Genomic DNA, 72,089 nt, shown 5'->3' with positions numbered 1-72,089 from the left:
TAGCAACTCCAGTATTACACAGAGCTCACTCTCAACCCATGTCTCATACACACACACACACACACACACAGACACACACACACACACACACACACACACACACACACACACACACACACACACACACACACACAGTTGGCAAGGCTGGGCTTAGAACTCCTACCTAACTATTTTATCACACTACAGCAGTACACAGTTATGGCATATGCTACAGAGATTACTGGGATACAACCTTCCCAAAGATGTATTTCTAGGTGGATAACATCAGCAGCCTTAGCAAATTAGAACATTTCAATTGTAGGGAGTGTGACCAGCCTAAAAAGCATTGCTCTCTACATAGACAGAGATGGACAGACACACACACAAAGTTGTCAAGGCTGGGGTTAGAACTCCTACCTAACTAACCTATCACCCTACAACAGTTCGCAGTTATGGGATGTGCCACGGAGATTACTCAGCTAAAATTCTCCCAAAGGTGTATTTCACAGTTGATGAGCTCAGCATGTTTGTCATAGTGGGGCTATAGGGAGGGCAGTGTGTGTTTGCATGGGCCATAAGCCATTCAGTTAGGGGATGACATGCCACATGTCATATTTCACAGGTATGTGTATATAGCTGCTAGATGACTACTTTCTTGAACAGTCATGTTGCACAGCTAGCACGTGCACCACATACTCTGTAATGCTGTCAGATACTGGTGGCTAGTATCTGCAGTGAGTGACATCTGACCCTAGTGTGGTTGTGGCCCTTTGGCTGTGTGCTGGGTAGGACAGGCCTGGATGCCTCCTTGTCACAGTCACCCTCTTCCACACATCTATGTATGTCTACCTTTGGCTTATTATAGCGTGTTGTCCTTACATACATGCCTGTATTCCTTTCCACTGTGTGTGCAAAGCATGAGTGGTGAATATTGAGGAGTGTCTGCACTATCATTTGTGGCTGCCAGATATGCCTGGCCCACTGGTGTTTGCAGACATAGCCTTCATGTGGTTGTGTGAGCATGCCCAGTATGACCTTTCCGTATATTGTTGACTGACATTGCCTTCATTTCTCTAAGTGTGCGGGCATGCTCAGTATGGCCATCTGTATTGAATGTGTGGATCGAGTCCAGGTCATTTGTACTGCAGTGCTGACCTTTGCATTGTACACCTACAGGCAGCATGCTGTCTATGCAGGGTATCCGTCAATCATTTGGCATTGACTGTTACTACATTTCTGCATAGGATGGGGGGGGGGCACATGACTTTTCTACATTTCTACACAGGATTGTGGGGGGGGGGGCACACCTGACTGTTACTATATTTCTACGTAGGATGAGGGGGCACACCTGACTATTTCTACATTCCTACCCAGGATTGAAGAGGCACACCTGACTGTTAATACAATTCTACATAGGATGGGGGGGGGCACACTTGACTATTTCTATGTTTCTAAACAGGATTGGGGGGGCACACCTGACTGTGACTACATTTCTACATAGGAGGGGGGCACACCTGACACTTGTACATATTTGCTAGGACTGTACCAGTATGTCAGGTACTCCATTTCAGTCTGTAGTCTTACCTATCGTGCTGACTAGAGGCATATCAGTGTACTACAGATCTTAGCTTTTAATTACCTACATATTAGTTTCTGACTTCCTACCCTTAAGAACTGACATCCCACTGCCTTACCTGCTGTAGTCTGTCTGTGTAGGCCTGAAGAGGAGGTTACCCATAGGCCTCATTCAGAGGCCATAGTACAGCCTTTGTTTGTGTTTGTCTATACCTGTCCTGCTGGCTGTGACTGTTGTTGGGTATGTGAACCCCCCTGACTGACATGTGTGAGTCACTTACCTTGTGGGTGTCACAGTATTTAGCGTGGTGCTGCAGGGCTGCCTATGCCAGATGCACATAGTACACTCCCTACACATAGTTAAGCACAGGTAGTGTCATGTTTGGCATTCCTTTTACTGTATGTGAGAGTGAGAGGGAGGTGTCTCACACTGAGCCTCCCCCCTTAGCAATCACTACACACTGGCAATCTTGTCTTCTGCCTGCCATTGACTTGCATGGCAGAATACTGATTTTTTAGTTAGAATGCTTAATTTAAGTTAATTTTGTTATCCCCTCCTCCCTGATTCCATTTGCGTGCCGCTGCCCTATGCTTAAACAGCTGAGATTGACTAAAAAAAAATAAAAGTTGATTTCTGTATTTTGTTTATACTTGGCCATTGACATGCTTACTACATGATATGTAGACTTTATTTGGAGCTGTCACAGCTCCATTTTGGATTTTGCAGAAATGTACTCGGTTACTAACCAAGTACATTTCTGCAGATAGCACTAGTCCTGCACAGACTGTTGCAAGATTCCTGGATTGCAAAATCACCTCATTTGCATAGAGTTCTCCTCCAAATGGGGTGATTTGCATACCAGGGCTTAGTCTGTGCAGGATTAGTGCAGGAGTGCTTGTGGTCGCCCCTGCAGGCTGTTCCTGGATCGCACGGCAGACATATTGCCTGCTTGAGCTCCTGCACTGATCTTGCACACTGTGCATGCTTTTGAGAATCCGGGGGTCTATCTTTTATTTATTTATTTTTGATAAGGCATATTTGCCTTTACTGGAAGCATATTTATAGACAAACAATCTGCACAAAAAATCTATACATTCCACATATTCTTCACATCTTTTCCTTCTTGCTTTTACAACTTTTACCTTTTTTTCTCTAAGTGCCTCCAAGGGTAAATATGATAAAATTACCCCATTATATTTTCATAACATTCTTTCCTATTCTTTTATATATTACTTAACTCAATCTTTTGTAATAATGTTTTCTCCTGATATATTTTCATTTCTGTACAGGTAATTTCTTTACTTCTTTTTTAAACATTTAAGCTTTTCCCATATTGCTTTATATTTTTCTTCTATTATTTTTATTAATAATTTTCTTTTTTCCTTTATTCCTGTCAGTATTTTATGGAAATTCAGTGACACTATATATACAATTGGATTTATTAAACCCAAACTTTCTTCCTTTTTTGTAACATAAAGGAATAATCTTTTAGTAGGGTTTAATCTAGATTTGCATATAAATGTAAATAACCCAGTCAATAATTCTTTTTCACATTCCAGTGGTATCATAAATGCATTTGCTACATATGCCATCTTACCTAATATTACTGAATTAAACATGCTTTTTTCCTATACATAAGTTTAAGATGTCCAAAATATGCAAATATTCCTTATCTTATGCATCATGTCCTTCCATGGTGTCACTCTCTGTTGCTCGTTACCAAACCTTATTCCCAAAATTTCTATTGCTTCTTTATTAAACTGAACCTTTTATTTTTCCTGAGAATCCCAGTCGTTTACTCTTTTCCTCATTAATACTCAAACCTAACACTCTTAATTCTTTGTCAAGTGTCTTAATATCTATACTCATCCATTCTTTATTTTTCACAACTACTACTAGATTATCTGCTTAAGAAAACATTACTGGAATCTGAATTCCCTCTGGTGTGCTATACTTAGCTTGCTCCAATACTAAATTTATCTTGGTAATGGCCGCATTCATAAATAATGTAAATAGAATACTGCTTGCTGGATATCCTTGCTTAATACTACTTTTTATTTCTATTGTCTCACTTAACCAGCGATTAACCGATGTTTTCACATAACGCACACACTCAAGTCACTCCACAACAAGTACAAATATGAGTCTGTTATTGTCCATGTTGGTGTGAATGACCTGAGACGTACCACCCTGGACTATATGAAAAGAGACATGCAGGAGCTCTTCGATCTTGTAGCCTAGGCAGGTATGACCCTAGCCCCGAGTAGCATCCTGCCATCACCCAGAATAATACCACAGTACAAGGACAAAATGATTGACTTCAACAATTGGCTAAGCTTCTGGTGTCATTCTAAGGGGATCCAGAATCTGTCTGTCTGGGATAACATGATCAACAGACCACGATGCTTTGCCAGAGATGACCTGCACCTGCCGCTCTTGGGATTCCAGATACTGGCTAAGGCTCTTGCCACCCCTATAGTGCCTTTTTTAGGCAAGGTTCAAATGACAAATTCACATCTGTAACAGGTACAAGCAAGCAAAATCTGAGGGTAATGCTACTCAATGCTAGAAGTCTAAACCTCAAAATGCATTCACTCGAGGCACTCCTAAAAATGGAGAACATCAACATCTGTGCAGTGGCAGAGACCTGGTTCAAGGCTCCAGAGAGCACCCCTGCATTACTAGGCTATAATTCATACCACACCTTTCGGCCACCTAACCTGGACCGAAACACTAAAGGTGGAGGCATGTCCATATTCATTAAGGACATCCACACCTCCAGGCTAGTTGCTCAGCATAATGCATCTGAGATTATCCAAGTGTAAATAACTCTGGGCAAGACTGCAATCCAAACTGTAACTTGCTAGAGATCCTCCACCATGCCCCAGGATTCCCACTCCTCATTTCTTGATACACTGGAAAATATTAGGGTACAACCCAACACCCTAATAATGGGCAATTTCAACTACCCCACCATTAACTGGGAAAACTACTCATGTACCAACACTTTTGCTCAACATTTTCTGGAATTCATAAATTCCAATGCCTTGGATCAACTTATCCACATCCACACCAGGGGCAGCAATATCCTTGACCTGGTCATTACCAACATGGGTGACCGGTATTCCACACCAGAGATCAATTCCTTGTTGGTCAGACCTGACCACAAGCTAAACAGCCTAGACATCCACATACCACCCCACCCCCATTAGGGAAACCACTGTAAAAAATGTCTCCAAAGCCAACTTCACGCTTCTTAAGACAGAAGTGGCAAACTTCATGACACCCATGCAGATGGACAATAGAGGTACGACTGCTGAATCCTACACAAATGCACTTTCTAAGCACTTACACGAGTGTATGGATTGTGCTATCCCTAATAGAACCAATATGCTATCCTCCAAAAATAGGAAGCCATTCTGGTGGTCCTCTGCCATAAACAAACTCTACAACAGAAGAAAGAAACTGTTGCAAAAAAAGAGTAAAATCTCATGACTGGAAGAACTCCCTGGTCAGCCTCAGTAAGAAGCTGAGATCCCTCATAAAATCCTCCAAAGCTAGTTATGAAAACAAAATTGCCACTGATTTTAAACACAACCACAAAGCATTCTATAGCTATGTCAAGAATCTCAATGAGAACACTCAGATCTGCTCTGCATTACAGTACAATGGCACTAAATATACAGAACCAACTGATATTGCCAACATCCTGGCAGATAGGTTCAGTGCTAACTTTACCCACCTCTCACCACCTAAAGGGCCCATCCCTATACTGGAAGAATGCAAAGTTCCTGTAATCATGGCTGCACAGATAAAAACCACACTCTCCAAAGCCAAGAACACAGCATCCATGGAACCTGATAACATCCCAGGCTACGTTCTACATGAACTACAGAATGAACTGGCACCCCACCTAAGCACCATGTTCAATATAGCTTCACCTCAGGCTTTGTGCCCACTGAATGGCGCACAGTGACGGTTATCCCACTCCCCAAAGGGGAAGCCACCACAGACCCCAGGAACTACCACCCCATTAGCCTAACGAGCCTGGTCTGCAAGGCCATGGAACGTATCTTTATGGAATTTATAAACAAAGACATTGGTAATCTCCAAACTCTAGACCCCACCCAATTTGAGTTTGTAAAAGGCAGATCATGTCTCCTAAACCTGATTGACTTCTTTGAAGCAGTCACCAAAGCCATAGACAAGGGTAAGGTGGTTCACACAGCCTATCTAAATTTTGTCAAGGCTTTTTGACACCATCTCCCACTCTGGAATTATAGGCAAACTCACTAAACTAGGTATAAAGCCCTATGTCTCAAGATGGGTTGCCAACTGGCTCACTGACAGAACCCACACTTTGAAAGTAGCAGACTCCAAATCCGACTTCAGACCAGTGACAGGTGGAGTTCCACAGGGTTCAGTCCTGGGTCCTCTCCTGTTTGGTATTTACTTTTCTGAAGTACAGGATAACACAGAAGGTCTTTGGTAACGAAGTTTGCAGATGACTGCAAACTAGGATCCATAATTGAAACTCCTAATGATGTGGACATCCTACAAAGGGGCTTCACTGAGACAGATGCCTGGTGTCAAATCCATGGCATCAAGCTCAATGCCAAAAAGTGCATTGTCATCCCCTTTGGTAAAAACTATGTACCCATGAGCTACCACATAGGTGGTAGTCTACTTAACACTGAAAGTGTGATAACAGACCATGGGACACAGGTGGACAGTAGTCTCTCCTTTGATAATCACATCACCACAGTAGTCAGGAAATCCTTCTAAGTGACACACCTCATCACAAAAGGTTTCTCATCCAGGAAAAAAGAGGTCATTGTTCCCCTCAACTCGTCACTCATTAGACCCACTATAGAGTACAATGCCCCTTTTTGTATGTATCTCACAAGACATCTACAACAACTGGAAAGGTCGCAGAAATACCTCACAAAGAGGATTCCCAGCCTCAAACAGATGCCCTACGCAGACCATCTCAAAAAACTCCAGCTTTACTCCATCGAATATCACCTACTCAGAGACGATCTCTGCTTAACATACAAAGCTATGTCAAGCCCAGAGCTGTTGAACATGCTCCACATAAAGAAATCTCAATCCCTCCAAGCTACATGCTCTAGGGACCTAAACCTTGTCACCACAATAAACAGAACATGCTGGTGGGATAGATTCCTGTCCCAGTGACTTCCCATACTCTGGAACAAACTGCCTATCTATATCAAACAAAGCTCCTCATTAGCACTCTTCAAGAACAATCTTGATGATTGGATAGGAAATAGGAAATTCACCCCAGGGATCATCTCTGTGGCTCTGCTCAACAGGGACACAGGAAAATAATTTTCTTGTGTGTCGAAAGCCATGGTACCTTTTTGGCTAGGCTTGTATAGGCCCTAGGGCTGATAGCCTAGTACCTACCTATGAACCTATGAACCTATATATTTGTTGTATACTGATTTCAAAATGTTATTTTTTAATTACTTATATTCTTTCAAAAATTCTCATAATATGTCATGGTGTATCTTATCAAATGCTTTACTTACATCCCCTACTAACATTTTCAATTTTGTTTTCCTATTTATTACATAATTTACCAATTCACAAATGTTCTTGACTTCCTTTTTCTTTTATTCCAAAAATTGTTTCACTCAGTAGCTTATTAGCCTTATTTACTATTTTGTTTTTCTACTATTTTCATAAAAAATGTTATAGTCAACATTGTTCAATACTAATGGTCTCCAGTTTTTTATGTCTGCTCCTTCTCCCTTTTTCCATATAAATTTCATTGCACCCATACTTATTTTTTCATTATTTATCCTTTTTTTCAAACCATTCATTCCACACCTCTAATAAATATTATTTTTGCCTGTAATGGCCCCTTTTTACCCTGGACCAGTAATCAAGAAGTCTTAATCCTCACCACTGACACCAGTCGGAGACCATGGAAGACCATCAGTATGGACAGGACAGGAATGCACTTACACAACATTTCAAATGCAGCTCTCTGTATCGAACAAAATTTTCCCCAAGAGCACACAGGGAACATGTTCCACTGGGACTGGACTCTGTGTCTCTCCAGATCCTAAACAAATACCACCTTGCAGCACTGTGTCCCATTTCCAAGTATGTGGCATACACAATTGAATATCTGATTTTACACACACACACACACACACACACACACACACACACACACACACACACACACACACACACACACACACACACACATACACACACACACACTCTCACCTGGGGAAGGCAGACACAGATTCACCAGCTGTGTCCTCGCTGTCCAGACCACAGGGTAGATTGCTGCCACCAGTCAAATTCTCTAAGACTCTTACAAAGGCATAACCAATTATACTGTGTCAAATTTATACTGATAAAGATGGTAGATTGTATCTGAAGCAGTAAGACTTTTCGGAGTGGCCAAAGTGACACTGAAATAAACACAGCTGCTCTCAAGATATTAAAAATATTCAGTTAAAGACCAGACACAATGAAAAGGTATAAAAATGTTTAATAATAAAATACTTAATGTTTAGTTACAATACACATCAGAGTTTTCAGCCACAGGAAATATAAAATAACAGTTGAATAGAATCTCATATGCAGAAAAGGAAGTAATACTAAACTAATCCCACGGTACTTTCCCTAACTAAACTAAACAGAAACTATCCCTAGTTAACTCACTTAATATTGCAAGGCAAGATGAACTGCTGAGATGTTCACTTCCACAAGGCAAGATGAGATACTCCACACACTGAACTGTACAACTAACAAATACTGAGCAACTACTACTATTGAACTGTGATAACTGACATAGATATTTTATATATCAGATTCCAAAGAAAAATAAACAAATTGCTGCTGCCAGAGTTCTGTCCTTCAGCTGATTATAGAATTACTTTACATCTAGTCACCTGACTCTGGCACAGTTCACATTCAGAACTCTGTTAAGATTCTGTTGCAGCATTTTTTAACATAAACAACTTTTACAAATACATGTGTAATGCAAGCATCTGTACAAATTAATGTGACAGTTGAGTGACATAAGATTATTTACAAAACTTCAGCCAGCCATGCTGGCATATGCCACACATGGACTGCCCCACATCTCCTGATAAAGCTGGCAATACCCAATGTCACCTTTCTCCCACCATTTGAAGACTCAAGCTAGTTTTTCAAGTGACTCAGGAAAAACATTGCTTGAAAGAAAGGGGCCTGCCTGGGAACACATTAACCTATACCCTGTGTTTAGAATCCATCTGTATTGGCATTGCTGTAATCTGAACTGGCTAATACAGGTGTCCTCCCAAAGTCTCTTTAAGTCTTTGGAATACCTGCTCACAGGCTGGGGTCCACACTACCTTATCTGACCTGTTTTTCTTTGTCAAGTCTGTAAGGGGAGCAGCTATTGTACTATAATTGGAAACAAACTTTCTATAGTACCCCAATGTCCCAAGAATGCTCTCATTGCATTTTGGTAACAGAGCAGGCCATACCTGATTAGCTTCCACTTTGGCAGGTTCTGACAAAATCTTACCATTCTCCACTCTGTGTCCCAGGTAGGAGACCTCTGCCATACCCACCTGACACTTACTGGGCTAAATGGTCAACTCTACCCTTTTCAGTCTGCCCAGAACCTCCCTAACATGCTGAGGCTTCATTATGTTAAAATAGTACAATTTGTGCTCCTGCCTCTAGCCTAGAAGGTTTATCATGTAATTAACAATACTCAACTTCCTTACCACTTCAAAGGATCCCTCCCAAGCTGCCTGCAGCTTTTTGTGTCTGACACGAATGAACACCATAACTTGCTGTCCCACAGCATACTCTTGGGCTTGAGCCATCCTGTCATACCAAACCTTTTTCTGCTGTTGAGCTGCTTTCTCCTGGGCCAAATCCTTCAGTTGCCTAAACCTTGCCCTGAGGTTTAGGACATATGCCACAACAGATTCCTTGTGGGATTCACACTCATCTCCCATTCATCAAATCTAAAGGCCCTCTCATCTTATGCCCATACAGTAACTCAAAAGGTGGAAACCTGTGGATTCCTGGGGTACCACTCTATATGCAAACAGTAGGTGGGGCAAATATTTGTTCTACTCCCTCTTAAATTGGTCTGCAAATGCCCATAGCATGGTCTTTAGTGTAGAGTTTAACCTCTCCACAAGACCATTAGTTTGGGGGTGGTAGGGATGGGATTTTAGGTGCTTCACCCCACAATGCTTCCACAGACATGCTAGCAGGTCTGACAAAAAAATAGCACCTCTGTCAGTCAGTATATCTCATGAGAAACCTTCACTGCTGAAAATCTCTAACAAAGCATTTGCCACCTTCTTTGCCTCGATGGAGGACAGAGCCACCACCTCAGGATATCGAGTAGCATAATCTACTACCACCAGGATATACTGGTACTCAGATGCTCCACAATATCCATAGCTACCCTCTGAAATGGATCCTCAATCACAGGCAAAGGCATCAGTGGAGCTTTGGCCTTGTCTCCTGCCTTGCCTACCTTTTGGCACTGCTCACAGGAGCTGCAGTACCCTGTTACATACCTTGCAATCCAAGACCAATAAAAATTCTGCATAATATGACTCTTAGTATGCCTTATACCCGTATGACCTGCAAATGGGATATCATGGGCTATGGCTAGAAGAGTTAGATGATAGGCTCTGGTTACTGCCAACTGCTGTATCACCTCACCCTCTACCCCTCTTTCAGGGGTCCAGTCTCTGTACAGTAAACTTTAGTCCCAATATACCAACTCCCTTTCTCCTTAAACATTGGGTGCCTCCTTAGCTACCTCCCTCAAGCCTCATAAAGTAGGATCTGAAAGATGTGCCTGTCTCAACTCTATCTCAGCAAACTCATCCTAGGTCCCCTTCCACAGGAAGACTAGTATCATATAACAGTGGTGCTACATTGGCAACCTGGGTACTACCACTCACCTCTGTCCTTGCATACACCCTGTCCAGAGGAATATCAGTGCCTACCAGGATCTGTTGTTCACTTTCAGGCTCACTGTTACAAGGTAGCTGCCTCTCTGAAATAACCACAACACCAGCCCCAGCTTCAGGCATGGAGTCTGTCTGGGTTCCCCCCAAGCTACCAAACCTATCTGCCTGTCTCCAAGCCTGACTGCATGTAACTGCATGCACACAAGGGACTACATTATCAAAAACATTCCCTATTAAGACATGTGCATGGATATCCTCAAACACACCTACCTGATTGTTCCCTTTTCCACCCTCGCAGTCAAGGTGAACCCTGGCCAAAGGTATTTGGAATGGGGTCCCTCCTAAAGCTCTAACTGGTGTGGAATGTTCAAGCAAGTACTGCTCTTCTTTAACCACTGTAGGCTTCACGATGGTTGTGTCAGAGGCTTTGTCTCTCTTAGCAGTGGCCTGTTTTCCATCCACTAAGATAGGATACAAACTCCAGTGATAGTTTGGCACCTCTGTTGTCTCAAGACAACTTAATACTGACATGCAGTTATTCCCACTTGCTGGCTCCCTCACTTTTTGTTTCCCACCTTGGACATTTGTATGTTACATGGCCCCTCTGGTTACATTTAAAACATCTAACCCCTAACCCTGGCAGTGTACCTAAACTAGTGGCTTTCCCTATTACTGGTAGACTCTTTTGGGGTGATTTAGGCTGCGCACCATGGGTTTCCTTATATCCATGTGCATCACCGTGTATCTCCTTCTTGTCAAGTGATGCCCTGCTTGCTAAGTAGAGACCCCCCCTCCCCCCCGCTCATCTGCAGAGTTACATTCTTGGTCTGCCAAGCAGATTCCCATGTCCTCAGGCAAAGTGCTAAGGGCTTGTTCCTTCACCAAAAGGTCCGTCAGCCTTTCAAAAGTGGTAACTTGACACCCACTCATCCACCTATTAAAATATGTGCTTAACTCGACAATATAATCACAAACACTTTCATCTGAGTTGTATCTATGCTCATGAAACTTGTTTCTATAAGTTCTGGTGTTAACTTAAAAAAGTCTACCAAACATTTTTTTACTTTTTAATAGTTTAAACAGTCAGTATCAGACAATTTGGAAACAGCAGTTACAGCTTTACTGTGGAGTAAGGGGGTCAGGAACCTTATCCAGAGCTCTTAGACAACATCATACTGTTTACATACCCTTTTAAATATATGAATAAAACAAAATCAGTATCATCTTTAAATTGTGGAAGAAATTTGCTGACCTTTATTTCTTCTGCGGTTCGTTTTTCCCCTTCCCCATTACCCCCATGACCCTGTCAAAGAGTCAGTATCTCCTTTTCATGCTAATGCTGCTTCTCCTTTTCTTCAACCTCCAAATGTCACAGTTCATACTGGCACTGCTTCTTTCTTTTTTCAGCCTCCACATTTTGCAGTCTCCCTTTTGTCTCCAGATATTTGGTCTCCAGTTCATACTGATACTGCGTCTCCCTCCCTTCAGCCTCATGTTGATGCTACTTCTCCTTTTCTTCAGTTGCCAAGCATTTGGCCTCCAGTTCAAGTCTCTTTAACTCTAGACAGATGTTTAAGTCCTCTGAGGAAAAGGAGAACTGTCCTGTTTCTGAAGGCTTCACACCTCCATCACCAGACTGGCTATCTCCCTGGTTGCTGGACCATGTTGCAGCTGTTATTAAGGGTGAAATCACATCCTCTTTATTCAGGTTGGCATGGACCAATCCCTTGGTATTGTACACCTTGGCCAACTGGTTCTTTGTCAGCTTGCTATACTCTTGTGCTGAAATCTTTGCCTGCTTTTCCTGACTAAAATAACAAAAATAAATAAAATTGCTGTAAAACTGAAACTCTGAATGCTTACCTTGTGGCGGTTGAGAGTACACACACCTTCAGAGACAACTGCTTAAAGGCTCCTGAACTTCAATTAATATCCCACCACTATGACACCAATATGTGATGGGCCCTCTTTACCCCAAGACAGTAATCAAGGAGTCCAAATACTCACCACTGACATCAGTGAGAGACTGTTACTAAGGTCAGGACAGGAATGGATTTACACAGTATTTCAAATGCAGCTTTCTGCATCCAGCAAAATTTCCTCCAAGAGCACTTGGGACTGGACTGTTTTCCTCTCCATATCCTAAACAAGACCCACCTTAGAGCACTGTATCCCAGTTCCAACTATCTGGCACTCACACTTGAATATCTGATTTTTCACATGCACACACATACACACCTGCGGAAGGCTGACACAGATTCATCAGCAGTGTCCTCTCTCTCCAGACCACATGGTAGATTGTAGCTACCAGTCAAACACCATAAGGCTCTTACAAAGGGTTAACCAATCATACTGTGCAAAAATAATACTGATAAAAATGGTAGAGTATGACCGAAGCAGTAAGGCTTTTTGGAGTTGCCACACTGACACTGAAATAAGCACAACTACTCTCAAGATATTAAAAATCTTCACTAAAAGACCAGCCACAATGAAAAGGTATAAAATATTTAATAATGGATATAAATAGAAAACAGTAAAATATTTAATATTTAGTTACAATAAAGATCACAGTTTTTAGTCACAGGAAATTTAAAATAACACAGTTGGATAGAATCTTGTATGCAGAAAAAGGAATAATACTAAACTAATCTCAGGGTACTTTTCCTAACTAAACTAAAGAGAAACGGTCCCTAGTTAACTCAATATCACAAGGCAAGATATACGGATGAGATGTCCACTTCCGTAAGACAAGATGAGGTAGACCACACATTGAACTGTACAACTAAGAAATACTGAATAACTACTACAGAACTGTGATAACTAACAAGGGAGGAATTTAATAAATCCTGCATGGTCTTTTTTACCATGTAGGCATTGTGGAACACTGCTAATATGAAAGTAAGCAGGTTTATGATTCAGTAAACACAGGTGGGCTGCTTGCACCAACATGGAAGTATACGTGGAATGCAAATCACCTCATAAGTGATCCAGCAAGCAGATAGGCAGCCCTGCAGACCCGTGTCACTGTACATAGTGTAAATGGAATAATTCATATAAAGGATTTTAGACAGACGACAGAGGCTATAAAAACATAGATGGAAAGAAATGGCATAGCACATACATATATGTGCACATACATATATGAGAAAAACTATCCATCGTGTGTCCAAAAACGTAAGTGAAATAAGTTAATTTTTTTTTTTTTTTTTAATGATCTGGGTATGTTTGAGCAGCACCTCACAGTGTGCAAACATGCTTTTATGAAACAGTTTTTTTAAAAAAAGAGTGGAAAAATCACATTTAATAGTATATGACAGAAATGTATTATAGGACCCTGTGTGGAGTATCTACAATGTTGGAATGGTGCCGCTGCTAATGAGGTATGGCCTGGAACTGTGTAATTTCCAGGTTGTGTGCACAGATCCCTATGCAAATGAGGTGGGGTTACTGAATAGAGCAAATAGGTATCTGTGTCTGTATATCCCTTCTCTGTAGGCACAGAACCATGTTAGTGTCCACAGAAGAGGTAGCTAACATCAAGAGGGTGTGTGTTTGAGCAGTTGTAAACTCATTGGAGCTCAGGTGCACCTGTTTATGTGGAGTGCTGCTGTGCTCAGCAGGGGAGGTATACACTGGCTGCTAAGCTTTATTTACTTTTGGGGTCCATGTTTCCATGTGTTTGCATGGCATGCCACTATACTGGGCATGACCTTTCCAAGGGGTATGAACAGTGACTGCTGAGCTTTGTTTACCTTTGTGGCATTTGTTTCCAAATGTTTGCGTGGCACTCTGCTTGCTGAGTGTATCTAAAAGCCAGTGATGTATTAATTACTGATGACCTCTGTTTCACGTAATCTAGGGCCATTAAATCTTCTTAATGATGTAATTGGCAGGTGGAATGCATCATAGGTAGCCAATCACACAGCCTGAACCTACAGCAGAATACTATAAAGGTTGCATACTCCCTGCAATCTGATTTCCCTCCCATACTCTGCACCAGGGGAGTACAGACTTGGGAATTTTAACTGAAGGAATGCTAGAGGCTGCTGCAGATCTGCTACATCTGTATGTGCTAAATGCTGAGGTCAATGCTGCTGTTGCTGACAATAGGCCTAGACTGAGAAGAAGAAGAGTGTTTAGGCAAATGGTAACCTTCCAGGAGCTACATGAGCTGAAGATTGTAGAGCACTACAGGGTGGACAGGGAATATTACAAGAAATCACTAAGCTCTGCTGCCTTCAACTCAGACCCAGATCCAACAGAGTGAAACCCATCCCAGTGGACACAAAAGTATGTGTAGCTCTTAGTATACTAGCCACAGGTACTTTCTAAAGATGAATTAGGGACATGATGGGAGTCTCACAGGCAACAGCATCCAGGGTACTCCACCAGTTCCTGAATCCCATGGTACTACATGCCCGTGAGCACATATCTGTTACCCCTGAGACGAGGGGCAGCAATATGCAAAACTTCCACCATGTAGCACACTACCCTGAGCTACTGGGTACCATAGATTGCATTCATGTACACATCAAGGCACCTCCTGGTGAGGAGGGTAGAATCTACATCAACTGCAAAGGGTATCACTCCATCAACTGCCAGGTCATGTGCAATGCCTGTGGCATCAACATGAATGTGTGTGCTGGCAGCCCTGGAAGTTATCACGACTCCCATATGTGGCACACATCACAGCTGTACCAGATGTTTGCTAGGGGAGACATCATGTATAGCCATTTACTGGGTGATGCTGGCTACTCACCGGACCCATGGATGATGACACCAATCAGAAATGCACACACATCCACCAAAGAATGCCATAGTGAGGCACATGCACAAACTAGAAACATCATAAAGCATATCTTTGGGCTGCTGAAGTCACTGTTCTGGTGTCTTGATATATCTGGCGGAGCCCTGCAGTACTTTCCAGTCACATGTACCCAGATCTTCACAGTATGTGCCATGCTACTCAATATGATCCTGTGGAAACAGCCACAGCAGGATCAGTGAAGGGATACACAGCCCCCCACCAGTGCCTAGATCCCCACAGCCGCACCCACAGGAAGTCTCAGAGGAAGAAAGCCCTGAGGATGTCCCTGTAGGCAGACGTAGGCATGCCCAGTATGCCCTGGCTCTGGCCAAGAGACAATGCATAGCACATGCACTGACAACCTAGGGCCCTAGGGGCTGACAACGTACTCCGACTTGCATACATATACTAAAAATGATGCCAGACAGTCCATACAACCTGTATCTAACCATGTATTTGCTGGGTACTGCATGTATCAGACAGAGTCAGCCCCGAACTACAGGTCTGTCAACTGCTGCATTAGCAAGGTAAGTCACTCACCTATACACCACTTGTAAGGAGTACTAGAATATCATAACATATGTATGCTATGTAAAAGTTCTAGAAAAGTGCATCCACCTTCAACTTCTACCCTACCTCACAAACAACCACCTACTTACCCCCGCACAACATGGTTTTAGACCTGGCCACAGTACCACAACCGGTCTCCTGAAACTATCAACAAAGCCAAGGATTCTGGCTGTCTAGTGTCCACCCTACGTTTGGACTTATCCAAGGCCTTTGACACTATCACCCATAACCTTCTCCTATCTAAACTCTCTAATCTAAACCTATCCCACTCTTCTGTCAACTGGTTTTCTAGTTACCGCTCTGACAGACAGCAAGCTGTCAAATGGAAAAAAGCCACTTCCTCCTTCTTTAATACACCTACAGGCATACCCTAGGGTTCCATATTAGGCCCCCTACTGTTCAACATTTTCATAAATGACTTCCACCAAAACATTCCTAGTGATAAACTGATTCAATACGCAGATGACTCTACAATCAAATGTTCCACCACTACCACCTTCACTCTCTTAAAACTAACTCAAGATGCTTTCTCTTATACTGAACATTGGATGATAGACAAACACCTATCACTCAAAGTGTCAAAAAATAAAATCATGTTATTCACCCCTTCAAAAAGTACCACTATAAACAAGAAAACTGCTAAACAACTCAAAAGAACAAAGTAAAAATGAAGTAAAAATGAAAAAGCAGCAAACCAAAGACCAGGAAGAAACCCGTTTTTTCCTGGTCTTTGGCTTGCTGGTTTTTTCATTTTTACTATAGACAAGAACTCATTCTCCATTACTAGTCAAAATAATACCTCTCTTGAGGTAGCCTTCCATGTGAAGCTTCTAGGAGTCCTTATTGATGAACAGTTAAAATTTGATACCCACCTACTAAGCAATATAAAGAAAACCCACCAGAAACTAGGCATGCTTTACCTCCATAACCACTATATCACTCCCACTACTAAACTTGTACTCTCTAACACCTTCCTCATTCCTTCTCTCCTATATGGTGCCCCACTTCTTACCAACCTTCAATCCTCACTAAAACCAAATCTATCCTCCTGTTATCACAAAATTTCTAAGTTTGCTACTGGCTATAAATCCTTCTCCCACCACTGCAATGCCCTACACAAACTAAATTGTCTCAAACTTCCCAACCATCTTACCTACATTCAACTTACTCATTCTCATAAACTCATCTTTAATCCCTCCATCTGCCCCTCCCTTGCCTCCTTCTTCAAAATGCATCTACCCAACAGACTTCTAAGAACCAGTAACCAGAATTTGCTTGAACTGCACAAACCTGATCGTCCTCCAGGCAAACACCTACTATTCATTTTCCCTAGCTCACCTCTGGAACTCCCTACCACCTCTTATTTGTACTAAAGACAACCACTCTACCTTTAAGACCCTGCTTCATTCCCCATCTCAGAACCCTCTGGGAATGTTCCTGCTCTCATCCCACATGACTCGCCTCTTTTTTCTCAATTTCTCGCACTCCTTTACTTCTCTTCTCTTCATCATACTGAGCTTCTCTGACTACCATCTTCATATTTCTCATTTACTCCTACTCTTGCTCTACTTTTTCTTATTGTCCCATCCTTCTTACATTCAAAAATTAACACCTCTTATCCCCCTATCCTACATTAACTCTGCTAAGATTTCATGTAAAACTGTAATGTCAACCCTGTGTTATTTCACATTGTAACAAATCTAACAGGAATATGCAGCAATGGATTTTTCTTATTTTAATTGACTTATTTATGTGTGTGTGTGTGTGTGTGTGTGTGTGTGTGTGTGTGTGTGTGTGTGTGTGTGTGTGTGTGTGTGTGTGTGAGTAATTTTACTTTTTTGCTTTTCTGACTGTATTTTCATTGCAATCATAGATTTTTTTTGTCATGTTGTGTAATACCATCATTCTTCAATAGTATTACATAAATGTAAATGCATTGTCTTCATATTATATTGTTGTTCATGGAGCTTTTCTCCTCAGGAATCCATTGAAAACGGGCTCTTCTTGGCGCAATGGGCTATCCCGGTAAACAAACTGTAAAAAATATATTTATAAAAAGTGTACACACCCTTGTTAAAATGCCAGGTTTTTGTGAAATAAAAAATGAGACCACAATTAATCATTTCAAAACTTTTCCCACCTTTAATGTGACCTATAACCTGCACAATTCAATTGAAAAACAAGCAAATCTGTTAGGGGAAAAATATAAAAAATAAAAAACACAATAAGTTGGTTTCATAAGTGTGCATACCCTTAAACTAATACTTTGTTAAAGCACCTTCTGATTTAATTACAGCATTCAGTCTTCTTGGGTGGGAGTCCATCAGTATGGCACATCTTGACTTGGCAATATTTGCCCACTCTTTCTTGCAAAAGCACTCCAAATCTGCCAGATTGCAAGGACATCTCTTGTGCACATCCCTCTTCAGGTCACCCCACAGATTTTATATTGGATTTAGGTCTGGGCTCTGGCTGGGCTATTCCAAAACTTTAATTTTCTTCTAATGAAGCCATTCTTTTGTTGATTTGGATGTATGCCTGTGGTCGTTGTCATGTTGAAAGGTGAAATTCCTCTTCATCTTCAGCTTTCTAGCAGACACCTGAAGATTTTGGGCCAAAATTGACTGGTATTTGGAACTGTTCACAATTCCCTCCACCTTGACTAAAGCCCCAGTTCCAGCTGAAGAAAAGCAACCCCATAGCACAATACTGCCATGCTTTACCATGGGGATGGTATTCTTTTGGTGATGTAAAGTGTTGTTTTTGTGCCAAACATACCTTTTGGAATTGTGGCCAATAAGTTCAACCTTGGTCTCATCAGACCATAACACATTTTCCCATATGCTTTTGGGAGACTTGATATATTGTTTTGCAAATTTTAGCTGGGCCTGGATGTTCTTCTGTGTAAAAAATGACTTCTGTCTTGCAACCCTAGCACAGACATATGGAGAATACAGGAGATTGCTGTCACATGTAGTACACAAACAGAACATGTCAGAAATTCCTGAAGCTCCTTCAGTGTTGCTGTAGGTCTCTTGGCAGGCTCCCTGACCAGTTTTTGTCTTGTCTTTTCAGCAATTTTGGAGGAACGTCCAGTTCTTTGCAATGTCACTGTTGTCCCATATTTTATCCACTTTTTGATGACTGTCTTCACTATGTTCCATGGTATATCCAATGCTGGGGGAAATTTTTTGTACCCCTCTCCTGACTGATACCCTTTAACATTGAAATCCCTTTGATGCTTTGTAAGCTCTCTGCGAATCATGGCTTTTGCTGTAGCAGGCAACTGAGTAAATGTCAGGAAAATCCTACTAGGACAGCTGAACTTTATTTGGGGATAATCATAGTCTCTTTAATTTATGGCAAGTGTGTACCCAAGAAGACTAAATGTAATTAAATCAAAAGGTTCTTCAACAAAGTATTAGTTTAAGAGTGTGTTTGTTTTTCAATTGAATTGTACAGGTTATAGGTCACATTAAAGGTGTGAAAAGTTTTGAAATTATTTATTGTGGTCTCATTTTTTTTACATCAGCTCTATTTAGCTAAGCTAGGCAGAGCTGCAGACAGCAGTGCACCATGCAGCTCCTTGCTAAGAAATTATATAGAAAAGAAAATGAGGATGATAGGAAAGTGGTGAAATGGGGCAAGCAGGGGGAAAACATAGTGAATGACAGGTGGGGATGTGCAGGAAGGGTGTAGGAAGGAACCATAGCTATCCATTTCTTGAACAGCAATAGCTGTGCACTTTGACAGAATTTGTAGATGAATCTGGGCTCTCAAACCCAAGAGAGAGGGGTGAGGACAACATAACTGCATTGTCAATCCAATTGGACCAAGTTACATGTGTCCAGTGGACACATGTGCAAAATGGAGAGCTATGTATGGGACAAATTATTTTTTTGGGAACAGGTGCCCATTTTATTAAGGTGACAGTGGAATGTTGGGGAAGGGACATAGGTATGTGTGGGGGAGGTAAGTTGAGTAGGTGAGGATGCATTTGCAAACAGACAAGACAGCAGACAGGGTTGGTGTGTGGCACATGAGGGGGGGTGAACACCTTGGATAGGGAGGGTGTTGTGGAATCCGTGTCCCATATGCTTCCAGACAGCAGCAACATGACTTATGTCCCCACCCATGGGACTGTCGGCACTGCTCCTTCACTGCCCAAAGGGTGACTGTGCTGGAGGCTGGGCACCAGGGTGATGCTGCCCCACCAGGCTAGCCAGCATGCCCTCAATCTGGTGCAGGCTTTGGTTATAGCCATGTTGGACTATCCTGTGCACCAGGACCCGTAGCTCATCCTTGGTGACTACTCTACCTCTGCCGCTGCTCCTAGAGGAGGACTGGTCCCTGGCTCCTGGGGCAGAACTACCCGACACAGCAGGTAGTGCAGGGGCAGTAGAGGGAGCCTCACCGGTTTGGGTCCCAGATGTGCTGAGACCCTGTGCCACAGCCGGTTGAAGTAAGGTAGGAGGATCAACCAGAACCAGCCTACCTTGATGTGCTGTGGTAAATGAGGTAAACCAATAAGTTATGGTTAGTAACAACCAAACCAGCGTTAGTAGTAACAGAACGGAACATCATATTTATTAATCTAAATACATACTAATGTATATTATGTACATCACAACATTATGTAACATAACAGTCAGTATGGTAAAAGCATGCCAGTGTGAAGTAAACCATAAGGCCAACAGAACAGTTTAACAAAATATGTTAATATTGAATCATAATAAAACATAACAATAATCAACCACATTTTGCAAAATATAGTTAGTTTAACAAATTATGTTAATATGAAATCATAATAATACATTATAGTAATGAATAAGTTAAGATAAGGGCTGGAGACAGACAGAGAGAGAGAGAGAGAGAGAGAGAGAGAGAGAGAGAGAAATTCTATTAGTGACATTGCAGATGATATCCCTGACAACACTGGTCATACATACTTCTACAAGTGTGCACTGACAGTTGTGATTAAAGTGAATACAATTCTCCTATAGCTGTTGTAGCATGTACATACCTCTCAAGCTGATAGCATGGGACAATAAGGGAGGATGCACTAACATGCAGGTAGAGAACTACTCAAAATGGTTTCACATAATGAGGACTTGTGTAACTACCAGGGTGTTCTGTAAATAGATTTGGTAATACATTGCATTCCATGTAAAAATTTATCTGGTAAACATGTAACAGACAGATTAGTAAGATCTAATTACATTACGAGAAATCATGACACTTGAGAGGTATGATTGTGTACAGTAACAAATCTAGGCAGCCATCATGGCTTAGTTGGCAGGCATGGGAGTAGAACTTACTAGCTGTGACTGCATCTGCAAATAATTTAATAATTGACTGCAGCAGCATAGTATTGACATGCAAGAGACACAACCATACTGGGATTACACAGTTTTATTTCTGAATCAACAATGCTGATGAACAAATTATTGCTATTGAGTGTAACGTTTTGTGAGATCTAAACACAATATCTGCACATAATATGGCCTAATACACCCATAATATTTTTCTGTTCTTTGCGAGAGAGAAATTATGAGCATTGCATGACTGATACTGAAAATGTAGTGCTACGTAGTGCTGGATTAAAACCCAGGTCTATGTGTGGCAAAATGTACAGTGTACAAGGAGTTTAACAGACTGAGGAACTGAGTCATTACTGACTATACAGTAACTGATACTTGCCTGGAGACCACCTGGAAACATACTATGAATTGTGCAATACAAAGTTACAGGACTTTCCTCTAGCATTCTAGTACTGTTACAGTGTTTTACTAGACTGCAGTGCCAATAGTACACACATGCATGGTATACAACCATACTGCATATATTACTACAGCTTTATTTCACTTTCAACAATACTGGTGAACAGATATTATTGCTATTGGTTTGCAATATCTATGAAGTCCACACACACAATATCTGGCTAAGGAGGAGTTTACCTTTATTACCTGAATTCTGTGGAAGACAGAGCATTGTGTGACCGGTATTGGCCTAGAGAAAGCCTTGAACAGTACAATGAGTTAAGCAATACAGGTTTTCAGCCATTAGATTTGCATTGTACAGCTATTACAGTGTTACACTTGACTGTAGCAACCTTACCTTACAGACTCAATGCATACAGCTCTACTGCAATGGTTATGACAAGACAATTCTGATGTACACAATTTTCTTTGTTGTTATTGGTATTCTTTCTTGTTTTCATTGAACTACAGTTGTAATTATTCATTTATTGCACTACAGCTCTAAGTCCACATTTATTGCACTACGGACTTTATTACTTTATTGCAGTTAATGCTTTACTCTTTCTTGCTTATTGCACTACAGTTGGCATAATATATCCACACTTACCACACTCACGGCACAACCTGGCCAGACGCTCAGTATGAGATTCAACATTGTGAGCCCTCTCAGCTGCAGCTGTTGGGAGAAAAGCACACCATTATACACACCTGATTTGCAGATATTCAGATTACATGTTGGTAAAACAGATGAAAAATTACTTACATATTTTTGAGGCATTCCCTGCCCTTGCATTTTGAACCTCAAGTGTCCAAGGTTCCCCTCTTTCACCTTTTCAGGTCATCATGGTTGTGATGACACTGCTCACCTGTGTGGGGATACCAATAATACTGGTGAGTTCTCTGGCCAACCAGTCCAGGCCTCTTCCTTACACTCTGAGCCCTGGAAACTTACCTGCAGCAGCCTAGCTTCATTTTTTTTTGCAAGGAGCCCAATCATGACCCTGGACTCCTGAATCCCCCACCAATCTGCCCAAAAGTGCACACCTTCTCCAACACCACCAGCCATATCGACAGATGATTGAACTCCAATGGATTCTGCAGAATTCCTGCTTAGTGCACTTAATATAGGCTATTTTCCTGCCCTTAAATGTCATTGAGCAACATTCAAAAAAGTGACACATTACTTAGCGGTATGCAAACCAGCCAAGTAGAGCTGAGCAGGGTGCAAACATGCACAATCATGGTTTTAGTGAAGCTGAGCACCATGCAAACATTGGCAGCTGTCACCATATTTATGTGGTGCATAGCAGGTTTGAGCACAGTTTTACAGAGTGCAGAGGAGCCATATTTTAAAACGGTTTCCATAATGTGTGCAACAAAATACAGATAAGTTCTGACTTCCTTGTATTCAAACCCTGGACCTACTACACCTACAGCCATAACTCTACCCATTTAGCTACATGGATATTAAGGAATATGGTATACCTTCACATATACCACTAAGCTACCTGTTAGAAAGTGCTGAACAATGCCCCATGCCAAGCAAGCATGCTTAAACACACCAATAAATAAATAATTAATTACATCTGGATTCTATTTTTAGATGTCTGGCAGGTGTCACCTATGTATGTATGAGCTCCGCTGGCTTAGCTGCGCTCCGTGCAAATGCCAAATGTTAAAAAAAACATAAAATATAATTATGCTTATTAATTACATCCACTTTCTATTTTTAGATGTCTGGCAGGTGTCAGCTGTCTGCATGTGAGCTCAGCTTGGCATTGCTTCACTCAGAGCTGTGCCGTGAAAACATGCAATTTTAGAAAAAGCAATAAAAGAATAAAACATACACAGGACATTATAAAACATCACGACATTTACACATTCAACATTTGACACACTGCATGGCATTGCTACAGTAGCAGGGATCACTGCAGTGAGTCTCAAACTCATCTGCAGCCATGGTTAGCCACTACACCTCTCCCTACACTGATTCAATGTATGTGTTCCTCAGCTCTCCCTCAACAGTGCACCATTATTAATATGCATGGCGCACTGCTGAGGGTTGACCATGGCTGTGTACATGGATACATTCTGTATAGGGTTTACACGGAGACTACATGAATTTTATTAAATCCTAGGGATAGGTTTTTTTATATATCAGATTCCAAACAAAAGCAAAAACAAACTGCTGCTGCCAGAGTTCTATCCTTCGGCTGATTATAGAATTGCATCACATCTAGTTACCTGACTCTGGCACAGTTTACATTCAGAACTCTGTTATGATTCTGTTACAGAATTTTTTAACATAAGCAACTTTTACAAATACATTTTTAATACAAGCATCTGTACAAATGAATGTGGCAGTCAAATGACATAAGATTATTTACAAAACTTCAGCCACACATGCATTGTCCCAGTTCTCCAAATATAGCTGGCAATACCCCAGAATGTCACATTGCCATTATTGCATATCCTTATACATTAGTTATTCAAGTCCATCTAAACTTGTAGCTGCTTCTACATTTACTATTTTCAACATATTTTTTATTTCTATCATTGTAATCTTTTTTCTATTCTCTTATTATCTTCTTCAGTTATTTTTTTAAGCTCCATTTATGCTTTCTTATAGTTTGCATACTGAAAAAGATTTCAAAATATGTCTTGTCATTGCTTGCATTATTTCTTTTTGTGCATTCACTATAATTCCTTCATCATTCCTTAACTCTCTTATTATTCTTATATTTTCTTTAACCATTTTTCTTAGGTGTGGTGCTACTTTTTCTTTTTTACTTGTAAAAATATCTTCTAATTACATTTTTTTTTTATTTTCTCTTGGTTCAGTTTATGTAGCACTTTTTTTTCTTTTTTTTAGAAACTCTTCTTTATTATCTATTATATCAATAACTGACAATGTGGGTATAGTATATTGAAGATTTACCCATGGTTCATGTGCTTTAATAACAAGGGTGAAGCCCAAGTGATTAAACAAAGGCAACCATGTGTATATTTTCAATATACCACACCACATAGTTGGTTATTGCTATTATACAATGACATTATTTAACAAAAAAAAATACTTACTTTTCTTAAATAATGTCTTTGTATTACAGCACCGTGGTGGTCTTCCACGTTTCCCTTGATATTCTGGAGCATTGCTGATGTACTGCACATGCATATGGGACTTGGGTTCCTACCCTTTTGCAGTACATCAGTGCTATGTGAGGAAGCAACTGACAAAGGAATATCTCCATTGCTTTTTTTAACTAACAAAAAAAAAAAAAAAAAGAAAGATAGAAACCAGGAAAATTTTAATGTAGAAGAGAAACGTGACAGAAAAAAAAAACAAAAGGATAATCAGGTATATTTATTTAATTTTTGTAAAATGTACCTGATTATCCTTTTATTGTTCTCTGTGCCATCGCTGTCATTCATTTTGGTCTCCAATTTTGTGAGCTTACTTTTAAAAAAATAAAATAAAAGTAAATTTTTTTATTGCATATATTAATGGACAAAAGTCTGGATGACCAGACCTTTTTCCATTGGTCTACGCTTGGATTTACAATGGCCACGCTGACTGGGCTGGCCAGTCAGCATGCTACCTTTTGCATACTAATGGCCACTCATTCTATAATATGTTTTTTAAAGACTTGGTTATTGATTTCCTTATATTTCCTTATATCTGTAACTATATTGTATTCTTTTTGTCCTTTGCCACTCCAAAACTTTTTTTCTATATTTTTCTTTTAGACTAATCCACCAGCTGGTCCAATCTTTATAAAATATTCTCATGTTTATATGATTTAACCATAGCTGATGCATTATTTCTTTACATACACATTTGAATCTGATTCATTAATTGTTTTTATACCTCTACCTATTTTTACCTATTTTTATGTAGCCTATTTTTTTCTTGAATCTCTATCCAGATTGCTACATGGTCTGAGAAATCTGTAATTTTAACTCCTTGATGTAATATCCTTAGATTCTCTGATAATATAAAATAATCAGTTTCACTTCTCAAATTACTCCTTTTGTATGTCCATTGTTTGTTTTTCCATAAGTACATTTTATCACTTTTGAACATATTTGAAATGACCTTTACATCTGCCCCTTCTTTTCTCCTATGTCTTAAATCACAATTAAAGTCTCCCACTACTATAACTTGTATATTCACACTAGCACAATCAAGTATTTTCCTAAACATAATCTCTTTCTGTTTCTGTGCAGTGTATTCATAAAGTGTAATCACTATGTATAGTTCCATCTTATATCTAATATTAATATTTATCCTAGTGCTACTAATGTGTAATCCCAAATTTCTATTTATTCTTTGCATAAAATTGCAATTCCTGAACATTTCTTTCTCCTATGTTCCACTTACTTGTATTATTTCTTCCTCTGTTGTTATTCTTATATCTGTTAATATTATGATATCCACATCTAACAATCTACACCATTCCAGCACTCCTAACCTTCATCGAATATTCTTTATACTATTAACATTTATAGATAGGATTCTCAGTTTGTGGAAAAGTTTCTGTTGCTTTTATCCTTTTCCTTTTTTGTTTCCTCTTATTCCTGTATTTCTAAATTTGCACTTTCTATCTTTCGCTCTCTTCCCAATAGAATCTATTTTACTTTTAATATCTATTTATCTTCCCCTTCATCACTTGAATTCTTGAATTATTTAATTCTTCTATCTGTCTTTCTTTTTTCTTTGTTTCTCCTCACATACTCTTTTACTTCCATACTTATGGCTTCCTCATTTATATTTCATTGTTGTGTCTCTTCTATGTTATCTACTAAAACAATCTCTCCTTCTTGGTCTACTTTTGTTTCTTGTGCATGAGTCTCTTTACCATTACAGTTCATCCACAAATGTCCTACTTTTTCACACTTTTTATGTTTTTGCTCACATTTTTTTTGCTTCTTGACCAATTTTACTACAAATAATACATTTCCTTTTGTCACCATTATTAATTAAATGGTCATTTTTACCACAAAACATGTCTTTGGTTGATCCCAGTATTTAAACAATCCCTTACTCCCCTCCAATTAATCTGGGCAAATATATTAATTTGTCATTTTGTATTTTCAGTTTAATAGCACATTCCCATCCCCTAGTCCATAAACCTCTACTGCCATAAATCTTTGTAATGTCCATAACATCTGTATATACAGTTTTTAAATAGTCTTTTAAAATTGTCTCTTTGAACTTCAGTACAAAATTGTATGACTATTATTATTTTTTGCTTCTCTGTTAAATGCTTGCACAACATAGAACTTCCAATGATTTTCCTTCTTTTTTGTTCATATTGTTCTAAGAATTTTCCGTATACTATGTCTCCTCGAATAAAAAAAGTCACGAAAAGTATCTTTGTTAATACAAATAAATGCTCTCATGTATCTGGGTTCAATATCCAGTGCTGCAGTGATGCCATCCCTGATATCATACCTGTCCACTTCCTTTTCTGCTTTGCTACTTACCCTTGCTCAATGCTTTCTTCTTCCTTATGTTTTCTTCTTTCACTTTCCCTTACCATTTGTGCATATGATTTGTTTTCCTCCTTCCTTATTTCTTGAACTTCTTCTTCCTCTATTCTATCCATTATTTCACCCCACAACACAGCCTTTTCACTTTCTGGTTCATTCTGCTCAATTATTTTTTTCAAATAAATATTCTGTACCCCCCCCCCTTTAACTGGAGAGTTGTAACAACACACTCAAGTGTTATAGAATCTGTTACAAACAAACTTTGTTGAAATAAATCCTCCAAATCTATAATGCCTATTGTGACTCATTCTTTTTGGCTTTTGACCAACTCTCTTTCTCTTTCTTTTCTCCCTTCTACATTCTCTTTACTCCTCTTAACCTCTGATTCATTTTTGACATATTCAGCTGTTCAGCTGTTTGATTAACAGCTCCACTCACATCCAACATCTGAAGAACACCTTCATACTGCTCTAGGTTTGATGTTTTGCTTCCTGCTTCTCCAAGCTGCCTATGTGCCCTGACTGGAAGACAGGAAGCAAAATAGTGAAGTGAGCCTCCATACGCAAACAGAAAGGGAAGTTACCCAATGCCCTGGCCAAATTTCCCCTAGTAGTATAAATACCACCAAGGGTTTCCCGTGAAAGGACACTACTAGCGAGTAGGAGTAACATGGTCAACAAAGGATATTAAAACTAAAATTTTTAATTAAATTCATATAAAAAATAAACAAAAAAAAAAATAGTAGGCATGCTGACAGTTTCTAGCAGTATATATGGCAACTGGGGGAGAGAGACAAGTAATGGGACAACATAGATACTGCAGGTGGGGTTTCCAGGTCCATTCCCCTGCCTAGGATCCCATTTGACTATGATCCCGTTCTGATTGTCAGCTTACCTGAGAGCAGCTGCTATGTGGCTGCTCTGATGGCAGAACACACTGCGCCAATTGTCATAGGACATTGACTTACCATTGCAGTCCCCCATGCAGTGGCTGCCCTTTTACTAAAAACAAAAACACATCATTTCTCTTATTTAAGACTGACAAAATATTATTTGCTGCTGATTTCTGACCTGACTATCACAATTGTTCAGTGCTTTGTTTTAAATCCTACATCTCTGCTACCAACTGCAGAGGAGAGAACACCACATGATTGTGTTATTGCTACTAACCATTTGCTTTCTCCTAGGAAGGACATGACTGATGTTCCAATTCCAAATGCTGAATTAGATCTCTCTGTTGAAGAATCCTCTGGCAGGAATGAAAGAAAATTTCTGGTTGCTAGAACTTCAAAATGCTGAATTAGACCTCTTTGTGGATGAATCCTGTGACAGGAATGATAAAAGATGTCTGGTTACTAGAACTGCTGTTTGTACTGAAGGCATAGTACAACTACTGCACTATTATCCTTTTTAGATAGTATAAACCATAAAAGGGACTCTGGCAAACTTATCTCTTCCATATGTCTGGATCTGTCCAGAGTCTTTGATACTTTCTCATATACCTAACTCCTTTAACAACTGCTTCATCTTGGCCTATCCTCTCCCTTACTTCAATGGTTTAAAAGCTACCTGTCCAACAGACAGCAAATTGTTAGATGGCAATATACTTTCTCTCCTTACCTTCTCATTACAATTGGTGTACCCCAAGGCTCAATTCTTGTTCCACTTCCCTTTAAAATTTTCATTAATGACCTCTATACCTCTTCTAGGCAAGCATCACTTATACAGAATGCTGATAATTCAATGCTAATATGCTCATCTGACAGTCTGGTGCATCTTGAAATCACACAAGAAATCACTTCTGTTAAAAACTGGTTTCATAGTTCCCAATTATTAAGCAATATCCCAAAAAACAAGACTACTCCTATCCCTCCCCAAAGCAAATCTGAAGGGCAAATCCAGCTTCAGAATCTTCTCTCATAACAATACAGAGATAGAAATATATCCCATACAAAACTGTTTGGTCTGACAATTGATGACAACCTCAGATTTGAATTTCACATTCAAAATAATATAAAAAAATTACCAGAAATGTGGCATACATTATAGACATTAAAACTTTCTTACTAACTCTGCTAGAATCACTCTGGCAACCATTTACCTTCTTCCTTTACTCTTGTATAGTGTGATTACCCTTATCAACTTGCAGGTATCTGTTAAAACTAAACTTGAAATATGCTACAACAAATTTGCTAAATTTGATGTCAATAAACAGGACTAAACACTCCACTGCAAGGCCCCTAAAAGTTTGAACTGGCTTGAAGTACCCCAATATATGGACTTCATGCAACTAGTTACTTCCCACAGCATCATTTATAAATGCCATGCCTGTCCAGCACTAAGCTCTTTTCTGCTTTCCTATCACCCACATAGACCCCTTTATTCTAATGAAAACTTCTCACCATATATAAACCTCAAAAAGCGATTGGAAATAGTCTTTAATACTACTCTTTTGCCAAAAAATTTAACTCTATTCCACAGGCTATTAGAAGTGTAACTTACTATCCTTCCTTCAAGCATCTTCAGAAAGGCGACCTATGAAACTCATGGCTGTGCTCATAATATAACCCCAGTTGAACATCAACCTCATCTACTTTTCTACTTTTCTCTATTGCATCAGTACAGATTCTCTACCCATCACCACTTTCTCATCTTCACCTGGCTATCCTACCCTCTCTACCACTTTATATAACCTCTTCCTATCTCCTCCTCCCCATTTATACTAATCTGTCCTACTGTCTTTCCCCTTTATAGTTACAATTAAAATAAACATGTGACTTTTACTTATTACTACTGTGAATTGCCAGAAGGGCACTCTCCAGAATTGTACATAGTGTTTTACTTTGCTTTTTTTCTCATTGTTCTCTTTGTAACAAATTTTTGGTATATCTCTGTGCCTTACAATAATTTTGATTATTTTTGAAATCTATAATTTTACTGTTTTCTTTTATGTAATGTCTTTGAAAAATGTTTTCATAGGATCATAGGAGGTTACTAGGCTAATGGCCTTGGGACCCTTACAAGCCTAGCCAAGAGTTTATCTCCAAAAAGAAACCTCAGTCAGCCTGTCACCCCTGGGGCAAATTTGTGATTTCCCATCCACTCATGAAGGTTGCACTTGAAGAGGGTCAGCAAGGTGCTCTGTTTGACGTGTATGAAAAGTCTATTCTAGAGACAGGGCAGCCTCTGGGAGACAAAATTGTCTCTCCAGCAGGTTTTGTTAATGTCACATATTAGGTTCAGGCCTTTTGAATGGGTAGTGCACGAGGAGTTAGACTTATGGATATGGAGCATCTCTAGTAGGGCAGGGTCCGAGATTGCCTTATAGGTGAGACCATATCACCCCTGAGCAATCTGTACTATACCAAGTAGAGTGATAGTGATTTGAGCCTGTCTGCATAGGACAGGTGTTGGAGGCCATGGATTCTCTTTGTGAGGTATTTTAGTGGCCTTTCCAGCTGGTGCAGATGTTTGGAGTGGTACATTCCAAACAGGAAGCTATACTCAATTATTGGTCTAATCAGGGAGGAGTATAGAGAGGTAATAACCTCTTTTTTTCTGGATGTGATCCCTTTACTTATGAGATGAACCAAGAAAAAGACTTTTCTGATCACTGTTGCTACATGATGGTCGAATATGAGGTTGTTATCAACTTGAGTGCTCAGATCTCTCACCACAGATTGTGTGCTTAGAGGGTTGCCATTGATGTGGTAATCAGTAGGGGTTGTGTTTTTGCTGAATTGTATAATGACACTTTTTTTGCATTTAGGTTGAGACCATGACTTTGGCAACAGTTGTGAGACCCTCTTGCAATATGTCTGGGGAGTCAATGACAGCACTGAACTTACAGTCATTGGCAAACTTGGTCAGCCACAGGCCTTTGGTCTTTGCCTTACCTCCGAGAAATAGATGACAAACAGTAGGGGTCCAAAGGACAGATCCCTGGGGAACTCCACTAGTGACAGGTCTACTATCAGAGGTGGAGGTGCCTATTTTAACTTTGAGGGTCCTGTCAGTGAGCCACTTGGCCACCCACCTGATGAGATAGGGATTTATGCCAAGTTGTGTTAGCTTTTCGATGATGCCAGAGTGGGGGATTGTGTCAAAGGCCTTGACCAAATTAAGGTAAACTATATATACTGCCTTTCCCTTATCCAGGGTCTTGGTGATAGTCTCAAAAAAGTCAACCATGTTCAACAGGCAAGATCTGCCCTTGATGAATCCGAACTGGGTGGGGTCAAATGCTTGGAGATTGCCTATGTCTTTGTTTATGAGATCCATAATAATATGCTCCATGGCTTTACAGATCAGACTTGTTAATCTAATGGGGTGATAGTTTCCAGGGTCAGTAGTGGCACCACCTTTGTGCACGGGGATAACAATGGAGGTTGTCCACTCTGCTGGAATGAAGCTAGTACTTAGGCTGTGGGTGAATAGGGTGGTCAGTTGCGAACCCAGTTCTTGCTGGAGGTGGTGCAGGATACATCCTGGGATACTATCAGGTCCCATGGAAGCTATGTTTTTTTGCCATGGATAGGGCCTGTAACACTTGATCTATGGAGATGTGAGGTGCGCGACAAGTATCGGGGATGTCGAAAGGGCCTTTGGGGGGGATGGGGGGTGAAGTTTGCACTGAACCTATCTTCTAGCTAGTTTTGCTTTATTTTCTTTGTTAAATGGAGCTTTTTATTTGGGCTTCTACTGAAAATGGGCTCCTGTGACTCAGTCAGACTTTCACAGTAAACAAATATCAATAAATAAATAAAATGCTGTAATGATAAAAGAAAAACTTCAAGGGGTCACCAGGTCAAATGGCTAAATTAGTAGTACGCACTAAGGCATGGGAGACTGCAAAGGACAAAGTGGTGAACATTTATATAGACAGTAGATATGAATTTGGGCCATTGGTGGAACAATGGAGACAACAATGGCTTTTGACATCAGCAGGCAGAGAAATTAAGAATGGATACTATGTTAAATTATTGTCAGACTCTGTTTCACTACCCAAGCAGTTAGCAGTTGTGAAAGTACAAGCACATGATAAAAAAAGTGACATGCTGTCAAGGGCTAATAATCTGGCTGACAGAGTAGCAAAGAAGCTGCTGGGTTAAATAGTCTTCTGATTTTTGTAATGATGATGTCTGAAACACTTTGTCACCCTGAATTTAATTTTGATGCAGTACTTTCTTTGCAGCATGAGGCATCAGAAAATGGGAGTAAAATGAATCAAATCAGGATGGATAAGGTCTAATGATTTGGTATGGCAACATCCTGAAGGATGCACTGTGGCACGTCAGTCTATATTGCCTTGGTGGTAAGACTGTATCATTTACTAACAGATAAATAAAAATCTAGCAAAGCTAGAATTTCCACTGTGTGATACCTTAAACCTCTTGAGTCAGAGGTAACATGGGATATATGTAAATTACCTGTTAAGGATATCAGGTGTTTCAGCTAAATGGCAATTCTGAATGTCCATGACTTTTTTCTTTTACTTTTACTTTTAAGTCTTTTTATGGACAATTTCAGGCCAATAAATCCAAACCCCTCTAGCTGTGGACATGCATGTTTCTGCCTTCTTATGACATCATCAACATAGCATAAGAGGAATGTTTTTTTTTTAGAAACACAGGGTAGTCATACCCAACTGATATCCATAAACCTAAGGGTGTCTACAAAATATCCAAACTAACAAACAAAAACAATCCCCCAGATTTACTATTCCTTTGTGCAGGACTAGCTTAGTCCTACATGGAGGGGGCCATTTAGGAGCAGGAAGGCAGCACGCCATGCATAGTAATGAGTCATGCTGCCTGAACTCCAAGACTTACACGGAGCATGTAAGAGTGCAGGGGGCATGTCTGAGAGCAGAGCTCTCTGAATATACACGCCCACACAATGAAGAACAGCAGAAAGGGGTAAGAAATGAACGAGACCACTCATATTTTTCCACATATCCCCAACAACAGTCCCTCTTGTGTACAACAGCAAAAGTATACATAAATAAAATGAACAAACCCTTTATATTTTTTATTATAAAATCCAAGTAAAGCTAACCGTAGGTGCGCGGGTGTGCCCATTGCTTAGCTACGGTTAATGCAGCTTAAATGGCTGAAGAGGATAACAAGGAAAATATATGCAGATGATGCAGCATAGCAATAGTGTAGTGGGCAGAGCATACGCCTTATGAGCAGACATTCCCAGTTCGAGTTCTACTGCAGCACATTCCATTTTTCATGACAAAGCACATTATGACTAATATGAATGTTGCATAACCCACTAAATAACATATTTTTTATGAACTGGAGTATTGCAGTAAATGCACATATGAGGTGTCAGTGTCATAATGAATAAAGAAGTAGTAAGCAGGTTTAAGCAGCAATAAGTAGTAGTAAGCAAATTTAAGCACTAGTAAGCGAGCTTAAGCCCTTTTGTGCATCAGTAAGCAATGCCTACACTGTTTAAGCAATTCTGAAGCTAAGTCTCTGTAAGCAGATGTAACGGCAGGTTAGCAGTGTTTACAGTCACACAAACCCACTTACAAATGCTCAAAAGTGCCTTAATCACTCTGTATCCAATGGCCCTTGTTCTGCCCATCAACAAAATAAGCAGCCATGCAGGTCTCAAACCCAGGACCCTATACACCAAAGTGACAGTAGATAACCACCAAGCCACCACAGAAGTACAGAAAAATGAGGTATCAACAAACAAGTCTTCACCATAGTAAAATCAAACTGAATCTGTGAAAGGAATCAGTATACAGACATATGTGCCTTAACCCACTACATAACATAAATATGTGAACCGGAGTACAGCAGTAAGGCCAGAAGTCAGGTGTAATTGTAACAGAGTGTTGAAGTCCCCAATAAAACATAAGGACCCCATACAGTGTACATACACATGAATCATGGATACCAGGCATATATATAAGGTGAAATGAATAATAACTCAATGCCAAAAAGAAATTAGAATGCAAAGTTTAATGTAAGCAGCGCTAAGCATTGCACAGGCCATCTTAGGAGGTGTAAGCAATGTGTAGGCCAGCTAACTCACTGTGCCCAGTGTTATACCCATTTAAACAATGCCAACCCTAGGTAAGCAGGTGTGCCCATAGCCTAGCCTTTTCAAAACCAGCCAATCATGGAAAAGTGCGGGAAATCAGCCCTGCTTAAACCAAAAGGTGGGGATACATCTCATAACTGGTTGTAGCTTCCCCTTGCAGGCACAATGGCAGTAAGGGGAGAAGGTGTGCATTTTTGGACACAGTGCTGGTGCATCCAGAAGTTCAAGGTGATGGCAGGACTCCTTGTCAAAGACCATGAAAAGAGACTTCTGCAGGGCCAGTACCAGGGCTCCCAATATAAGGCGGAGGCCTGGGACCATCTCACCCATGACCTCATCATGGCATATCCCGAACTGGTGAGCAGGTCAGGCATCCTGAAGTGGCATAAGGGGGACCTCTTGGAGGAGTTGATCCAAGAGGCTAGAGAGGCAGGGGATGTTACAGTTGTGTGTCAGTATCACCCCACTATGTGTGTAATAATTGCCAGTTCAAGTATATCATGGATAGGTATGGCTAAATATTCCACTTATGTCCCCCACAGCTGTAATGGAGTGGGCCGTGAACCAGGAGGCCCTCGTCAGTCGCCTGGTGAGGTTGCAACGTGGGGCAGGTTAGTAATACTCATGGATTTACTGTCATAGGAACTAAAACTAAAAGTAGTAGTAAATTAATTGCCGGTATAAAACCTGTATTGTTCAAGGCAAGTATTGCATACACTAGAGAATATGGCAGGAAGACTCTCACATTGTTTGTATGTCAATAAAAGTGTAATAGTCTGACAATAAAGGTCTAACTGTGGGACTGCATGTATATGCTCTGGTATCATATGGTAATATAGATTAGCAATCATGTAATAGTACTGTTGTATTAAGCACTGTTACCCACACTGTGCACCACAAATTGAATGTGTAGGAATGCCTGTATATGACAGGTGTAATCCCCAGGGACCATTTAGTACAACTGAGAGACACATAGACAAAAAAACAGGGAAAATGGAAACAACAAAACTGAATAGCGCATCCAACTGAGATGTGAACTGTTGTTTTTTTTTTTTAGCACTCACAGCTATGGTTCAAATCCTTCCAGTGGTAGTACTCTGCATACAGAATCATACCCTACAACTGCACAGATATGTCCAGAATGTCAAGTAAAGTGGCCCATATCTCTTGCCTATCAACCTGTCCCCCTGGGAAATCAGTGGGATGATCCCAGACATATATGCAGCAAACAGGAAATACCACTGATTGACACACATCTATGAGAACAAAGCTGGCACACTAGCAACTCCTCAATAGCTTATGAGACTAAGAAGCCATGTATGTCCCATTTACACCCCAACTTGTCAAGCTGTGGTCAGAATGTGTACAGTAACAGACTGAGATGTATGTGCATAACAGTAACGTGGAATCTGGTACTGTGTGTGGCAACATTCAGGTAGTGCTAGTAAACATTCCTCCCACAGGTCTGTCAAATACCAACACTGTGCCCAGAAATACAAGAATGATAAGTACTGGTACTGTTTACATTGGTACTGTATGGCAGTGCGACTGATGCAGTTGCTCTGAATAATGAGATATTACACATCACTGTCACCCACACTGTTCTACAAAATGTAACTGTCTAGGAAATCTGTATAAGAGTGTTGTAATACAAGGTCAGAATGCAAAACCACAGGGGATTAATAAGACAGAAAGCAGAAAGGAGATATACAGCAATATCTATATAGCAGCTACAAATGTGATGGACTGTGTTTAAGTTGTAGCAGACTCAGCCATGGTCTGAATCCTGGGAGTGGAAGGCTGCATACAGATTCTTACCCCACAACTGTACAGATGAGGCCAGAATGTCCATTATATGGGCCCATATCTGCTGCCTGTCCCCCTGGTAAGTCTGTTTGATGATCCCAGATGTTTAGCCAGCAAACAGGGAATACAAGTGATCGTCAAACATCTATGAGAACTAACCTGTCATTGTAGCAACCCCCGAAACTGTTAGGAGAGTAATATTACAAGTATGTCCTATCTACATTCCCGTGTTGTCAAGCTGTGACCAGAGTGTGTACAGTTACAGAGTGAGATGTATGTGCACAATACTAATGTGTAATCTGGAACTTTGTGTTGGCAACTGTCAGGTAGTGCCAACAAACATTGCTCCCACAGGCACATCGGATACGAACACTGTGCTGATAAATGAAGACCATTATAACCTATACTGGTACTGTTCAGTCTGGTAATGTAGGGAATTGTGAGTGTTGCAGTTTTTCTGAATAATAAAGTATCACTGTCACCCACACTGTGCTACATAATATAACTGTGAAGGAAAGCATGTATATGTGTGTGTGTGTGTCAGGTCACTAAAAGTGGAAGAGGGCAATATTCTAGATATGACAAGGCACACCAGCATTTGATCAACACATAGCCAGAGTCTGTGCAGAAAGAGTTGGATAGCTATGTGCACAAGAGCAACTTGGAATCTGGGAGTATGCGAAGAAACAGTTAGTGTTAAACATTCCCTCCACAGGTATACCAGGTAAGAGGTGTATACTGCAGGTAAAACCAGTACATTTGTAACAATGACAACAGCCATATCAATGTCCAAACTAAGGCTATAGGGTAGTATAGTAACACATGTAAGGTACAGCTAACAGCACTGACTAGGAAAGTAATGTGGAGTACAGGAATATACTACTTGTTAATTGACATCTTTCTCTCCCCCCACCAAACCTCCAACAATAATGCTGGACAGAGGCACAGGGAACTAATCTAAGGGGGCGGCAAAAGCCAGCACATTCCAACTAGGCTTATAAATGCCTTTGGGCAGATAGCCTAATACTTACCTATGAACCACTCCAACTGGTATGTAATGACACCTATGTTCTGATACTGTCCAATTATTTGATAAATATACTAATGGTTCCCATGCATGTGCCATATTGAATTATTCCAACATTGGTGGCATGGTGCCATCAATGTACCTGCATGCTCTTCTTATTATCACTGTGGTCCCATATATGTATATATATATATATATATATATATATATATATATATATATATATATATTTATAGTGTCTAGGTTAATGGGAATATCTAGGCATGCTGTTATACCTAACCCTGGAATGTGTTGACTATTACTAACCCACATGTGATGATGAAATCTAAACACTATAGCATGCTTGGGAAGGCCGGTCCCAGTGGACCCACCTGTCCTACCTCAGCTGGCTGTGGCACTGAGCACCAGCATTTCTGGGGCCCAACCTGGGACCCCCCTGTCCGTTGGTCCTGCACCATCTTTGGGTGGAACTGCCTCAGGAGATGGGGCACAACCCCCCTGGGATCGGGCGTGGACAGGCACCTGTCACCTGTCACCTGTTGCCAGGTCGGGGTCGTGGTGGTAGAGAGATCAACCAGCAGTTTGGTGATCTGCTATGCCAGCTCAAGGGCCACGTGTCATGACTAGAGGCTCAGCCTGGCTCTGTGACTCAGCCCTCAGCACAGCCACCTTCAGGGCTGTGAAGGTGCAGTGGTGACTGCCCATGGGTGCAGGACCTCAGTCCCACTGTTTCCATGAGGGGGCTCATGGGCTTCCAATTTCCCAAAACTCCTCCTATTCAAGGTGTTTACCCCCACATGTGTCATATACCGCCCCTGTATGTGTCTTGTTTGTCTTGTCTGTTAACCTACTCAACCTACCTCCCCAAATATACCTACTACCCCTCCCCAACATCCCACTCTCACCTGAAAAAAAAAGGCAATCTGTTCCCACAGAAAAATCTCACCCCATACATAGCTGTCCATTTCGCACACATGTCCACTGGACACATGTAATCTGGTCTAATTGGCATCACATCATATTATCGTTGTCCTCGCCCCCTACCAGGGGTTTGAGTTCCAAATCTACCTCCAATTTCAGTGTATATGCACAGCTGCTGCTGTAGAAGAAATGGGCAGCTATGGACCTTCCCTACACCCTTCCTGCACATCTCTGGCTAGTTTCCCTACTGTCTTTCCCTCTTTGTGCTCCTTTTTTTACCACTTTCCTATCAACCCCTTTTTCTTTTATTTTAAAGAAATTAGCATGGGGGTAAGCAGGAGTAAGCACTTTTAAGCAGCAGTAAGTGGGTTTAAGTCTGTTTGCATGGAGGTAAGCAATGCCTACACTGGTTAAGAAATTGAAAAGCTAAATCAGTATAAGACACTGTAACCAGAAGTTAGCAATGCTTACCTCTGTGCAAACCTGCGCAAACCCGCTTACAACTGCTTGAAAGTGCCTTAAACACACTGTATCCAACGGCCCTTGTTCTGCCCAGCAGCAAAAGAAGCAGCCTCTACAAGTCTTGAACCCAGGACCCTGCACACCCTAGACAAAGTAACTTCCCACTAAGTCATGTCAGATATACATAACCCTGATGTATTCACAAACATATCATCCAGCCTAGTCATTCAACAGTACAGAGAATGTATTCCAACATGTAGATGTATATGTGTGTGTGTGTGTGTGTGTGTGTGTGTGTGTGTGTGTGTGTGTGTGTGTGTGTGTGTGTGTGTGTGTAAATATATTAATATCTAAACAGATACAACATACCTATATATGTATATATATATATATATATATATATATATATATATATATATATATATATATATATATTTATATTTATACAGAAATATATGCATATATATCAATATATATGAACATATATACATGCAAATGCCTACATCTCTAGATGTGTATGTCTACATCTATATGTCTAAATATATACAGCAAGTTAGATATATGTAAGCAGATATATATATATATATATATATATATATGTAGGTATATACGGACATACATCTGTAGATTGTTACAAAAACGAAACTTCAAGTACACTCAAACCAAATAAGTGAAGTCCAAATGAAATAAGTCACCGCTCAGCTGAATAAAATGCAAAGGTTTATTGTAAAACAACACACTTCTGCTTTTCGTCCTGCTCCAATCGCAAAACTTCTTCAGACAAATTAATTACAAACTACAATGCCCTTAAATACTTGTTAATCAAGCAATCAAGAAATCAGCTTCTTCTGACGCTAGTAATACGCACCTTGCCTTGGGCAACAACCTTCATCATCCGAGGACTACAACACCGGAACAGGGAGTAACAACACCTAATTTGGGCAATAAACAAGGGAGCAACAATCATGGAACGGATACTTCGAACATAGGTCCCTTCAACACAAAACAAACAGAAGGGAACATGCTTAATAACATACAAGAGGCTTTTTCATTTGGGAATTGGATAGGAAGACCATTTGTTTTTGACGATTGCACACAAAACGGTAACCCAGAACTTTTGGAGCCTTCAAGTATTGATTTATCTTTTAAATTGCAAGAACTTGACCAGACATTGGTCAAGTTGAGAAAATTACAACTGGAAGTTGCTTACTTCGGGGAATGTCAGCGTTTAAAAATTAAACCAAAAGGGCTTAGGTCATGGCAATACCCGACTGGGCTTGCCGAAGGTTCATTGTTTCACAAGGAGTTACTGTGTTTATTTGATAAACATGGGTTTGAGTTATTAGAATTGTTATGCACCCATTACCAGAACAACATTAATATGTTGATTAAGGAAACAACTGTGTTGGATAATTCAATAAAAGTAGATCAAGATTACTTACATTACCGGTTTGTTTATGAAAGAATCTACAACAGCATAGATCAATATATGACTAAGCTGAAAACCACCAAAGTTAAAAAATTAAACTGGGATCTTAAAGATTATAGACATGGGACTGCTTATCCAAAAACACCACCTTCCCAGGGGAATTAACTATTTGAGGCAAGAGCACCACAGGAACTTGGGTGTAATATTTTCCCTGAGAGAGTGGAACTTTTGGAAGATAACAACAATGCAGCAACAGTTAACAACAATATAAGGAGAAGTGAACGTCTTTGTAATAGGAATAACAACAACCCACTGGGCGAATCACTTCACCACATGGTTGCAAACAATACAAATTTTCAGAATAGGGCTTTCAATCACAGCCCTGCTCGTGGCAAGAAACAGAACAGGAACAGGAATCGGAGGAAATGATTTTTCCAATGCCGGTGACTATTCCTAATGTGAATAACAACTGCAGGGTGATTTTTAATTTTAGTAAAGACTTTAAAATGTTTAATTACTCTGACCTTGACATTGCACCTGAACTGGTAGATTTACTATCCAAGGGATTCAGGTTTGTTCCTACAGCCCGGGCAGATGTAGCCAGGACACTTATTGACCTTAAGAGTTTTGTTAGGAGATTGAATTTGAAAATACTGTTGGGCCACAACAGCAGTCCCAAATGGGCTTTTGCATTTCTAGTGTATACAACTCCCCTTTTCATCCTGCTCTATTATTATTTGAGCAGATTTGCGAATTGGATATTCGCAGTGCTTTAAAACAGAGACCTCAGGTGTACCTCACATAACCTAACATTACCCAATACAAAAAAGGTATGCTTAAAATTCTTCAGGAGGCCCCAGTTAGTATCATGCAACCTGACAAAGGGGAGGCTTGGTCATCATGGGCAAGGACGACTATGTGGACAGAATGATTAAGATAATTTCAACGGCCTCTTATGAGGAGGTATCCAGGAATGAGATGAACATTGCTTATAACAGAATTAATTCTTACATCAATTACATGTCCATCGAAGCCCGGATTGATGTCCACATGCTTAACTATCTTAAGATGCCATCCCTAAGGATACCTATATTTTTAGGTATCCCTAAAATTCATAAATACTTACAAGACCCCCCAATGCATCCATTAGTGGATGCAAGAAATAGCATAACATATGCTTGTGCAAAGGTTGCAGATTTTTACATGAAGAAATATCTTTTACAGGAAGACCAAATTTGTAAGGATTCTTGGTCTTTCCTTGGCAAGATTAATAATTTAACCTTTCACGTTGAAATAAATTTCCTAACAGTGGATGTTAAAGATCTCTATTCTTCAATCCCTCATGGTGAAGGGATGGAATGGGCCTTGGCAACCATGGAGAAAAATGTAGCCACACGGGAGGAAGTGGATCTGGTGGGTGAACTGCTCGATATTATTTTATCTTGCAACTTTGTGACTTTTGACAACAGATTCTATCTTCAAAAGGTTGGCGTAGCGATGGGATCTCCTTGCGGGGCCAGCTTCACCAACCTAGTAATAGCATACTGGGAGAACCAGTTCCTATTGAATGACAGTATTGGTGCGTCCAAAGGCATTCACTTTTACACACGCTTTTTGGACGACGTATTCATCTTATTTGAAGGAGACTCTACCCAGGCAACAGACTTGTTACATTTTCTTTTTTCACTGAGAAGACAGCATACCTTGATGTGGAACTTTCAAAAGATCACAGGAAAGCCTGTTACATCTCCAGAACTTTCAGGAAGGAGATTTACTCTAATGCCTTTCTCCACTACTCAAGTTGCCATCCCTTGTCACAGAAGAAATCAGTTGTGAAAGGGAAACTTGTTAGAGCTGCATGAATGGTCTCTAAAAAAGATGACTTCTTGTTGGAATGTGACTTATTAAAAGATATGTTCATCAGAAGGGGGTACCCCCTCGGGATGGTACTGGAAGTGACGTATGAAGTCCAATCCAAGACAGACACTGGTTTGTATGTACCAATTGTGAGCCAAGGGCAGAACCACCCACCTTCGGTATCTACCTTGGAAAATTCATTAGTTGAACACAATTTTATTTGTACCTTTAGTGTCGATGCTGGCAGCATCAGATCTATAATACTAAAACACTGGCATTTACTAATGAGAACTCAATAAGAGGAAGTCTTATAGATCAACCAAGAATTGTGTTTAGAAGGGGCATGAATCTAAAGGGCATTTTAGAAGGAGATAATAATTCTTTCAAGATTAGAAAAGGCATGTTTAAATGCAACATGTGTAGATTTTGTAAATTTATGACCACGGGGTCTTCTTATTTTGTGGGGAACATTAAATTTAACATTAACCACAAAATTGATTGTCAAACCAAAGGGGTAGTTTATTTCGGCAAGTGCAACCACTGTCCAACTTTCTATGTCAGGAAAACTGACAGGAAGCTTAGGGAATGTGTATACGAGCACCAGTATTGCATTAACAAAAATAAATATGAAAATGCCTTGGCCAAACACATAGACACCTATCCTGAACATGAGTTTAGTTTTAAAGGGATAGACATGGTGCCGGTTAATGTGAGGGGAGGTCCATCTTCATTACTACTAGAAAAATTAGAATTAATTTGGCAATTAAATTTAGATGCAAGTAACTTTCCTGGTCTTAATGACTACCTATCAATTAAATATATTTTGAGGCTCAAGATCCTCATTAGCTAGTTTTTATTACTGTCTGCAGTATAATTTTTATTCTCTACTGGTTAAATCACAACCTGGTAGAGAATCCTAGTTGTAAAATAATTTTCACGCTATTTTTATTTTTATTTTTAATTTTTATTTAGAAATAAAGTATTTGCATATTTACACACATTTTAAAGTAGAAGTTCAGTAGAAGAAGTGTAAACTGATTATAGGATTTTATATGTTGGATTTCCTATATACATGTTTTTATACACATGTTTTTTATACATACATTTTCACACAATTTTATTGACGTGATAAACTGTTTTTGGATACACTACTTTGTAGCTTTTTTCAATTAATAGACTTGATTGCTTGATTTGCAAGTATTTAATGGCATTGTAGTTTGTAATTAATTTGTCTGAAGAAGTTTAGCAATTGGAGCAGGGCGAAAAGCAGAAGTGTGTTGCTTTACAATAAACCTTTGCATCGTATTCGGCTGAGCGGTGACTTATTTCGTTTGGACTTCACTTATTTGGTTTGAGTATACATCTGTAGATAACAATGGGGAAATAACAAAAACATATATGTCCACATGCACCGTTAATGGGTTTGAGAGGCCCAAAACAATATACATCTTGTACAGATAGGTATACCCCCCACAGCCAAACACATCCACCCTGCAATACACTACCAAGTGTTGCAGATCCCATAACCAGGACCAGACACACATATATGCAGATACAGATATACATATATATATATACACACACACACGCACACCCACACACACACACACACACACACGTATATATATATATATATATATATATATATATATCTGTGTGTGTAACTACACATACACAAGCAGAGATATGTATAGTAAGATACATATGTAGTATGTGCACACAGTGCCTACAGTTACCACCCTAACAACTGCACATGAGCCACCCATACAAACGACAGTCGTTGCCTGCAACATATACCCACAGAGAGGTCAAAAGATATAACATCACACACAGGTTTGCATAAATGGGAAAGCTTTTTTGTGTACTATTACAGTTGTATATGCCATGTCACATAGCTGTTTAGACACTGACATCCATATAAACAGGGTAATGCAACTGTGAAACAGTTATACTAAGACAGTAGTCTGGAAAGGTCTACAGATGTTGCTGCCCAGGCCGAGGCCTTCAAGTAGTACAATAGTAAAGACAGACTTGGCCGCAGGATACAAAACAATCAACAGTAAATAATGCAGATGTATAGTTCAGCAGCCTCTATCTACACTCTGTACACAATCCCTAGGGACAAAGGCCTCAACTGACACAATGGGATGTAACTGTTACATAACAAGGCATAAGTGGCACCATCACAAGCACACTGACAAACAGAACAGTCCGTATGACAGGAGGCAGTAGGCCTGCATTTACCCAAGGTGAATTGTATGGTAATGTACATCCAGATACTTTAAGGCAGCATGGACATGGTGTGTGTGGGAGGTCACATCTGCTTTATCATGTGCACCATTGGCTACTGACAGATATCCTAAGGACATCATAGGGCAGTACCACAGCTAGCATGTAATGCTCCTGTGGACTACAGCAGAAATATTGGCCAATATATGTGGACAGTCTGACACACTCTGGACAGTCCAGAGGTATACACAGGACCTCTTAGTGCAAGGCATGTGGACCAATCCTGACAATGTGGATGTTAGCAGCCATGTAGAAGGGTATAACACATAACTACTGGTATACATTTGCCCCATAGGTTATGCATTCACACACCTCTGTCTGTCCTGACACATGATAGCCACTGTTACAGAGGTGCCATGGCCACTAGATATTGACATACATCTGTACAGCATCCAACTGCTCTGTCTGACATACATGACTGTTATGGTGGCACGGCAGCAGTACATCTGGCAAATATCTGGACATGACATCTCACTGGGTAAGTACACTAAGCTGCTAGGCATGTAACAACACACTGTGCAGGCTACAGGCAGACTGGCTCAATGCTGACCTACATTTCCTAGGGGGGAATGCACATGTACCAGTATATATAGCAGGATCTACAGGCATGTCACAAGACAGAGTATGATACACCTGTGTGAACGTGCATAACCGCAACCAATCTGAACCCAGCCACAGCTACATATGGTAAGCTAGCATAATATTACAATATACGGACTATCTGTTCAACACCATCCTCATTATGTGCCACTCACACACTAACCCTACATATACTGGGCCGCTACACAGTGTGGCCCATAGCCTGTTTGTGGTATGGGACATGTGTGTGTATGGCCATACAAACATGTAAGCTGATAGGGTAACATGCAGTGGAGCAGCATGTAACATCAGATAGAACAGGACCAAGAACAATGACATCTACCACAGTCTGTACACAGGCCAAAGTACATATGAACAATACACACAGTGTTGACAATCAACATGAGCACACAGACCTCAGTACTGTACACACAACCACAGAATGTCCAGGTTATGTCATAAAATGTAACCCCTACTACAAATACCATGTGTAGCAGTCTGATATCTCACTGGTTTGTTATCAGATATGATGACACTAAGTATGGTGTACAGCACATATGCACCTCTAACTGCATGACGTATATACAAAGGTTGACAGAGTTGTGGCTGGAGGCACATATACAGGGCCATTATTGACATGTTGCTGTGATACTCTCATACATTTACTGTTGTAACAGGGTTTCTTGCAACATATGTCCTATGATGGATATGAAGTCAGTAATTCTAACGGCTGTCACCATCTACAGACTGCAATCCTCACACTACCTTCTGCAGTTCACAGATAGGTGCTCTGTGGGTAACACATGAAATAAAATGCACCACACACTGCTCAGTCTGCAGATGACCCTACAGATGGGGGTTTCCTCATAAACATAGCATTGACATGGCAGCTATTAAAACATGTAGGACAGCCATATCCACACACACCCTGTTAAGCCAACATTACTCCAAATGCAGTATATCAGCAATTACTGTCTGTAGTCAGGACAGGCACATCCCCCTCCTGTGTGTTACCCTGTTTCCACAGTGTATGTTGTTAGAGGTAGATCCCCAATAATCTAAGATGCTGTTTGCCAAACAACAGATCGAGTACCTGCTCACAGTGAATGGAAAGGCCCAACACCAGCATGATGTTCCTAGATACTGGAGTGTGTTTCCATGCAATTGGCTATGGGAATGTTTCCACAGCTGTTCCACATGCAATCAGCTAGAGGAGGGCTGCAATCCATGCAGAGGCCATCAGCTGATCATGAGCAACATTTAAAATACACATGCTGCTGTATAAGCAAAGCAGGTGTAGGTCTCCACATCCACCAGCGAGGGAGTGAGAGAGGCAGACAGAGGCAAAGACATGTCAGGGAGGGGTGGGAGAGTAAAGCTTAAACATCTTTGTGTCACACACCAACCACGGCAGGGTATCATACCCCTGATGACTATGTAGTGCTATCACATGTCTGTGCAGTTATTGGATGCTCCACATAGATTACATGTTGAGGAGCCCTCAAAACATATATGTGATTGTGAGTGACATCTGCAACAGGGATATGATAGCTATATGGTAGATATAGTACACGTGTCTGTCCGCATGAACATGTGCCAGCATCAACACAGCCACATGCTCACAGGGAATGCGCACACATTAAAACACTTGGCAGGGCCAGGAATATAAATCATCACTAGTGAGATTGCCACAACACAGTACTATGCAGGTATCACATGCACCACAGGGGTCATACAGAGGTTATATGGGCAAAGGGTATGTGGAGGTATCTGACATCCGACAGCATGCTTCAGTATGTCAGTGGGGGTTGTAGTGAGTGTGAATGTGCACATATGCATCATACAATACAACACACACACAGACGCAGGGTGCCAGTACTGACATGCATGGGTGCATTGCTTCACAGATGTGTAGTGGTGGACTGTACCAGATGGCTATACAAAGCTAGGTGATGGGTATACCTTGGCATCAGGCCACATGCCAATGGTCTGCATTGTGGCTCAGGGGTGTAGTGTGTGTATTTGACCACACAGGGGGGAATTGTATTCACCATCCAGTCACCTGGGTGACTTATGCGTGTGGCCAATGCTATACATTGCTTGCCATGTATGTGTTCCTTAGTCCATGACATGGATGGTGTCTGGGATGTGCACACCTTCCACATGCATGTAGAGTGACATGTGGAACTGTACCGGTGGTGTCTGGCCCATGTTGTGTACACAGATTATTATCATCAGATGTGCCAGTCCTGGTCTCACGTGGTGTGAACTGGTGTCAGTGGCATCTGTCCATACAGGGCATGATTTTAGGCATGGTATGTCCTTTGTGGGTCACATTTGAAGGCACCAGAGGTGTTGCAGGTGTCCAGTGGGGAACAAGGGGAAGGTGCACTGTCGGCATATACGTGCCTATTGGACTGATGGTTGGGGTGCCATGCCCACTGTAGTCCACTACAATCACACCATGGTTACTATCAGTGGGCAATATGCAGGGTGTTACCAACATAGCGGCTGTTGCCTAGGAGTGTGTGTGTGTGTGTGTGTGTGTGTGTGTGTGTGTGTGTGTGTGTGTGTGTGTGTGTGTGTGTGTGTGTGGGTGTGTGTGGGTGTGTGTGTGTGTGTGTGTGTGTGTGTGAGACATGAGTTGAGAGTGTCATCTGGGTAATACTAGGGTCACTCACTTTGTTCGCCTGGCTTGATATCACATGAAGGGGTATGGATACGCACCCTAGCCTCTCGGCTATTTCACATCTGTTATTCCTGTACGGTGGACATTGTGATATATACTAGGGCCACCATATAAGAAATCTGCAAACCCACTCCCCACTGAGTCCAGGTGTTACACACTCACAGCCACCTCCACACAGGATATGAATTATAGACACAGACACACACACACACACACACACACACACACACACACACACACACACACACACACACACACACACACACACACACCTGTCATGTCTGGGATTATAAATCCTACCTAACTAGTTTATTACACTACAGCACTACACAGTTATAGGATGCGCCATGCAGATTACTGGAGTACTCCTTCCCCAAAGGTGTATATCACAGTGAATGACATCAGCGAGATTGCCAAAGTAGGGCATTTGAAGTGTAGTTAGTGTGACTAGATGTTATAGGATGGACCACAGGGATAGCTGGAGTACCCATTCCCCAAAGGTGTATTTCACTGTGAATGACATAAGCAGGATTGGCAATATAGGCTATTTGAGTTGTACTGAGTGTGAGAAGCCTAAAGTGCATTGCTCCCTACACAGACATAGAAACACACACAAAACATACACAATTGCAATGTGTGGGAATAGAACCCCTACTATAGTTCTATATCACAGCACAGCATGATGCTTTTATAGGATGCACCGCAGGGATTGTTGGAGTGCCCCTCCCATAAAGGTGTATTTCACAGTGAATGACATCAGCAGGCTTGCCAAAGTAGGCCACTTGAATTTTACTGAGTGTGATTAGCCTAAAATGCATTGCTCTCTGCACACACAAACACACACACACACACACACACACACACACACACACACACACACACACACACACACACACAATTGCCAAGTCTGGGATTAAAACATCTACCTAACTATTATATCACACTACAGCAGTACATAGTTATGGGACATGCTATGAAGATTACTAGGCTACAACCTTCCCAGAGGTGTATTTCTAGGTGGATGACATCAGCAGCCTTGCCAAAGTAGAGCATTTGAGTTGTAGAGAGTGTGTCTACCCTAAAAAGCATTGCTCTCTATACAGCACACAAACGCACACACACACACACACACACACACACACACACACACACACACACACACACACACACACACACACAAACACTCAAACACAATTGCCAAGTCTGGGATTAGAACTCCTACATAACTATTTTATCACACTACAACAGTACACAGTTATGGGACACTCTACTGAGATTACTAGGCTACAACCTTCCCAGAGGTGTATTTCTAGGTGGATGACATCAGCAGCCTTGCCAAAGTAGAACATTTGAATTGTAGGGAGTGTGACTACCTGAAAAAGCATTGCTCTCTGCACAGACAGAGTCAGGCAGACAGACACACACACACACACACACACACACACACACACACACACACACACACACACACACACACACACACACACACACGCACTCACAGTATTGCTAAGTCTGGTATTAGAACTCCTACATAACTATTTAATCACACTACATCAGTACGCAGTTATGGGACGCACTATGGAGATTACTGGGCTACAACCTTCCCAGTGGTGTATTTCTAGCTGGATGACATCAACAGCCTTGCCAAAGTAGATCATTTGAGTTGTAGGGAGTGTGACTACCCTGAAAAGCATTGCTGTCTACACAGACATAGTCAGACAGACAGGCACACACACAATTGCCAAGTCTGGGATTAAATCTCCTACCTAACTATTTAATCACACTACAGCAGTACGCAGTTATGGGACGTGTTACGGAGATTACTGGGCTACTACCTTCCCAGATGTGGATTTCTAGCTGGATGACATCAGCAGCCTTGCCAAAGTAGAATATTTGAGTTGTAGGGAGTATGACTATCCTGAAAAACATTGCTCTCTTCACGGACATAGTCACACACACACACACACACACACACACACACACACACACACACACACACACACACACACACACACACACACACACACACACACACACACACACACACACACACACACACACATGCACACACACACAAAATTGCCAAGTCTGGAATTAGAACTCCTACCTATTTTATCACACTACAGTAGTATGCAGTTATAGGACGCACCACGGAGATTACTGGGCTACAACTTCCAAAAAGGTGCATTTCACAGTGGATGACCTCAGCAGGCTTGACATAGTAGGGCTATGGGGAAGGCAATGTTTGTGCATGCACCATAACCCATTCAACTAGAGGTTAACACAGCACATGCGGGCACACGCAGGGTCATATTTTATAGGTACGTGTATACAGATGCTAGACGACTACTCCCTTGTACAGTCATGTTGCACAGTTAGCACTTGCACCACATAGTCTGGAATGCTGACAGATACCTGTGGCTTGTATCTACAATGAGTGACATCTAAGTATCATGTGGTTGTGGCCCTTTGGCTGTGTGCTGGGTGGCACAGGCCTGGACGGCTCCTTGTCACAGTCACCTGCTTCCACACATATATGTATGTCTACCTTTGGCTTATTATAGTGTGTTGTCCTTAGATATATGTCTGTATTCCTATCCACTATGTGTGCAAAGAATGAGTGGTGCATACTACGGAGTGTCTGCACTAATATCTGTGACTGCCAAATATGTCTGGTCCACTGGTGTTTGCAGACACAGCCTGCATTTGTTTGTGTGTGAGCATGCCCAGTATGACCTTTCAGTATGTTGTTGACTGACATTGCCTACATTTCTCTAAGTGTGTGAGCATGCCCAGTATGCCCATCTGCACTGAATGTGTGGATCGAGACCAGGTAGTTTGTACTGCAGTGCAGACCTCTGTGTTGTACACCTACAGGTAGCATACTGTTTCTGCAGGGTATCCGTTGATCATTTGGCAATATGTGGACAAACTGTGCAGGGAATAGTGTGTACTGTAGGTGGTTGCATCTGTGCTGCTTCAGCTGGATGGTACTGCTGTTAGCAGAGATATTCAGATGTGTACTGTTATACACAGTGATGTCTGCCCTCATGTATTGTCAGGTGGACATTCTTGCTCACAGTGATGTCTTGGGGGACAAGGGTGACTGTGGCTGTGTCCGGTATTGTGGGTAGACACCTATGCATTCATGGTAAGTTATGCCATTTTGGAGGGGGAGCTGCAGACACTTGGTGCTAGGTATGTGTATCCAGTTCAGCACCTTGGTACAGTACTGGCAGAGGATCCCATACTTGTACGCCCATCAGCATGACAGTATGGGCTTATCTTGCTGTGGCAATGCTTCACAGCTGTAGAGATTCACACAGGTCAGTCAGGGACAGGGGCCATGGGTCAGGACATATACCCTATTGTCGTGTATGGGCAGGTGTGTAGCCACCCATGTATGTGTTTGCAGTGGGGGATAGTGTGTATATACAGCTTGGTGTCAGACCCTGCACATTCCATGCTGCCCATACTCCCACCCCCTCCTCTGTTATTCTAACCTCTTCCATACATTATGCATACATTCTCTTATACTTTCCCTAAGGGTATTGCCCCATCACAGGTGTGTGTTAGTGTTGGTCCATAGTTCATGCAGTGGGACATGGTGGACATATTACTGTGGTTTGTCCACATGGTCTTGCATATGGTTTATGTGGGGTGTGTTATGTTGTTATTTGGGTGTCCGTGACATAACATGCATTGACAGTACGTGTGAGACACAGGTGTTTGGCAGACGCCTGTGGGGCATTAGTTGTTGCTGCATGCCAGATGTGGCAGGATATTGCATTCTGTCAGTCCTACAGTCCCAGACCACCATACAGTATATTCCCCTGGGGTGACAGGGTAGGTGTGATAGGTGTTCATGCCAATACCTCCTAACAGTCTTGCTCAGGTGGTGTGGATGCTGGCAGGGTGCTACACACAGCTATTGACACACCTGCATGGGACACCTGCACTGCATGCTGTAGTCTTCTGCTATTGCCATATACAGGTGGGCTCTTACTGTACCCATTCCCCACAGCAGGGATATGACCAGAGAGGTGCCTGTGGGTGGTGTTTGCATGAGATGGGTGCATTTGTGCTATGGACACTACTTGCATCTGACACACAGATATGCATTGGGCATTCCAGTTATGCTTGCATCTGCAGGTACATCAGCTGTTTCCCAATACATCAGTCCTACCTCCTTTGTAATCTATGAGTGTTTGGACAGACAACACCAGTATCCCCCACTGCAAGACCGAAAGATGTTATGCATACCTGTATGTACTTTTCCAAGTGTGTGTCCATTTCACAGTGACACAATATATACTGTATGTCTGGGGTAGTTTCCCTGTGTACTGCTTGTACAGCCATGCCATGTCAGTCTTTCAGATGGTGACACATATTACTACCATACATTTGCAATGGCTTACTGCTACCTGATGTTGTACTGATGGGTATTGTGTATGGTACTGCAGTTGTGAGGACTTGTCCCTGTCATCAGCGGTAATGGCCAATGGCCACCAGGCTTACCTTAACATGCATACATACCGACCACTCTCACATGATATGAGACACACACCTACCTAACATACACATACCTGCATATTGTGCAGATCCTACAACCTATCCTGCTACCTTGGCCACCTCTGTGCATCTGTGCTCCACTGGTATTAGACCTACACATACATGTTATTACATTTCTACATAGGGTTGTAGGGGAGGGGACAGCTGACTTTTACGACGTGTGTGCATCACATGGGTGGGGCACACCAGATCATTACTACATAGTTATGTAGGGTTGGGGGAAGCACACCTGACTGTTTCTGCATTCCTACACAGGATTGGGGGGCACACCTGACTATTTCTACATATCTACACAGGATTGGGGGGGCAAACCTGACTGTTACTACATTTCTACATAGGATGGGGGGCACACCTGACTATTTCTACATTTCTACACAGGATTAGGGGGCACACTTGACTGTTACTACATTTCTACATAGGATGGGGGGTACACCTGACTATTTCTACATTTCTACACAGGATTGGGGGGAACACCAGACTGTTAGTACATTTTTATGTAGGATGGGGGGGCACACCTGACTATTTCTACATTTCTACACAGAATTGGGGGCACACTTGACTGTTATTATATTACTACGTAGGATAGGGGGGCACATCTGACAGCTGCACACATTTGCTATGACTATACTGGTATGTCAGGTACTCCATTTCATTCTGTATTCTAACCTATCATGCTGACTAGAGGCATACCAATGTACTTCAGTTCTAACTTGGATTTACCTACATATTAGTTTCTGGCTTCCTACCCTTCAGAACTAACGGCCCACTGCCTGACCTGCTGTGGTCTGTCTGCGTAGGCCTGGGGGGGGTTACCCATAGGCACCATTCAGAGGCCATAGCACAGCCTTTGTTTGTTTAGTCTATACCTGCACTGCTTGCTGTGACTGCTGTTGGGTATGAGAACCCCTCTGACTGGCATGTGTGAGTTACTTACCTTGTGGCTGTCCCAGCATTGAGGGTGGTGCTGCAGGGCTGCCTATGTTGGGTGCACATAGTACACTCCCTACACATGGTTGAGCACAGGTAGTGTCATGTTTGGCATCCCTTTTACTGTATGTGAGAGAGGTGCTATTCCCTGGGTCCCTCCTGTGTCAGTGTATGTGCTATGCGTTGCCTCTTTGCCAAGGCCAGGGCATACTGGGCATGCCTCCTTCTGCCTATCGGGGCAGGCTCAGGTTATTGCTCCTCTGAGTCACTCTATGCCTGTGCAGGTCTTGGCAATGGTGGGCAGCTGTGTGGCCCTGCCCCATGATGTTCCTGCTGCAGCTGTTTCCACAGGATCATATTGTGTAGCATGGCATATACAATGACAATTTGCGTACATGTAGCTGGGGAGTACTGCAAGGCTCCACCGGATATGTTCAGGCACTGGAACCATGACTTGAGCATCCCAAACACATGCTCTACTATAATTTTGGTCTGTGCATGTGCCTCATTATGGAGTTCTTGTTCGGGTGTGTGTGCATTTCTGAAGGGTGTCATCAGCCACGGCTCCAGTGCGTATCTGGCATCCCCCACTAGGTGACCATGAGGCATATCCCCACTGGCAAATCTCTGGCACAGCTGCACCAGATGCCAGATGTTGGAAGTTTGGTAGCTTCCAGGGCAGCCAGAACACACATTCAGTATTATGCCCTGGGCATCGCACACAACCTGGCAGTTGATGGAGGGGAAGCCCTTGCGGTTGATGTAGACCATACCCTGCTCACTGGGTGGTGCTGTGATGCAAATGTGCATGCAGTCTATAGCACCCACTACCTCAGGGTATTCTGCTATTTGGTGGAACAGATGCATATTGCTGGCCAATGCCTCACAGGTGCTGGGGAAATATACATGTTCACCGACATGTGCTGACATAGCATCCAGGAATTGGTGGAGTACCCTGGATGCTGATGCCTGTGAGATCCCCATCATATCCCCAGTTGGCCTTTGGAAGGTACCTGTAGATAGTATTCTTAGGCCTACACATACCTTGGTATCTACTGGGATGGGTTCCACTCTGTTAGTTCTGTGTGTCAGGCGTGGCTGGCACAGCTTGACAATTTGCTGTAGGAGGTCCCTGTCCATCCTATAGCACACCACTATCTCCAGCTCATGTAGCCCCTGGTAGGTTACCCTGGGTGAGTACACTCTTTTCCATCTCCTCACTGTGTGTTGGTCGACAGCATTCATATCCTCACCACCCTCAGCCTCTTCCACAAGTTGTTGTATGATAGCTATTGCAGCCCCTATCATTTTGCTGTTTTGATTGTTAAAAGTTCCCCGCTTGTATACACCAGTGGTGGAGAGCATGGGAAAACCAGAGAGGAAGGTCTTTGCATAGTTTATAGTAGTGTTCTGGGTTGGCCTGGTCTGCTGCCTTTATAAATGGCTGATTCTGATACATTTCACCTGCCAGCTATGCTAGTTCTCCTTGATTACCTTCCTACTGCTGTTTTCCTTTCCCATTGCCTTCATGTTTAAGCCCGGGGGCACGCCGCACAAACAGAGTGCTCAAATGTGCACAGAGCTGCTATTTCCTGTTTTAACATTTATTTAGGTTCATAGGTTCATAGGTTGGTACTAGGCTATCGGCCCTAGGGCCTATACAAGCCTAGCCATAAAAATTCCCTGGATATTTCTTCCTGCAGTATTTACTTCCCTGGACCCCTGTCTAGCAGGGTGACTGATGTGATCCCCAGGAAGAATTTCCTATCTCCCATCCAATCGTCAAGGTTTCTTTTGATGAGGGCCAAGGAGACGCTCTGCTTGACATGTATGGGCAGTCTATTCCAGAGTATGGGGAGTCTCTGGATCAGGAAACTACCCCTCTAGCATGTTTTGTTCATTGTGATGACAAGGTTTAGATCCCTGGAGCATATGGCTCTGAGGGATTGGGATTTCTTTAAGTGAAACATGTCCAACAGCTCAGGGTTTGACATGGCCTTGTATGTTAAGCAGAGATTGCCCCTGAGTAGACGATATGCCACAGAGTATAGCTGGAGTTTTTTTAGATGGTCAGCATAGGGTATCTGCTTTAAGCCTGTGATTCTTTTTGTGAGGTATTTCTGTGGCCTTTCCAGCTGTTGCAGATGTCTTGTGAGGTACATTTCAAATGCAGCATTGTTCTCTATAATGGGTCTAATGCAGGATGATTACATTGGGACAATGACCTCCATTTTTCTGGATGAAAAGCCCTTAGTGATGAGGTGTGCCATGTAGAAGGATTGCCTGACCATGATGGCAATGTAGTTATCGAAGGTGAGTCCACTGTCCACCTGTGTCCCTAAGTCTCTCATCACACTTTCAGTGTTTGGTGTACTGTCACCTATGTGGTAATTCATGGGTACATGGTTTTTCTTCCTTTACACCTGCTCAGTCAAGGTAAAAAGTGCTAGATAGCTTCAGACACACCCCCTTGCTTAGCTGTGCTAAGCTAGGAGCAAACCCGAGCTACATGGCTCCAATCTGCTTACAGTATGCCTGACACCCCCCCCCATGATGTCAGCTACCTCCTAGGCATGCACCAAGCTATTCCTACTCTTGCACTGTTGGGACCTGACTAGCATGCTGAGGAAAACTGGGATTCGTTATCATTCCCATCATTTGCATAGGTTTGCCTGCTAATGCATAGTTACATGTCTCACACTGAGCCTCCCCCCTTAGCAACCACTACTCACTGGCCATGTTGTCTTCTGCTTGCCATTGACTTGAATGGCAGAATAGTGATTTTAGTTAGAATGCTTATTTTCAGTTTATTTTGTTATTTTCCCCAATCCCGTTTGTGCGCTCCTGCCCTATGCTTAAACAGCCGAGATCGGCTAAAAAAAAAAAAATAAAAGTTGATTTTTTTTATTTTTTATGTTGTTTGCATTGCCAATGGCCTTATACGTGGCCATTGGCATGTTTCCTGACTGATATGCAGCTTTTATTTGGAGCTGTCATGGCTCCATTTTGGATTTTGCAGAAATGTACTCGGTTACTAACCGAGTACTTTTCTGCAGATTGCACTAGTCCTGCACAGCCGGTTGCAAGCTTCCTGGATCGCAAATTCACCTCATTTGCATGGACTTTTCCTGCAAATGGGGTGATTTGCATACAGGGGCTTAGTCCATGCAGGACTAGTGCAGGAGCACTCATGCATGCCCCTGCAGGCTGTTCCAGGATCGCACGGCAGACATATTGCCTGCTTGAGCACCTGCACCAATCCTGCACACTGTGCAAGGCATACAGAATCTGGGGGAATGTTTAAAATGGTCACACAGAAATTACACAATTACACAGAAATTAGAAGGGTAATTTACATATATCCCATGTTGCCTCTGATTGTATCATTTACCTATCTATATAGGAAAACATAGTTATACAAATTTCCTAAAACTGCCGAATTCCTCAGTATGTAGCAGTTTTGAGGTCAAAATAATGGGGTGCCACAAATTCTAGAGTGGCCCCTTTAATTTCCGAATTTCCCAGGGTTTTTTTCAAAATCTTTTTTTGGGCAATGTTTTGCTGATGTCATCACATGCAGAGGCACTCGCGATAACATCAGCTTTGTGAGCAGGCTGCCAGCCTGCCTGAATTTGGCTGAGGGCTGGAAGTGGTGTGTACTACTGTCTGACTGTGTTTGTGTTTATTTCCGTATGGCAATGTATAGGGGGTGGGCGGTAGGCAGCATTTTTAGGACTGTAATACAAAATAAAATAAAACTTTCAATTAATACTTTCTTTCAGTCCAGCAGAATCTTCTGTGCATTCTACTCTGATTGCATATGTGTTGTGCTGTCTATTCTTCTTTCTGTCTGCTCAAATCTACAGTAAGCTCACTTGTTCTTATTTCTTTTCTGAAATTTGCTCTGCTCCTGTTCTGTTAGTGCAAGGCAAGGTGTGGGTTCCAGTGTGTGTAAGGAGAGTTTACTTATATGTTCCATTTAAGGCTTTTTCTGAATTCAGAGTGCATGTAAGAAGATGCTTCCATTTAAGGTTTTTCGGAAATACTAGTTCTGCTTCCAGTCCCATTCTGCATGTAAGGAGATTGCTGCTGCACGATGCTAGTAGTGTAATTCTGCTTCCAGTCCCTGGTGTAGTTCATTAGTTCAGACTGCATTAATGTTTTTAGGAGATACTAGTTCTGCATGTAGGAGAAGGAGATTGCTGCTGTGATATTCTAGTAGTGCCATTCTACTTCCATTCCCTGGTGTAGTTCATTAGTTTAGAGTGCATTCATGTTTTTAGGCGATACTAATTCTGCATGTAAGGGAAGGAGATTGCTGCTGTGAGATACAAGTAGTGCTATTCTGTTTCCAGACCCTGGTGTAGTTCACTCTGCCTGTTTATTTGCTGCTGCAAGAAGATACTAGTCCTAGTGTGTGTGTGTGTGTGTGTGTGTGTGTGTGTGTGTGTGTGTGTGTGTGTGTGTGTGTGTGTGTGTGTGTGTGTGTGTGTGTGTGTGTGGTGTGGTGTGGTGTGGTGTGTGTGTGTGTGTGTGTGTGTGTGTGTGTGTGTGTGTGTGTGTGTGTGTGTGTGTGTAAATGCCCCAGTTAGGTATAACTCATGGTTAGTTACAATTACTCACACTCAAACCCTATACCTTGAACAAGAGCCTAAATTCTCTACCCATACCACCACTTGTGATTCAAGGAGTTAAGTCCAAAGTTTTACAGAACATCTGGAATGTTTGGCTCACACCTGGAGTCTGCTCCTCTTAAAATTTGTGGTTTTCTGGCAAATCTGTGAGAACTGAATTCACTGAATAATGATAGCCATTTACGTTTCAGTCTTCCTATCTTTCAGGAAATGGATAGTAACACAAAATATTTTATTCTAGCAACTTTTCTAAGATTATATAAGCAATGTTTAAAATGTGTCCCTGGTTTTGGGCCTTTGTCTCCCCCCCAATAAATTTTGGCTTTTTCCAGATTTCTTGTGCTACATAGTTCTTTGTGGGACAGAAGTTTAGTGCTGTTTATGGCAAGTCTGTTTGTGTTTGTTGTTAGTAGCATAACAGGTAGAACAAATATTTGCTTTTGGTGCTGTCAGCTGTGGATTCTACTTTCACAGTATGTAGATTGATTGCTGATATTATACTGTGTTGTACTTTTAAAGGGGGTGGATGCTGCAGTCCTGAAAATGTCCTCTTTTGCAGAGATACCAAGTAACTATGAACCTGTTGTCAGTTTGCCATCCATTCCCTATTGCACTATTACTAGCTTATCATTCTTTTAAAGTAACATAGGCAATTTATTCCTCAAGGGCAACAGGCACTTTATTTGTAGATGAAACAATGAAATCTAAAGTTGTTTGCTAGCAGGAACCTCTTCATTAGTTACAGATCTCTTTAATGTGGTATTATTTAGATGACTTTTACTTCTGCAAAGATTGTACGTATTTACTGATACTGGTGTATTGTAGAAGTTTGAATAGACTTTTACGATGGAAATGTTCTGAATTGGGCAGTTTTTTCATTACTGGTTCATGCATTTTGTTTCATTGCTTAGTGGAAAAATGTTCAAAACAATAAATTTAAAACTCACTCTAACAAGTGTGCTGTATTCTACAAGGAATGTAATTTAATTCAATCAGGAAGGTGTATCAAAGAACACATGTAAGTTTCATATGCAAGGGGCCTATGCTTTGAAATCAGCCCAAAGATAATCTTTATCTGCCACTGGCCAGATGCATTTTCTTTTAATGTGGATTTCAATGCTGTTTCATTGAATGTTAGTTTCAAGAGGAGAGAAGGTTTAATGCTAAGTCTATTTTCATTGTGAGACTGTATTGCTTTGTTTAGCAGACGTCTGTTAGTGTTTGTGCTATAAAATGTAAAATAAAAGTTTTAAATGAAATCCAAATAATCATTGTAGAAGTAAAACTGTATGCACATTACAGTGTTTTAAGTGAGGCAAAATAGCCAAGTACTGGGACATTGGAATGACAACGGGGGCATTCAACTGTGATTTTGTGATGGGAGAAGGGTCTGAAACTCAAAGACAGCCCTGGATGGCACAAACTCTAGCTACGTCACTGATCAGTAGGCCATAGAGAAAGACTTTTGGAGGTCCCAGCAAACTATAATATTCTTTTGTTAAGATTAGAATATTGCCTACCAGTTAATGCCCTACTTTTACCACAAAGCCCACATACTGCAAGTCACCAAAAACAAACTCTTAAGGCTCATCATCATCTCTCTTCCCAGTGAACATCATTGCTACACATTTCAAAAAATAGTTACCATTTACTACAGGGTCTGGGGGCCATATTTTGGTTGTCTGTTCTTCAGTTTTCATCTGAAAGTTGATATCCCACAATTCCATTTGAGTGGGTGGGGTTACATAATTATGTATGCAAAGTTTATGTTAATCAGCGTACAGATTTGTACCTATTTACATGGGCCTTTGTGCAGATTTTTGATGTTACCAGGTTGAGAGGTATGGGTTTACTCCAGCTTCCCCTTCTCTGATGCAGCATTTTGCACAGTATTGTGAAATGTGTCTGTCTTGTAATGTGTCTCTTAGTATTTAAAATAAAGATTCAGCTGTGCTGCACCCATGGGGACCATTTGTAAATCTTCAACTGAATTTCATCCAGCTTAGATAATGCAGCAGCTCTCAATACATCTTCGTCATTTTCTGGATGTTTTCAGCCTGCGTAGAAGCTTACTCATGCTAAAAATAATGCAACCACTAAAGCAAAGGTACCAAGGTTTGGGCACCTCACACTATTAAATCTGAGAGAGGAACACATTTCACTGCTGACATTATAAATAATTTGTGTCAGACTTTTGAAGTAAATTTACAACTCCACTGCCATCACCAACAATCATCTGGTTTAGTTGAGCACATTAATTGAGCTATCAAGATTAACCTGGGAAAATATGTGAAGTAACTGGTCTAAAGTTGCCTGATGCACTGGCTTTGGTCTTCACTGAATACAAGATGGGCTGTAAATGCAAAAAGAAAACTCAGTCTATGTAAGATTCTTATAACACCATGAGAATGCCTCTGCTCCAACTGCCCAAAATGTAGGCCGTGCATTAACTGATGATGCACTGTTAAATTATTGTCTAAAACTTGTTTCTATTTTACAGATTTTGCACCAAAGGATTCATGAAGCCCTTCTCCATCCTTTAGTTCAACCCTGCCATAATCTGCATCCTTGGGATTAGGTTTTTCTTAAAGCCTTTCAGTGAAAATCTTCCACGGAGCCCAGCTGGTAGAAGTCATAACTTGTCATGAACTTACAGCTTATACTGCTGTTCAGTGTGGGGGCCTACCAACTTGGATCCATGCTTCTCATTGCAAGAACACCAGACTGGTATCCATTGAAATGAAGGATGATATCCCACATGCTCCTGATGGTCCTGACTCCTCCTCCAGTTAAAATGAAGGAAAAGCTTTTTTTGCAAGTAATTCAGTCAAGTACAATATGCAGCAAAACTTAACATCAGCAATTTCTGGGTCTGTGCATTTGTGCCTGAACATTGCAGAGGAGGCATTCTATAACTGCAGTTCCAGTGCTTCAAATGGATTTTATACAGAGGTTCATAGGTGTTTACTAGCTAATGACCGCAAGGGCTTTTTTACGCCTAAGCTATGCATTCCAAATCTCTGACAAATCCTGGAGCCATGATAAGTGTAAGCAGAGTCTCGGGAGATGAAACATTTACAAGCAGAGGCCTGGGAGATGAACCATTTACAGGCTGCCTGTGCCCATTAGAGTCATAGGTGCCAAACCAGTAGTGAATTTCCTATTTCCCATCCAATTGTCCAAGTTGAACTTGAATTGAGTTAGGGAGAAACTCTGCTTCCCATGGATGGGAAGCCTATTCGAGAGAAGGGGTGGTCTCTGGGATACATACCTGTCTCTCCAGCAGGTCCTATTTATATCACAGGAAAGATTTAAGTCTTTAGAATGGGTAGTTCTGTGCTCCTTGTTTTGTAGATATGCAGGAGATCCAGAGTGAGGTCTGACAATGCCTTATATGCCATAGATCTCTCTTCTACAGACCGTAACAGACAGACTATATGGCTAGGGCATTGAGGAGGTCCACATATGAAATGTTACTTATGCCCTGTATACTTTTAGTGGGGAAGCTCTGTGGACATTCCAATTGTTGTATATGCCTAGTTAGGTACATACCAAAGGGGGCATTGTACTCAGTGATAGGTCTGATAAATGCTGAATACAGTGGAACAATGGCTTCCTTGGACCTACCTTTGTGTATAGGTTGCACAACGTAGAATGATTACCTCACTATTGTAGACACATGATGGTCAAAGGCTAGATTACTATCTATATGTGTCCCCAAAGTCCCTGACTACTGGGTCAACTCTTGAGGGGTGTGTTGTCAATATGATAGTTACCAAGAGTAGATGACTTCCACAGGGATATTACTATGCATTTCTTGGCATTTAGGTTTAGTCCATGGCTCCGACACAAGTTGTTTGCCTGTATCAGCCCTTCCTGGAGAACATTTGTGTCAATGGGGGATTCAATGACAGCTCCTAATTTGCAATGATCTGCAGATCTTTTCAGCCAAAGGTCATTGACATTGGCCTTGACTTCAGAGAAGTAAATACTAAAAAGGAGCGGTCCCAGTACCAATCCCTGAGAGACTTTGCTTATGACTGGCCTCTTTGTAGAGCTGGACTCCCAAATTCTAACTTCCTAAGTCCTGTCTGTGAGCCAGCTGGCTATCCACCGAGTGACATAAGGGTTTGTACCTAATCTCTTGAGTTTGTCCACAATGCCTAAATGGGGTATTGTGTCAACTGTCTTGGCCATATCAAGGTAAGCAGTGTGAAACATTGCTTTGGTGACCTTCTCAAAGAAATCCACTAAGTTGACTATGCATGACGTGCACTTGATGAAACCAAACTGGGTTGGGTCCAGTGTCAGGAGGTTTCCTATATCATTTTTGATCATTTACATGATAATTATTTCCATGGCTTTGCACTATGAGACTAATGAGACTTATGGGTCTGTAGTTTCCAGGGTCTGCATATGGCCCACTTTTGTGTAGAGGGATGACTGTTGCTGTTCTCAGTTCATAAGTCATGAAACCTTTTTGGAGACTACAGTTAAATAGCAATTCTAGGCAGCCTGATAGGTCATGTTTCATGCTATTTAGAAGGTATCCTGGAATATTGTCTGGGCCCATTGATGCAGTGTTCTTGGCCTTAGAGAGAGAGCATTAATGACCCATTCCTAATTGACAGCAGGGGAGTTATATTTGATGGCATTTCCTGAGGAAAGGTTGAGGGGAAGAGAGAGGTAAAGATGGAGTTGAATGTGTCAGCCAGTAGGTTTACTATACCTTCTGGATCAATATAAGTGGCTCCATTTACAATGAGCTCTGCACACAATTGTGTATTGCCTTTGAGGTTGCGGACAAGCTAATAAATGCCTTGTGGTAACACTTGACCTGGGAAGTCAAGTATACATCAATTTTGGCTTTGATAGACTTTATTTGTCCTCTGAGTTGCTTGTTAAGTTTTATGAGAGTACGTTTATCCGACTGAGTGCTGCACCTCCTAGTTTTTACCTTGATTTTCTTCCTTTTTTTGTTCAGCCTATTGATGTTGTGATTCCACCAAGGTGGTTTATTTTTTGAGTTAGTTCTGCACTTCTTCTACGGAGGTACAGCTGCCGAAGATGCAGCTATTAACATGCTTGTATAGCGTTTCTGTGAACAATTCCGTATAGGCAGCAGTATTCACTTGTTTATGGGGTCTTGAAATTTTATCAGGTTATCACTTAATAGTGGAAAGTTAGCCTTAGAGTAGTGCCTGAATATTCCAGGGTTATCTGGAGTTCCAGGTTTTATTTTTACTTCAAAAGGGACCATTTTGTAGTCTGACTTTACCAATGAAGACATTGCACTAGGGGGTGCGCAGCATTCTACCATATTAATGAGGACCAGATCCAGTATATTTGCACCCTGGTCAGAGTATTGACAATCTTGTCCAGGGAGTTTGTGTTTACAAATTCAATGAATCTCTGTGCCTGCACATTTGGGGTTGTATATGATTCTCAGTTAACAGTAGGGTAATTAAAGTCACCCATGAGTATGTTATTGGGTTGCATGGTGATTGTTTACAATAAGTTCAAATACATGGCATGGGTTTCCTGGGTCATAGAGAGGGGAATTATAGCTTGCAAGGAAGTGGTATGGGATTTTGCCTATGTTCATTTTAACATGGAGACAATCAAGTGCACTGTCCTGTATGACCAGGCTTGAGGTATAATTATTTTTGATGTAAATCAAGACGTCTCCACATTTAGTCCCTGTCTGTTTAGTATCTAGTCTAAATGTTTGGAATGCATTATAACCTTGCACTGTCATTCTGAACTCCGCAGATTTAAACCATGTTTCAGTGACTGCAGAAATGTCAGCATTCTCTAGGTTGAAGAGATCTTCTAGGGGCTCGGAGGTAGAGGCCGCAGTTTTTGTGGAAACCATTAACTCAACAACCAAATTTTTAAAGTTTACATTCAAATTCTCAACTAGCGAGATTGATTACCTCGATGTTAAACTAGTAAAGGACTCTGTAGATGAAGCACTGACGTCAACTGTATTTAGAAAATCTACGTACTGCAATTCATTCCTGCACTTCACCAGTTTCCATCCGTACAAACAGAAAAGATCTATCGTGAAGGGACAGTTGGTGAGGGCAGGAAGAATGTGCAGTACGTTGGTGGATTTCACCAAGGAATGTGCTTTATTGAGAGAGATGTTCATTAACCGAGGGTACCCAGAAAAAATGCTACTTGAGCTCATAAGTGAAGTTACTTTTAAAAGGAATAATGGTTTTTACAAACCTTTATTATTCCAACAAAATCCTGTACACATTGACCTTAGTATCAACACAGGTCCGGATGAGCTTCAACTTGATAATGGGGTGAGTGCCACAATAACACCAATAGGTGAAGAATTTGATTTTTCCTTAAGTTTTATTACTACTTTTAGTAATAATTCTAAAGGTATTTTGGATATAATACGGAAGAACTGGCACCTTATATCTTCCAACTCTCTCTTGGTTGAAAAACTAGGTAGGGAGCCCAGATTTATTTTTAGGAGATCAAATAACCTAAAGGAATTATTACAAAGGGACGTACCTCAAGATACATTTTATAAAAGGAGAGGTATGTTCAAATGTGGTTTCTGTAAATTTTGTAATAAGGTTCGAACTGGTGAGACATTTAAGGTCAGGGAGAAAAAGTATGACATCCGGTTTACACTTAATTGTGAAAGTAAATCTATTATTTATATTGCCATGTGTAATTGTTGCCAAGGGTTCTACATCGGGAAAACGGACCGGCGTGTCCGGGACCGAATGTATGAACATTTGTATGCGATTAAGAACAGGAAGGACGACAATGCACTGGCAAAACATATAGCCTTGAATCCAGGTCATAGCTTCCAATTTATGGCTATTGATCATGTACCATTAAAGGTTAGGGGTGGCCCTTTTTCGTTAATCCTCGAAAATCGGGAACTGGAATGGCAGTTACGTTTAGACGCATTTAGACATCCTGGGTTGAATAGTAACTGCAATATAGCCCCTGTTCTAAAATTGAAAAGTTACCTTAGATAGAATATACCCCCCTTGGCTGGTAATTTAACGGTTGGCTGCTATCTCCATGTAGATAGGGGTGAACTGGTTCCCCCTTTTACTATCATATATGGGTGTTAGTGGTAATTTGATAATTGGGATATATATATACACATATCTTTCTTTTTATTCCACCAATGAGCTTCCCTATATATCTCCTTTAGGGTTCATTTATTCAAGTGTGTTTGTACCAACTTGTAGGTATGAGACTGAACACATTTTTACTTTTACTTGAGGGTATAAGTAATAGTTAGTAGTAATTTGTGTTTGTAGTCCTGCATATTTACGTACATCTTTTAGGAGATGTTTTTTCCCCACAAAGTCTTTGGTCTTATGTTGATGTATTTGGAACATGTGTATTGCCAACTTATGTCATTTTATGAAGTTTTTATAAGCTGGGATAGTATTGATTGTGGTCATGTTTTGTCAAGTACTGAGTGGTGTGGACGTATTTAAATGTCTTTTAAAATGTTTACAAGTGTTATAGAAAATTGCTGCCGTTTTTCAGGATATAGGAAGATGTCACTTCCTGTTGTAACCTGATTTAAACGGAGTGTTTTATGTTTGATTTTTATTGCCTCTGAAGAAGCCACGGTGTACAGTGGCGAAAACGCTCTGCTGATATTTTAAATAAAACGCGTTAAGGCTTTATTCGTGTGGTCTCTGCTGACAAGGTTCCTCATTTTGGTGCTGTTTGGTTTTGTTTTTTCTTTTGCTTGAGATCTTCTAGGGAGTAGAGTTTTTTATTTAGACTCCTAGCATTGAGCAGTAACACCTTTAGATTTTTTTTGGTTGTGATTTCATATGTCGGGAAGTACTTTCAGTGTAGCATTGCCTAAAAAAGCCACTATATGGGGAAGGACAATGTTTTAGCTAATATTCAAAAGCCTAGAGTTGACGGGTGCAGACCATCACTGGCAAAGCAGCGTGGCCAGTTGACCATCTCCTTCCATGCTGAAAAATATTGCATCCCCCAGAATGACACCAGAAACTTAGCTAATTATTTTTTTTCAATAATTTTTATTTTTATTTTTACATTAATAAATGTCACAGATAAAAACCATCTTACAACATGACCGTATATATATGTTATTCATTGATGTCAATACCACAGGATATAGGTCGTACAACATATCTATTTACACTATGTACATAGATGCTTTCACTATTAATTCCACAGCTATACAGACAGTATACACATTCATAATATCCAAGTTATTATTTAATATCTGAACTTGTATGTGTTCTTCGGTTCCCTTAGAGTGCATTTCTAAATTGCTGTGTGATGAATTATGCTAATATGATATTAAAGGTTTGTTCCCAAATTTCTCTGGATTTCATGTTTTTGTTTCTTTTATCTATTACTATTTTATGAGCTAAAAGGTGTTGTATAGCTACTTGTTTAAAAGCCTCCCAAGATATATTTATCGTATCTAGCCATTTAAAAGCTATATACAGTTTCATTAGTAGGAAGATTGTTAAAAGAGTATTTGCTTGTTTTCTTGGTATGTTGGGTGGGAGAATGTGTAATAGAGTGAATTCCTAAGTTAATGTTGATGTTTGATAACCTGTTTTTTGTAACTGTACCTTGAGAGAGTTCCAGAGTTTATAGACACATTTACAGCTCCAAAATACATGGATTGTCAGCTATCTGGTCCTTACAGTGTGGGCAGAAAGGTGATTTTGATGTTTTAAATGTGTGTAGGATTGCAGGTGTAAAATAAGCATTATTACTGATCATGAGCTGAGTGTATGCTAACTTTTTGAGGGGTATAATCTTCAGTGTTAGATTGATTGCCTGGCTTATTTGCTGATCATCTATGGATGGTTTAATTTTTCTTCAGTATTTAGAGAAGAGGAGGTCTTTCTGGTATTTGATTTCATTTATCATTTTATATGAATTAGTAATAGTTTTCTTTGTTGTGATAATAGTTTTCCAAAACCTGCTACACGTTTCTATGTCATTATTGGTCATAGTAACATTTTGGAGGTAACTGGAACACAGTTCTTTGATTTGTCTTAGGATTATTAAGTGTGATTTAAGGAGGTTTAAGTTGGTCCTCATTTCTTCTATTGAACAGTTAAGGTAGGGATAAATATCTTGGATTGTTTTGACTTTCAGTCTGGGAAAAGGGACTAAGTCCAGCATCTTATTGTTTATTTTTAAATTTGAGTTTTTATGAAGGGGTTGCAGTATTGCCATGGCTTGTCCAAGGTTCATGAATTGAAAGAGATTTTGCACTAAGTTGATAGTGTTTTAAGGGCTCTATAATGTTATAAGTTTGTATTTCTTTCTGCATCAGGAATGGAAGTGCTCTTGGATTGAAACCTAGAGCTTTAATATATCTATAATAGATTGTCACCCAAAGAGGAGACCAATTTTTCATTGATGGGTTATGTTCAGCTATTCTTAATATTCTGTTAGTGTTAATGATTGAGTAGTACATTTTAAAATCCGGCAGATGTAGTCCTCCTTTGCTTTTGGGGAGTGTTAATTTTGGATAGGAGATTCTGTTTTTTTTTTTGGGTTCCCATATAAATTTTGCTAGGAAGGTATGAATTTGTTTGAAGAATTTATTATGTATTATTGTGTGTGATGTCATAGGGCGACCATGGTGGTGCAGCGGTTAGCGTTGCCACCTCACAGCAAGAGGTTCTCCGGTTCGATCCTCGGCTGGGGTGCCTTCTGTGCGGAGTCTGCATGTCCTCCCTGTGGTCGTGTGGGTTTCCACCAGGTGGTCCGGTTTCCTCCCAAAGACATGTTGTAGGTGGATTGCATACTCTAAATTGGCCCTAGGTTTGAGTGTGTGCATGTGTGTGCCTTCTTTGGAAGGTTGGGCGCCGGGCTGGCAACTCGACAGATGATCTGCTGTGGCGACCGCTAACCGGGAAAAGCCAGAAGAAGAAGATTGTCTGTGATGTCATGAATATATACATTAGTATAGGTAAAATGTTCATTTTGATTATTGATACTTTGGCCAAGAAAGGTAGTTTTAGGTTGTTCCATCTTTTACAGTCTTGCATTATATTTTGCCATTTAAGATTTACATTGTGTTGGTAGAAGTCTTTGCTATTCTGGAAAAAGGTGATTCTCAGATATTTAGTTTCTTCTTTTATTTTTATTGCATTTAACAGTGGTATTAGTGAGATGAGTTTGGGTGTTTTTAGGGGGAAAATATTAGTTTTATTGAGGTTTAGTTTGTAGTTAGACACAGTCGAGAAATGTTCAATTGCAGCTATTATTTTGTTTATATCTGAATTTGGTGTAGTGCAGTATATGTTCAGATCATCCCCAAATGCAGTGAGGTATATTTTGAAGTTGTGTATTGATGGAGGATTGCGGTATGTATTTTGTTTAATGTATAGAAAGAGTGGTTCTAGGTATAGGTTAAACAGAAAGTGTGATAATGGGCATCCTTGTCTTGTTCCATTTTTTATTAGAATCCTATTTGACCAAGTTTTATTTATATAGAGAGATGTGTATGGGTTGCTATAGAGAGTTTGGATGATCTGAATGAAATTATTGGGCATATTAAAGTAGGGTAGTGTTTGGAGTAAGAATTCTAGGTTAACCCTATCAAATGCCTTGTGGGCATCCACTACCATTATGTAGATGTTGATATTGTATCGGTTAGCGTAGGATATTAGTGCATATAATGTTAATGTATTGTCACTAGTCTGTCTATGTGGTGTAAAACCAGATTGTTTTGGGGGAATGATTTTGTCTATCAGATTTTTCATTCTGTTTGCAAGTATAGAGGTAAATATTTCAGTATCTATATTAAAGAGGGAGATGGGTCTGTAGCTGTCAGGGTTTTGGGGGTCTGTGTGTTCTTTTAATATAAAGATGGTTTTAGAGGCATTAAAGTGGATATCATTTATTTTATAGTTTATTATGTAATTCAGTGTATAGTACAGTAGTTTGGCTATCAAGGGGGAAAATGCTTTGTAAAATTCTGATGTGAGTCCATCCGGACCTGGAGCCTTATGCGCTTTTAAGTGTTTAATTGTTGTAATAATTTTACTGATGGATATCGGTTCAGTTAGTTTTTTTTTGTTGGTCTAAATTTAGTTTAGGGAATTTCAGTTTTTGAAGGAAAAGAGTTCTATCTTCCTTTGAGGTTTGTAGTATTTGTGCTCCATATATCTGAGAGTATATTTGTTCAAATGTTTTAATAATGTCTTAATTTTTTGTGTAATGTTTGTCTCTGTAGTTTATTTCTGATATATTGGAGGCATTTTTGTGTTGGGAGATCATTCTGGCCAGAGCTCTAGATGGTATTTGAGCTTCTTCTGCGTAAGTGGCTAACATTCTGGCTTCCTAAAAAGATACGTTCCTGGTTTCTAAAATATATAGATCCCTTTGCAGTTTTAAAAGTTCTGCTTCTGTTTGGTTCTTAGGGTTATTTATTAGTTCTTTTTCAAGATGCTCTATTTTCCCTTTCAGTGTATGCTCCTCTTTCAGTTGTATTTTTTTACAGTATGCTGCTTTTTTGATAAACAATCCTCTAATTTGTGCTTTGGTTGCAGCCCATTCTATGTCAGTTGGTACTTGGGTGTTAATGATATTAGTAAGAGCTATTTTTAGTATTACTTCTGTTTCTTTTATTACATCCATTTTGGAAAGTAAATTAGGGTTTAATGACCAATTATGACCCCTATTCTCTAAATATATCTTTTTGTCCCAGTTACTGTTCAGTGTGATTTTGAGTGATCTGAAAAGAACCTGGTATGTATAGTTATTGTTGGGTCCATGTTAATGAATATGTCAGAGATTAAGAATAAGTCTATCCTTGACCACATTTTGTGGCATTGCGAATAGAATGTGAATTTCCCTGTTTTGTCTGCACTGTTCCCATATTTAAAAGGGTCATATAGTTTGAAATTTTATTTGAGTTCATTAAGGGCTAATGTGGCTTGTTTATTATGTGATTTGGTCAGATTAGATTTATCCTTTTCTGGGTTTTGATATGTGTTCCAGTCACCTCCAATCACTAGGTTGTGATCCTTAAATTGGTTTAAGGTTGGGTATAATGACATAAAAAAGTGTTGTTGGTTATTACAAGGTGCGTAAACATTAAGTACCATTATAGGTTTTGGTATTGTAGGACTACTAAATGTTACGTAACACCATCTTTCCTCCTTGTCAGCTTTGGTTTTAAGTATTGTTTTCCTTAAATTGGTTTTTAATTATTATGGCTGCCCCAGCACTGTTTGTTTTCCCCTCTGAAGCTATAATTTGACTTATCCATTTCTTTCTGCTAATTTCTGCCCATTGCTCTGCAGTCAAGTGCATTTCTTGTATTAGTATGAGGTTGGATGTATTAGTATGAGGTTGGCTGTGGTTTTTAATGTAAGGTGTAAGAATACTTTTCTTTTCTTCTTGTTTTGGAGCCCTTTAACATTCCATGATTCTATTTCCCACATCTATTTATTAGGTGTATTCCGTAGATATGTTGTGTATATTAGTTTTGTTTTGTTATCTTTGTATGTGTTACTGCGTGATGGTTTAGGAAAGCATCTATTTATCCCCGTCCCTACTCTGTGCCTAATAAGTATATCTCTGGACCAGGAATAATTGGGGGGGGGATGAAGGTTCGTTATATGGTTTACCTTTACGTCTAATCTTGGAATGTGTTTTCTTTTTAGATATAGATTTAACCCATAGTATCCCCCCTGTGTTACTATAAACAATGCAAACAAAGCTGAACAAACTAGTTCCCTCAACAAACACTGCTACTTAATGTCCCTAGCCTCTTCCAACATATTATTTATACAACTATGGTATTGCATTTAAGGTACAGCATGTATTGTTTTTGTCTTGTGACTAATTCTTTCTAATAGTATTTTTTTAAAACAGCATATTAATATACATTCCTCAGTAAATTATAGCAATATATGTACCATAGTAATATTGTTAAACAATCAATCTTGTCATTTATACATTTTTCTTTCATTTAACTTTTTTTTCCTCCCCTTTATTTATTCAGATTTCGGCCTTCTTTCGTGCCTGTAATGTTTTTCCACATCAATCTGTGTGGGTTATAAAATATATACTTGGCACCTATTTATCAGGGGTAGGAAGTATATACATACAGAGAGAGAAAAAAAAACAGCTTAGCCAAACAGTCCTTCTGCTATAGTTAGCATATAAAGGCTATATTTATATTACCCCAAGATTGTTAGGTTATTTTAGCATTTTCCTGAGATTACTTCTCTCCAGGATCTTCTAACACATTTCTAGTATTTACATAAAACATTTAACATTTTTTTTCCTTTTTCCCTTTTTTTCCCAATATTAATTTATGAGCTAGCCTGCTTCTAAGAGTTTATTTCTTGCCTATTATTTAAGGCTGGATTTTCATTCACCTTCACAGTACTGGGTGTACTGTTTTAGTGAATGGCTCAGTTCAACAGTACTTTATTTCTTCAAGGTTTTGCTTGCAGGTTGGTTGACATATATGGTGAAGCTTTCTTCTTTTAGCTGGTGCAGATCAATTTTCATTTTTCAAGCAGTAAAATCTTTTGGAGCTTGCTGTGATCCATTTTGTCTGACTGTTCTTCTTAATGGAGCCCTCAAAATCGTAGGGGGACCGATTTTGCAGACCAAAGTCCCAGGAGGAGGTTCCTTCCTATATTCGCACATCGGAAATGGCAGTTGATTTTTGGTTCCTACCCAGGCTGTACTTCCTTTTCCAGTGTTCCTCATGGCTCACATCCTGGATTTAAGGGCCTAGACAGCAAGGGGAAGCTTTCAGAGTTGAATCCCAGCTAGAGTGCTCGTGAATGGGAAACTAAGCTAATTATTAAAGTCAGTCATGTTTTTGTTTGTATAGTGGCATCATGCTTGGAAAAGGTAAAATGATGCTCACTGCTAAGCTCATGCCAATCTGGGCACATATTCTGAGAGGTCCATGAAGTCTGCCTTCATATAATCTAGAGAGGTATGTCTCAGGTCATTTACACCCACATGGACAATGACTGAGTCATACTGGTACTTGTGGTACAATGACCTGAGTTTATGTGTGTGATGTGATGGATCCTGCCACCTGTTAAGCAACTGACAATGCCTTTTTCCTTTCTTAGCCAGGTGAGATGGACATCACTGTGTCTCAAAATTGAGTCTCCAAAGACCAGAATGTTGGACTGTGTGGTGGCTTGCCATGTGGGATTAAAAATAGAGGCTCCATGAGATGGGGATGTAGGTGTTGATGTGGGTGTTGTTTTGAAAGAGTGCATTTGGGGATGCTGAGGGTATTTGTTATGTGTACTTAATCTGTGTGGTCTTTTGGTTTTAAGAAGGTTGCATTTAAGGGCCTCAGCATATGTGGGTCAATCGGTCTGCTTTGAACTGTATCTGGTTTCCAACTCTGTGGGCAGTGCTTGTCACTGCAAACTAGCTGTCCTGTGTGCACCTAGGTACTGCTGAAATTTCAAAGGAGCTTTTGCAGGAAAAATGTCATTTCAAGATGTCTGCATCTATACAGGGCAGTGCTAACTAGTTGAATGGAAACCAATGAGTGGACCCTGGTGATTTATGGATCAAGTATTTGGGCAGATATTCTGAAGTTAGGTTAGGCAGCAGATCAAGCAGTACTTACTGAAAAGAAAGAATTAGCTTGCCAAGAATGATGAAAAGAGGGGAG

Source organism: Protopterus annectens, chromosome 1.part2 (assembly GCF_019279795.1).
Source record: "Protopterus annectens isolate FY-2018-M chromosome 1.part2, PAN1.0, whole genome shotgun sequence".
In the NCBI taxonomy this organism is placed as follows: domain Eukaryota; kingdom Metazoa; phylum Chordata; order Ceratodontiformes; family Protopteridae; genus Protopterus; species Protopterus annectens.
Note: the sequence above shows the minus strand (reverse complement) of the source record.